Source organism: Aythya marila (genome assembly GCF_965140915.1).
Source record: "Aythya marila genome assembly, chromosome: 13".
Classification (NCBI taxonomy): Eukaryota; Metazoa; Chordata; class Aves; order Anseriformes; family Anatidae; genus Aythya; species Aythya marila.
Window position 1 is genome coordinate 406052 of NC_139054.1, and position 70281 is coordinate 476332.

The window sequence follows — 70281 nt, forward strand, 5'->3', positions numbered from 1 at the left end:
GTGACCAGTTTGTGCTGGGAACACTGGCTAACTGTAGGCAAGCAAACTGGGGGGGTGGCTCCATGTGTGAGAGAGGGTGGCTTGCAAACTCACGAATGGGTGTAAGGTCCATGCAGAAATATGGCTCTCTTGAGCTGTCCATGAAAACCTGGCTAAAAATAAAACCAGTACGCAAGCACACAGAGATGGTGAAGTCTGAATTGTGGTGACAGCGTGGACATGGTGACCAAGGAGGTGTTGGCCACTAGGAACCTGTCCTAGGTATTGGCCACAAGGAACATGTGAGTCTGAGTGCAAAATATTATAAATCTGGAAATCAAGATACTTTAATGATAGGTACAGAGCCTGTTAACGTGTAGCCTGATACTGTGTTTGCATCTAATGAGGAAACTGTGAAGCTGAGGGAGGAGTAATTGTAAGGCAAATCTTGTAAGATTTGGAAGGGGAGAGACGAGCGGTGCACCATACAAGGAGCAGAGATGACACATCACTTGGGATACTGCAAAACACACTGGCATATCCAATTCTAGTGCTTTAAGTAAATGCTTGCCTCTTGCAAATGGCAATACCTTGTAACTGTCATGTCTGTGGGAATTACTGTGCAGAAGGGTGTGCTTAGGGAAGGAAATTGAATTTAAAGAATGTCTTCAGAGAACGAGCACCCAGGACTCAGATATCTTCTCTAATTCACTCACAAGAAATGTGTTTGACAGACTTTCTCATGCAGGCGTTATCATCTGAGCGCTTATTTTACTTACATTAATAAACAAGTGTAAGTGGAGCTCTGAACGGAGCTGGCACAGTGGAGGCAGACATCTGAGTCTTTCATTTTATGTTACAACTAAGAAGCATAAACCTGATATGATGACTAAGTTCTCTGGAAAAACTGGAATTCAAACCAATGCAAATGTAATTTCTATAGAGTAACTGTCTGCAGTGTTTCTTTAAACAAAATGACTGTTGTTAAAAACAAACAAACAAAAACATAAAGCAACTGAATACAACATTGTTAAGGTAAGCAGTAAATACAGTAATTCACAGAATACGGTGACCTGGCCCTATGAAGCAGTGCACTACTCAACAGCAAAGCCAAGATGTTTTTTTCCAGTTGTTGCCGCTAGGAGGTGGTTGAGGCAGCACCAAGGCCAGTCCCTTTCTGTTCAGCCCCACTGCAAAGCCCTGTTAGGAAGGGTCGCTGCGACACAGACTACAAGCTCAACCAGGAGACAGGGGCCAGCACTGCTTGCTCCGAACCCCATCCCAAGCCATGCAGCACAAGAGGGGCTGGGCATGAACATGCTCAGGCACCTTGCCCCAGCACCTGCTCCTGTGGCCAGAGCTGGTGGGAGAGCCGGGCCCCTGCTGCATGGCCTGCCCTGTGCTGCTGCTGCACAGGAGGAGGCGAGCAGCTTCGTTTTGCAGAGAGGAGCAGCTGACAGCCAGGAGCTGTGGGCCTGGGTGGTGGCTCAGTGTTTCATAGCACCTGTCAGGATTTTAATCGCTCTTGATGGTGTGAAATACTCTGTGAAACCAGAGCAAGATCTCTATACACAGGATTCTGGGAAAATTATTTATTTTTCTCCTTGGAAATAAAAGACATGCTCTTATGAAAGCTTCATGAAGAACAATATGGCCATGTAGCACAGCAGAAATACTCATCTTTCTCAGTAACATAGGCAAAGCACGTCTGGCACTAAGCAACTTCTCTGAAGATGGAATTGTCCTTTTTGTGTGCTAATGGTCTGTGCCATACCACATTATGCTGCAGAAATTACCTTATTTCTTTTCTATGTAATACTTGAAAAAAAATCAGAGGTCTGAATTTCTTCCCATGGTTGTATTTTACTCCTTAAGCAAAAGCTAAAAGCAACAATGCTTTTCTTTTCCTTCCTACATAACCTGATTTGAAGTCCTTCAATGGAAGAGCCCTCACTAACTTCAGGCAGCTCTGCATCGAGCCCTGGGCACAAAGGACAATTCATTTCTCTGTGACTTGCCCCCAGCCGCAGAGGGAGAGACCAAAGAGGTGTCCTCACCTTCTGGTACAGGATGTGAGTAATGCCAGGGGCGAGCAGGGTTAGTCACATCCGGAGCTGTTAGACCTGGGTCCATTAATTGGGTTCACTTTACAGCACCATTACGGCACAAAGCACTGTGGTTCTCCCGTAATAAAGACCAAATGCCTTTATTTAGAGAAAGAGAGAAGTAGAAACAGAAAGCTACATGTAATCAAGGGAAATGAGGAAATACATCCATCCATAGAGGATGATTCTAACAGTGAAAGGAAGAAATGTGAAGCTTCACTTGTAAGGCTGTCAGCTTTGTCTTCTCCTGAAGGAAGAGAAAATGCTCCCAGTCACACTGCTATAAAGTTGTCTGACTGGCAACCTGAATTTAGACTCAGCTTTGGATTATTGCTATTGCTAAATATTCCAGTGCTAATTGTGCAGGATAGAAGTTCGCTAGTCAAGTAATCATTAGCTAACTGTATAACTATTAAGCTGGTAAAACTAATAGCAACTCTTTATTTCTACTGAGGACTTTGTTCATTTTTAAAATTTTTGGTCACGGACTCAGACAAGAATTGTTCCTTGTTGATTATTTTATTTTCTTTACAAGAAAGGTATAACTGTCACAAATCCATTATTTGTGCAGATGTTGTTGTCTGTGAAGATGTGAAAGAGCAAACCCAATATTTTACATGACAAAATGAGAACCCATTATTTTTTTTCTTAGAACAAATTTCTTCAGCTTTATTGAGTGGAAAATCCTCATCTGCAGTATCTGTGCTGACCCTTAAAATTTCCCTAATTCATTTTCATTTTTAATATCTTTCTGACAAGAAGTGGACAAGAGTAAATGGGTTTCCTATTGACATTCAACTTACAGAAATCTAGTGTGAAGCTATCGCATTGATTGCTTAAAATCTGACAGGCTGTTTATTGACATGATGCTGTTCTTGGGTATGTCAACACAAACAAAGATGTAAAAGCATGTCCTCAAAAATGGGCACAGAGCAAGGAGAGGCAGGATGGGGACCAGGAGGGGACTGATGTGTTGGGAACTCACAAAAGCTCTGAGGACCTGGAGGTGACACATACCACATGCTGTGGTGCATGTCACTTCTCACCCACTGCAAGTCCAAAGGCCTGCAAGACTGAAGTCTATTTTTCAGCCTGAATGTGTCACACCGAGGTCCAGACCTCACTGAAGGTTGGCACTACCAATGCTGTAACTATTTTACTTCTATAAACGCATTCTACAGTTTCAGATGATACCTCTGTCCATTTGCTAAAGTTCAGAGGTTTATTCTCTTTGTGGTTTGCTTTGTTTTATTCCAGAACATTTTGATGAGGCATAAAACAGACTTTTCAAGCGATAAAAACTGATTGCAGTGTGGGTCACTACCAATTCAAAAGTTGCTGAATGATCTGTAGCTGGAAGTAACTTTATATGTTTTGCTGATTCAAAACTCACATTGCACCTTATTTCCCAAGGAAAGCATTACGTTAAATAAGCATGAAAATAAAGCTGGTTTTATCCACATAAAAGCTTCCATAAAACCAGAGCTGAGATACTAAGAATTAGAGAGTGGTTCTGAATCAGAGCCAGAGCCAAGAAGCACAACAACCAGCAGAATGACAAGTTTCAGAATGTTCCCAGAGATACTCATGCATTTAGTGTTTGAGCCTTGGAACAATGGAAATCGCATAATATCAGATCAATATCTTTTTAAGTGTTTAAACTGGTCTGCAGCGATAGGAAAGATTTTTCTCTCCCCTTCTAAAAAAGCATTTCAAGAAGCAATTTGCTCACCCTGTCACTGAAACCAGAGCGAGATGTGGGTTTTCTCCCATTGTGCAAGGAACTGGTACTTGCTTTTCTTCTTCCCCCTCCCTCCCCCCTCCCTCCCCCCTTTTTTCAATGGTGGTTATCAGAAATAACCCACTTAGAGCTAGCCTGGAACAGGAAGGTCATGTCTTTAGTATCTCCTGGCAGAGGTTTCCAAAGAGGGATGATCTCAGCTCAGCTCTGTTGTGTAACTTGTCCTACTGACCTTTACCCCAATGTACATTGGAACTGATTCCTCCACTATTAGCTTTTAATGCAAAATCCAAAGGAAACTTCTGGTCCTGAGAATCAAAATCTAATTACAGAGTATATCGACAGTCAAAATCCTTAGTGCACCACTGTGCACAAGACCTAAATGTTGTTTCTTGTTACTGCTGGATGTTGTTAATAAAGTGCTTGCTGCCTCTCTCACAGACTAGAAACCACTTCTGCTGGTGCCTTGATGGAGAGCCTGTGACACTTCTCACAGCCTGGCAGGGATCCTGAGCAGACTGAAGTTTTCTGACAAGGCCCTGCTCAGGACTGAGCTCTTCCTTCAGTACCTCTGAAAAGGCCATTTTCTTGTATCAACATGTCAAATGTCTCTTAATAAAGCAGCTCAGAGAGCATGGCTTATGCAGGCAGCATGGCTTTGCCTCACTTTCTCGTTCAATAAATTTGAGTGGGTGGTTGCTGCCTCCTGATGGGTCCTTCCCAGCCCGTCTGCTATGGGAGGGAGCATCTCAGACTGAAGCCTCTGTCTCGGCTTACAGGTTGTCAGAAGTCTTCCCATTGATACAGGGTTTTGTGACCTGAAACTAGCGTGCCTGACAGTACGTGTAAACTATGCAGCCTGTTCCATCCTAAATCTCTAAAATAAGGTGTCTAAACTATCCTCCTGCCGTAGTCAGTGGAGACAGACACCTCCAGCAAATTGCTTGTCCTATGTGTGGAACAGAAGGAGCAGCTTCTCGGGGGCTGCTGTCACAGAGGGGGGCAGCTGTCATCTCACACAGTGCACCCAGATCCTGCATGATTAATGCCAGACACATGACTCCCACCTGGAGGAACTACAGACAAATTTAAGAAGGAAACATCCTTAAAATCTTACTGCTCAAGCTCATTCTTCTCTTCACAGACTCTGACAGTGAAAAAAAAAAAGTCTGTCTTGTTAGTTTGAAGATTAAAAGTGACTTGGACTTGGCCTTCCTAATACCTTCAGTGTTCTCAGCTCATGTCAAGTTGGGCTCAGAGCAAAGGCTGTGTGTGACTCATTTCCCGATGCGACTGGCCCGCTTTCCCCTGAACCTGCCTCGACCCCTCACAGTGAAGGGCAAAAGGCTCCTTCCCTGTTTTACTTCTCTCAGAGCCCTCGTGAGACTTTAGCACAGGTAACCAAGTTTCCCTTTGTGCTCTCCGCATGCAGTCACTCTGCAGCCCTTGTGCTTCACTCCTGCGGATAGCTCTACCCTGTCCTGTACCCCTCTCGCTCAGTGGTCCCATGCCTTACTGGTATTCAGGACACCCAGGTTTGGTTTTGGATCCATCAAGTTCTTTCTTCTTGCTCAGTCTCTCACCTACAACTTGTTATTTTAAATAAACACTTCTCAGTTCAGCTTCTCCAAGGCTAAGCTTATTTTTTTGCCCCTGCTTCTTGTATTTCCACTGCCTCTGGTTTCTCCTCTCACTCATCCTCTGTGCCAAATAGCCCCATCCTTTCCAGCTGCACCCTCTCTCTGCATTGGATTCCCACCTCTTGCTTCCCAGAATCAAAGCCTTGGTCTATAAGCTCCAGAGCTCAGCCAGCCTGTTAACACAAGAATGTTGATCTTCCCTCCCCATTTTCCTGTTTGTTTGTTTGTTTTCTTGAGACTCCTCCAGTCCTCTGCTTCCTTTGCTAGGAGTGGCCCCTCAACTTGACTTCATACTCTGTCCTTCTTGAAGAGTGGATTCTTTAAGTAGAAAGGTTGTGTACAACAAGTGGCATGTATATTCATGAGCCACCCATGCATGAGAGATGAAAAAGTCACCTTCCTCCACTAGCAATGTCCCTTGGGTCTATTAAATCATCACTTGACAGCTAGCTCTATAATGTCCTTAGGCAAAGGAGGGTATTGTGTGTAGACCAAACTGGCAGAGCTTTTCTGACAAACCATTTTCCTGACAAAATGATAATTCGTGAAAAATGAAAATTATTCAGTCAGAAATTAAATCTTCCATCTACTTCATATTCTTTAGACTCTTTGTCTTCCTGTCTGTGGAAAAGGAGTGTGTTAGAAGCTGTAAGGCAGTGGCAGCAGTATTCCAGGGATGATTTCCCAATAAAATAAAAACAGCTTTGTTCCTCCCTGCAAGGAGCCACGGTTAGCTTGGGATGAGTGCAAAGGCAGGTTTGTAACGACAGAGAACAGTTTCTCCCCAGAAGCTGGGCTCAGCCCAGAGCTCCCTGCTATGACGAGAGCTCTCCGGTCATACCAGGGAGCTCTGGGCTGATGACTTCAGCTCTCAGCACCTGCTTGCCCAGCTGTGAAGTGTCACCTTATCTACCTTGCTGGTGTGGTCTGCTGAAGTACTCCCACCAAAGGACCATGGAAATAAAGAGACATTGTTTTTCTCACAGCTTGTTGTGAGAGGAAGCTTCTTTCTTTTTGTGTTTTCCCTAGTTCTACTGCAGACTAATGACCATGTTACATTTTAACTTTTCAACTTGTTCCAAATTCTTTATTTGTTTTCAGGGTGGTGAAGAATCACTTGCACCTCCTGCAATAGTGAATGACTCAACAAGGGAGAGCGCAGAGCTCTCTTGCAGTGCCTGGCTCCGCACACAGGACCCACGCAATGCTCCGGTGTTGAGTGTTAGAGCAGAGTGGAAATGAGAAAAACCAAGAATGTTGTAAACAGTGTCAGAGGCAAAGATGTAATAAAAATGTTGTTTCATGAAATCATACTTGTGTTTACTGTACCTGGAATCCAAATGGGAGGAAAAACACTAGGAGGTTCAGATGAAGGTGGCTTTGACAACTCACTGCTTATGTTAAAGGACCAGAAATTTTCATTATTCCTGTAGTTTCCTGATCAGGTTCAAGCCTTCTGTAGTAAATGCCAGTTGCTTTTCCAGAGGCAATGACAATTGGTGTTTGGCATTGGAAGTCTTCACAGTGTGAGTCTGTGTTGGCTGCCTGCAGGACAGGCCATTTCAGTCCCCACCTGCTCTCTCCACATCACTGAGGTTTTGGCCACTCTCCTCCTGGCTATGGTGGGGATTTCACAATGTGTACCTCGCCCATCTTACAGCATTCACAGACCATGATCCATGGCTATGGCTTAGGGTGAAAGAAGCATTTCAGACAGAAGAGCAAAGCCTGGAGCCTGGAATAACATTTATACCTCAAGCTTTGTTGCAGCCTCTGAAAGTGCTGTGATAGACAGGGAAATAGGGGGCCCCACCATCAGCACTTGCCTTCTTCTGCTCTTGTTTGACAGACAGGGAAAGGAAGAACTGCCAGCTGCAGCATTGCACTAGACCTGGAGGTGTCTGCCAATGCATGTGTTGCAAGCACTGCAACAACACGAGGGCTCTGACCCCTGCCTTGCCGGCTGCCTGGCACCAGCAGGGAGAACTTCTGAGTCCCGCAGGTGCAGTGCATGCCACCAGTGCCAGGTCAGCTCCCTGTGGCACTGGGATGGCTGTCAAGAAGGAACGAGGAGGTCAGAATAGTTTCATCAGATAAAGAATTAACACATCAGGGGAATATAGTCTGCATGGATTCCTACAGTATGTGAGGCAGCTTAGAATTAGCTCTGAACCTACCAGAGGATAAAATTAAACTTGTGTCTGCCTGGTCAATTCCAGCGCGCTGTTTTGAAAGCTATGCTGTTGCAAGAGCTGCACTTAAAATATTTTCTTTCATGAGCACATACCATTGGTTGTCAATCCTCTTGTTTTTCAAGAGAGGAAAGAGCAATAGGAAAGAAAATACACACACACAAAACAAAAACAAAAAAAAAAACCGGAGATGAATAACCTCATCCGGAGTTAGTCACCGATTGCCAGAAATGTCATTGCTTTTCCCCACACTCTTCTTGTATTTCCATTTGACTGGGCGGCTCCCACCCCTCTTCTGCTTGCCCAGTGTCCAACCTGTCCGACACCGGCGCCGCTCCCGGAGCAGGGGCCGGGGGGAGCGGCGGGACCCCCCCGCCTTGCCGCCAGGGGGCGCCGCGACACCGCGCTGCGGCCGGGGGCCGGGGGAGCCCGGGGGTGTCCGCGGGGTGCCCGCGGGTCCGGCCCCGCCGTGCCTCCGCTGCTCGGAACGGCAGCTCCAGCGGGTCCCAGGAGAAGTGCCAGCTTGCTGGACAAAGCAGAGGCACCGAAAGCTGCTTACTTGTTCTGAAGGCCACGCAGAGGCAGCACGCTGTAGAATAATCTCTCGTTACAGCGCTTCCTTGTGTGACTCATCAAGCGGGGCTCAAAGTATTAGCTGGAGTCTGGCTGAAATGGCATTTGATGAAGCATTGCTGGCTGAGGTTAGACACGGGTAAAACTGAAACATGGCAAGGTCAGGAAAAATCAAAATAAATGTCAAGCATTTGACGGGCATCTTCCACGTGGCAGCAGACTGCAGGACCAATAAGTTGTTCAAGTAGTTGACCTGGTGCTACCCTCATCTAGGAGAAGTGGTTCTGTCGCTGCGTCCGCTGAGGTGTCTGGTGCAAGTGCAGAAACAGACAGCAAGGGGTGTCCTACTCTGGAGACAAGTCTGTCCTCCAAGTCCTGACCTGAGAACGGTAACTTTATTACTTTTCAGTCTGCTTTGGGAATGAAAAGTAGAATAAAGGTTATCATACACACAGATATCTTATTAAAGTGCTGTTTTTTTTTTCAGTAGTTCTCCACTCGGAATTTTTAAAATAATATCAAATGGTATTAGATTTAAGAAATACCATACGAGTGTGAGCACCTACTTTGAGCATTTCAGTCATCTACAACATGAACAATTGAAACAAATTCCATAGAGAGGTTATTTGTGGTTGCACATGCATGTCCCTGGAAGTTCACTCTCAATTCAAGAAACCTGAAGTCTTGATTTACTAAACAACCATCCTTTTTTGATGGTGTGCCTCTGTTTAAATCACTTGTTGCTAATGCTAGTGCTGTAATTCTGGAGCTTTGCCTACTGCCTTGGCACAGGTCTCTGGGGCCTCAGACATAACATATATCTGAGGAGTTCTGTATCTAAGTTAAAAGAACACATTAAAATAAATAAGATAAGGTAACCTGGCCTCGAGTTCCTAATGCAGCCCAGCTGGATAACTACAATGAGTCCTGAGTTCTCAGAAGTGATAGTGCAGATAGCAAAGGAAGTGAAGCAATTATGTTCAAAACACACTTCACCGATGGCTCTTAACAAGCCAGGCTGGCAGAGGAGACTTTGGCAGAGTCTTTTGTACTCACAACCATAGAAAACAATCAATAGAAAAGCTTAACTTCCTGGACCTACACTGAATACTAAGTTAGCAAAAGAGTACCTCATTATTATACTACTTTTTACAAGGAAACAGTGGGCAGAGGAAATGTGACTCACTGCAAACACTGGGATAAAAAAGGTACTGTGCAAATGGACAAATAAGCCACTTGCAAGTAAGCTCCACTGAGTGCCACTATCGCATTCTGGTTGAGTCTCAGGACATTTCAGGATCCACTCCAAAAGGATTCTTCGTTATTCATATAGCTAAAAATAGGCCCTGACGGCTAAACTGCAGTGGTCAGCCAATGCACAGAGCAGCCAAATACCACTGACACATTGAATGTAAAACTTTGGACCCCTCCAAAAAAAGACAAGGTAGGTGACAAATTTGCAGTGAAGTTGAACCAAATGTTGACAGCGTTGGGTTTTGTCCTCTGACATAAAAATATATCTCCTTTCCAGCTTCTGACTGTTTACTAATAATACTATTGCACCTAAACATACACAAAAGCTCATGATTGGAAAACAATTGCCCCAGGGAAGTTAAAACAGAGAAATCCCACAGATTTTCCCCCCTTTCATTAATGTCTTCTAGAGTCTGATTGCTGCTCTGAAGGCTGTTTTGAACAACATGCATTTTTTTCTCCATTTTTTCTTATGAGTGGACGTGCTGTCTTTTGTCCACTCTTCTCCCAAGTCCTCTTGGGAGAAGACATTAAGTCTTATAGAAGACATTAGTCTTAAAATCACAAGACTCCATCCATATTTTTATATGGAAAGCACAATGCATGCAAGGTTTGTTTCTGTCAATCACCTGACAGAAAAAAGGATGCTAAGAACATAACGTTATGCAGAAAGTATCAGAAAGGAGGTATTGCCTTAGTCTTGCGAGAACAATTTTAAAAAGTTATAACTAAAAAAAAAATCTGTGGATGAATAATAACATAAAGTGATGTTCCTCCTCATCACAGGTGTGAATAAGTGATTTGGACTAACTCAGGAAGAGCAGAATGAAGAGAAATGGCCAGCCTGTGGCTGGATGGGACCACAGGAGAAAAAGGCTCGTGTGCCTTGCTCCAGCTTTTCTCCTAGCACTCTGGTCACTAAGACGTGCTGTGAAGGGATGGATGAATTAAAGCTCATGCACTGCAGCACACGGCAGCCTGCAGTAAGACCAGACCAGCACCCAATGGGCTGGTTGCCTTCAGCAGCTTTCTGAACAAGCCAGGAAGGGTTCCCATGTGTGTGCCACCAGCCTGAAAGGAAAACAAGAAGTGCTTTGCACTGCTCTGCACATTTCTGAAAACCTGTTCCACCCCAGGACAAGCAGCAAGGTGCGACTAGCACAGACTACAGGGGAAAGATTTGAAGCAAGATCTGCCACCTGTTTGTCCCCGCACATCACGGTGCCGTTACTCCCTCTGGTAGAGGGGCAGACCGAGGTGCTGGGCAGGACAGATCCAGCCAGGCTGGGGAGCCAGGCTCAGCTCCGCACAGAAGCTGCCCACCTCCCTTACAACATCCATCAAAATCCCATTCCCCCACCCAGTTTCAGCATGTGAAAGCTGAAAACATAAACTTCAGTCAAATCTTTTAAATTAATGCCTTGGTAAAGCTTTTCTGAAGGAGTACAGCAGAGATCAAACCCATACCTTACTAACACCTACTCATCCTCAATATTGTAAGCAATTTCTTAGTATTTGCAAAGGTTCTGCAAATGTTTGAAGTACTGAATACTGCTATTATTTGACATTAGCTCTTCTTTCTCTTCTTTTGCCAACCTGGAGATCCTGCTGTCTCTAGCAACAAGAGTCGGACTCTCCCACATTTACTGACAGGCAGTAAGGAGCATCTCAACACAAACCAGCCCTGGATGGAGAATAAGGCACGGCTCAGTGTGTGTGGAAGGGTGGCAGAAGCAGACCATACATAAATTACTATGAACCATGAATTGTTTCCACAGCTTTTGGGAAAGGACTAAAAAACATTTCTTTGCCATGTAGCTGAATTTAGAGACTTTACTATAGGTTGTTGTACAATAGCTAAATGTGGTCAAAGCAAGGTTTTCTGAAGATACACCTGGGCCTAATGTGCAGCAGGTCCATCTGATGGGAATAGGCAGCCACGTGCTCAGCCAGCCTGCGTTTCAGGTGCTGCTGTAACCTGTCGTTCACAGCATATCACCTCTGCCTCTCTGCTACCTGAGAATGAGAGACTGCAGGGGATGATCTTTTAACCAGGTGTGGCCTAGCAGAACATAATGTGTTGCATAGCAATGGTCACAAACTTAATGGCTACATTAATGCCTCCACCATAATACCCTGCTTTATATGCCCCCGGGCTATTTTTTGACTTTCCAGCTGTGGGGTTGGGTCTTTCCACTAATCTTCTGGGGCAGTGCTCCCTTCTTGTTACATCAACACAAGCAACAATGTTTGATCATTTCATATAATACAAAAAAGTCCAAGCCTTCAACTAAAGCATTTTGTAAAAGCAAAATTACACATTTCTCATTACATATCTCTTCCTTTTTTTTTCTCCATTGTTATTTCTATATAAAAGGAAAAAGAAAAAAAAAAAAAAAAAAAGCACTCAGGAGCATTATTAAGAATACTGAGAGGTTGTCATCATCTCGAGTTGAAATGACACTCCTGACAGTTGCTTTAACACACACTGCCAGCTCCTGCTTTCAAGAGTCATATAATTTACAATGTTTGTACTTACTCAGGAATAGGGGGAGGAAGGAAGGTCATCAAAAAGTTAAAAGTTGATAAATTCAGAAAAACACCAGCCAAACAAGATTACTCACAGTCACTTACCCAGGCTGCAATCCTTGTTCAGAGAGATGCTTCAGGGCTCAGAGGTTAAAGCCAGAGCTTTACAGGAAGGTACAACTTTGCCCAAGTCCCAGAATTGTTCCTCTTCTCTCACCTCTAATGCACGTCAGAGCTAAAGTGGACTTCTAGTGAGGGGCCTTGTAAATTTAGGTCACAAAATGCTGGCAGAAGACTGAAGTTACAGATGCTGTGAAATAACATGAGAAAAGGACTCAAACCTTATTGACGATCTTATGGGCCTTTTCCTACCTACCTGATCCTATGATGACAGCTGTCAGCTGTGGCAGCCCTCCTCAGGTGGGCCTTTGTGTTTCCCCCAAACAAGCTGCACCTTCCTGCCCAATCAGCCAGGCCTCATCTCCCTGATCCCACAGCTCCTTTAGCTCCTGTTCCTCAGTGTGCTGCCCTGCTGCTGCTGCTCCTAGCAGGCAGTGAAGCCCAGTCTGCCCAGCTCTGCTAGAGAAGGGTGAGTTTGTAACCACAGTATGGTTCATTCTCTTTTGTTTGTGCCTTTTCTCTGGTTTCTTGAGTTGGTCTCCTACCCTGCAGGAGAACAGACAGTGATGAGTTTGCCTTAGAAAACTGAAAAGAGCAGATGTTAAACCAAATTCCTCTGGGTACTGTTGTGAAAGGTACCAAAAGGAATTCTGGGGAAGCATAGATTTATAGAAAGCTAGGCACTGTCAATTGCCACCCTGGGCACATCTGGGTAGCAGAAATTCAAGGACTGTTTGCTTTGCCTTGAGCTTCCAAGAGCAGGTTTTAGATGTGTTCTGAGAAACCTCTTCTTGTAACTAGAAATGAGTTTTTGTTTCTTGCTTGATCTCTAAAAAAGAGCTGGCTTCCACCCCTCAGGCTCACAGTCAGGACTAAAAGTTGATGTGATAATTTTGCTTCAGTTGTTCCTCTTTTAACAGGAAAAAAAATCTCAGCTCTTGCCCACCAGATGTCTGTTTCTTCCTAGAAGGCTTTTTAACTCTATATTTTAGCCTTTGCAGTTCTGGAGCCTGACTGTGAACATGGTCACTACTGTGATTAAATATGGTTTTGCCTTTTTAAAATTTGCTGGAGCTGGCTGGGCTTTCAAACAGCAGTTCCTGAAGCAAGGTACCTAGCAACATGAATTTTGTTACATTCTCACTCTAGGAAATTCACATTGTGATGTACTGATGTCTCTGATAATTAGCATGTGTGTATAAATATCAGTTCAATTTTCTTTGTTATCCAAGATTTTCAAATGAAATGTATCATCTTGTCCTTCCCTATGATAGTAGGAAAAGACAAAAATAAAAATAAAAAGTTTTTTAAAAAAGACTTGTCTATTAAAACACTTCCCCTGACCCACCACCCTCCCCAACTCCATTATCATTGTGGTACCTTTGTGGCTACCTGAAGAGGCAAGTAACCCCAGTATCACTCTAGCCTGTTTGCTAAGGCAATGCATAGTGAGGCATTCATGTTTCCTGTAAAGCCCTTTGTTTTTATACTAGGCTGTTCACACCTGCTGCTTGCCATAATATCTTAAGCCATATTATTTAGTAATGTCCACACAGAGGTATCTGTACAGAACTTTTCCCTGCCTAGGGCTCCCAGCGGGTCTGGGGCAGGAATGGCCTTGAGCACCTTTAGCAAGTGGTAACTGGATCTGTTTGTGCTGCTGGTGGACCTGGTGATTTTGGTTTTGGCATCACTTGCTAGAGATGAAGTGATCTATAACCAATGTATGAGGCAAAAGTAGGGATCCCAGGGGGTTCTGCTATTCCTTGGCAGCCTCTTCTGTTGCAAGTTTCTCAAAAATGCCTGGGATAACTTGTCACAGGGAGTTAAGGCAGGAAATGGAAGTATTAAGAGCACATGAAGCCGGTATGCCAATGGTCTGTCACAGAAGACTTGAAAAATGTTTTATGAAAATACTTGTTTCACTAGAGATCTAGCCAGAAAAAGGAATCATCAACTGCCATGTAAGAATCATTTTTTTTATATATAATGGTTGTTTATATTTTAAGCTATTTTTAACTGAATAAACCTCAGGGGAAAATTTTCTATAAGAAACTTAAAATCATATTTTATAATTTTCTTTTGTGGACACCCTATTTTCTGCTTGGTTTTTCTTTCTTTTTTTTTTTTTATTTTTGTATAGGAATCTCTTGCTGTTCTAAGCAAAGAGCTTGTGTTTCTTTCATCAGGACAGACATGGAAAAGCCATATTTTTTTCTCCCTGTCAGTCCTCCGGCTGCCTGAGTTAAGGCTTCCTATCAGGTTGCTGTAGCCTGAACCCACCTGTGGGTTCATGTCACCAACTTCATCACTCCCAGTTAAAAGATTTTTTTTTTTTTTTTTTTTTTTTTTTTTTTACTGAGTTAGCATGCCTACAAAGAAATAAATTAATCCCTGCTGTAGATGCACCTTGTTCCTCCTCTGCCTTTCTTGTCCCTTGGAAAATTGCTTCTTCTGGTGCAGTCTGTGCAACCAGGCACTTGCCCCAGTTTCCTCCCATGGATAGACAATTCTAAAGACTTGAGAGACACAGCAGTTTGGCTATATTGATTCTGAAACGTTCAAACTTGCTTTTAATGTCTTTGCTAATGAGCCTGCTGGCCTAGTATGATCTCCTATAAACTGCTTCTTTAACCTCTTCAGGGAGCACTTTATAAAATAATGCAGACCCCAGAAAAAGGTTTTGAAATGTAAAATACTGAAACAATGTGAAGAAAGGATTGCAAAACTACTGGTGCTTTGCTAGGCCCAATGAATCATAGAATTATTTGGTTCGGAATGGACCTTAAAGAACATCTAATTCCAACCCCCCCCCCCCCCCCCCCCCGTGCCATGGGCAGGGACACTTCCCACTAGATCAGGTTGCTCAAAGCCCCATCCAGTCTGGCCCTGATTGTTCACGGGAAGATTGTCAGATTTGCTATTACTTGATTTAAAGCCTATTGAAACAAATATCAATGAGTTCTAAACAGGGATTTAAAAATCCTTATAAAATTTTTCTGGGATTATAGCATTGGAGAAAAGGAATCACCTTGCCATGAGTGTCAGCAGGCATCAGATACTACTTTTTAACCAACACATGCTATAGTAATTCCCTTGGTTAACGTGTCTTGAGGCCTCCTGGAGGAGAGGATGCTGCAGCAATATCCCATCATCATTTGAAGTTTAAAACTGAAATCCTATCCCTGCTGATAGTGGTGAAACAAGCAGTATGAAGATTTACTTTCCCTTTTTAATGTATCTTACTGATTTGCCAATCATTAAATTTTAGTAAGAAGAAAGCAGTGGTTTAAAGTAATAATAAGCAGTTCTAGAAACAGTGTTGTTGGTAGAGTCTTCAACCCTATTGAATAAATGGGGAAGTCTAAAAGATTAGCACTGACTGTAAATCTTAAAACCTTGCCTAGCATCTTAAATGATCAATTGACAAATGAAAGTCCAGTTTAGAAAGGGATCTCAGTATAGAAGAATGGGTTCAAGAAATTTGGAGACAGTATGAGAAGGCAGAAAAAAGTCTTTCCAGAAAGATGAATGTCACCTGGAAGAATTAAGAGGTGTTTTTTTTTTTAAGTTCCAAATAAGCATGTGTTTGTTAGTGCAAGCTGCGACAACATTAAGGTGGCAAGAAGCCCATGAGGAATAAATAGAAATGATGTTGTGAGCACGCAATCAGCTATGAGTCACCAGCATTCCTTTGCTACTCACATCATAATGGGAGCAGAACATCTGGGCAGTGTAGTTCTTAAAAGGGCTGAGCATCTGCCAGATCAGGCAAGGGAAAAAAAGGCATTTTCACGAGTCCTTCTAAACCAGACATGAATTCTTCCCCGTGCTCTGAATCAAATATGAAGCAACATCATTCTTTAGTTCCATGACATTTTAGAAAGCATGATTTCCAATTATTCCCTCTTGAAAATGTGTGTATATGCATATGGTTATATGTAAATAAGCATAAAAGCCTCATTTGAAATATGTCCTTCATAGATACTAGTAAGAGTGGTGGAACTTTTCTAAGTTTGCAGAAACTAGCAGTATTAGGTCACAATTTTGGTTCAAGATCTTATATGAGATTGGATCACATTTTGGCACTTGTTGCAGTTACCACCCTTCCATGATGCCTTGCAAGTTAGAATAAAAATATACTTAACGGACCCATCTGGGACTTTCTGCTCAAAGTCAAGCCCAGAGGCTCTTCAGTGGTATCACCAAAATCTCCCTCCCCAGACTGGATAATCAGATATTTTTTTTTTTTTTCAGTTTCTGGAGACTGAGAAATGAAATCCAAACCAGGTGCAAGGAAATTCTCTGCTCATTAGCAGCTTCACCTGCTGTCATGGTCTATTTAACTGCTATTCCCCCTCAGTAAATCACAGCTTGCTGAGAACACTACAGGTACAGATTTGTAGTGAAAATGAACTCATTTAAGTAGTGAAGGAGTTAATTACTGGTAAAATAGCCAGAGTTAATGGAAGTAAGTATGGGTCATGTGAAACTGAGAGGGTGTGCGGCAATCAATAAGCTGGTGTCAGGATGAGGCCATTAGGGCCTATTCTACTCAGATTTGGAACTGCCTGTATTTTGGCACAGGATCTTTTCTGGAGACAGGTAAAAGTTTAGCTGTTTCTGAATATTTTTAGGTCAAAGTCTTGTAAGCAGTTGTGCTATTTCCCATCCTTCCCATTACTTGAGGTGACCTTCCCATAATGATCCCCACTTCTCCATGTGACTAGTGGGACCTTGTCCTTTCTGGTCCCTTCTTCCTATTTGTTTTGTCTCCTGGTGAGGCTGAGCTAGTCATCCTAGGAACAAAGCCATGAGGGGGAGGAGGGTGCATTTTTCCTTGTCCATGATTAATGGACAGTGTGCTTGGAGCTAGTAAGTGAGATGAGTCTTTAAAACAACATTCATCAAAGGAAAGAGCTTGTTGGTTGCTAATTTATGAGGGAGAGTGATTACCCTCCCTCCGTGGGCTGCTAATCCAGAACTGACTCACTGACTAAAATTGTTTAAACCATAATATTCCTGAAGTATTACGTTTCAGATTGAGGCTTAAAGGGCCAGGAGCATAACTGGCTGACACCGTTATGCATGTGTCCTCATCTATCTTGAGGGAGTACTGCGGCAGCAGGAGCAAAGCCCAAAAGCTCTGGTGGTAGAGCATGCCTCTCTGGTTCTCCCAATAACCCCAGTGCTGTTCCCCTTCTCCCTCTTGCCACATGCTTTGCACATGAAAGCCATGTGCTTTGAAAAGAGGCAGTACACTTAGGAAGTTGGTAATTTGAATAAAGGCACAGAAAAGAGATTCTTTTCAGTGGTGTCTTCTGAGTGGCTTGGCCAGGTAAACTTTCATAAGGCACACCAGCCATCTGCAGGCAGAACTGGAGTGATTATCACAGCTACACTCATACCCAAACTGTGTAACTAAATCATTTGCCCAGCAGGGGGAAGTTGTTCTCAGTGGGAGGATCTCCTCCCAAGCCCAAGGAGACTTTGGCCTGCGAACTTTGCTTCCTTGAAGAGTTCCCTTGCCTCCAGCAAACGCCCACACAGGAAGACTGCCTGAGACAGACCCTCCTGTGGAAAGCTCTTCTACTTTATGTGGAAACTAAAAATCATCTAAAAATGAATCAGTTACTTAGCAGTCTAGTAGAGGACTAATCATCTCTCAGCACGGCCACCTAAGTAGGAAGAGATGTGCACACTCCAAGCTGGTGCAGCTGAGCCCTGTGAGCATCTCCTCTGGGGGCAGTGAATCTCCTCTGCTGCCTGAGGGGTGGGGACAACACTAAGAAATCCATGGTCTCGCACAGGAATGTGCGTGGCATATGCCTGGGATCTTGGCAGGGACTGTACAAAGACTTGCTTTTATAAACCCAGCTCCAGAGTCTCTATTCTGGTTGTCCCAGTTGAGTGTCTGGGCGCTTGTTCCAGGAGGAGAGCGCTGTCGAGCGAGCAGCAAGAAAGATCCGTGCCGGTTCGGGGAGCGCGCTCCTCAGCTCCGCCGCACAGCCGGTGCTCAGCCTTTAGCTCCCCGTGCGCGGACGGGCCGGGATGCCCGGCGGGACGCCCCCGGGACGCCCCCCGCGGGGCGCCGCCGCTCGTCCTGGAGCGCCGCGGCCGGGCCACCAGGTGTCACCGCTGCGCTGCTCCCCGGGGCCTGGCAGGAGCTCACCCGTGGGCTGCGGTGGTGGGGGAACCACCCCAAAAGTGAGCTGCACAGACCAAGCCTGTTAACTCGTTCCGTTTCTGGAGCTCTCGGGCCGAACGCATCTCCCACTGAATCTGCAGGTTCTCTGCTCCTCGCTCTCCATTTGTTGGTTTGCTGCTTCCCTGTTTCCCGGGCTCTGATCCAGGCTTCTCCAAAACTGGGTTTATTCAGGTGCTGAGATGTGTGCAATCCTGACTTCCTTCTGGAGGTTTCCATCCAGCCTCAAAGGCAGCATCCTGGATAGCATCAGGAGTTCCTGTTTGCTGCCTGGCACGTCCCGTTCAACTGAGCATAGCCTGCAGTGCAGGCACAGAGAGCTGGAGGCAAATTATAGACTTGCACTCTCTGTCATGGTTTCCCCCTGTATTTGTATAATGTTTAGCAAGCAGTTGTTAGAACTGCCTACATCCTAGTAATTCTGTCAACTTGGAGACAAGTTTGGATTGGTTATGCAGTTGCTAAAATACGAACAAATATTAAAAAGGTCAAAGAAAAATACAGGCTTTGTAGAATGATCAGAAAGATTTTTTTTTTCTTTCTTGGAGTCTTCCTCAGGTTTCTGCAAATGCTTAACAAAAGTTAAAGGTCTGAAAATGACCCCAAAACCGCCATGAGTTACATGTTTGGGTTTCTTGATAGCCTGTGAATGGAAGCCTGCTGTAACCCAGTTCTGCAATTATTAATGCGATTTTAACTTTCAATACATGTCAGGAAAGCATTTAATGTCTTAATACTTCCTCTTGATAGTGCTCCCAAATTGACCCTGTGATCTGCTTCTACCTTGTCAGAAAAGATTGGTGCAAAACCAGTGGAGGGTATTTGTTTTCTGTTTGTCTCTTTGGGCCAAAGGTGACAGCATGGGTCTTCCTTTTGCTGTGCTCCTGAGGCAGAACCACTTCTCTGCTTCCCGGATGCATGGCTTTGCAGTGAGCAACTCTGTTCTTGCTTCTCTTCCTCCAGCAGCAGCTGAAGTTGCTCAAGGCCTTTAATTAGGTACAAAATATCTGAAGTTAATCATCACATGGGTAAGTACGGACCCCAGAAAAACACACTTCAATGTTTTCTGGGTCTGACTGTTACAGACTTGGGCTGGGAACACAACCCCAGTCCAGTCTGCTCCTAGTCATTTATGAATCCTAAAGGCTGGAGAAGTCTCATTAAATCCACTGAGCCTTCTGCAATCAGTTAGTAACAGCATCTTTATGGTGATTTTTTTTACTGGTAAAGCCATACCTCAGGCTACAAGGAAACTCTTTTAATGGATGCATTTCTTAGAAAAATAAACACACCAAAAAGTGCAAAATTAATTAGAGAAATAAAATCCCCTCTGAAATAAAATGGGAGAAAGAGAAAAGAAAAACTAAGTGGCTTGATTGTACAATGTGGTAATTTTCTTAAGTCTGAATAAAAATTTGTCACTAATGACAGAAAAAAAGTGTACCCTAAACTGTTGTGTACACTCTTCTTTGCCTTTAGTTATAATTGCAGGTTGCAGCATCCTATGTGTGTGACAAAATCAATGCGTTGTACAAACAGTTTTTCAGGGTTATTGTACTTCACAGACTGAGCTTGTCCAGAGCTTCAGAAATATCTTTACTGACACCTCCTCAAGCTGAGTTCTAGATTTTGGCAATCCAGTCTCCTGTGAGCTGAGATATGAGTTTCCAGTATATGCAGCATTAAAAACGGATACACGCCGATTGCTGAGAAGCAGCACTTGTTTTGTTCCCGTGTCAAGCATTGTCGGCACGTTCTTTGCGACTCGGCTGCATGACAGCTGGGAACCAGCTAACTGCTCCTATTTGTCAAACATGTCACTCAGCAAAAATAAAAACAGCTGAGAAAGCCCTGGCTTCTGGGAAGTCGGCAGATACCATCTCTGCATGTCAGAGCCATGACTGTGTCAGGGAACAACATTATCACTGTACCTTGGCATTGTGCGTGGAGCTCTCATCAGCCTGCTCCCACTGCGCACAAAACCCTTGGTGAAGGCAGAGCCACGCAGATGCTGGGCAGCCCTGTGCTGCTCAAGTTGCTCCTGCACCCATCCCACCTCAAAGATGTCAGAGGTGGAGCCTGATCATGCATACAGAGCGTGCTCTCACCAAGAAGGGGCATGGTGTAATCTTCAGGCTGATGGAAAGGGGCACTGAATGCAGAAAGTCTCAAGACTTTGCTGCCAGTCTGCCTGATAGAAGAGTGAGAGAAGGAAGACTTCTTTTACTGTCTTAATGCCTGAAGAATCCCAGAATTTATTTTTAAAAAGGTTGTGTAGAATTAAAAAAAGAAAAGATGTGACTATAATGTGGTGTGGGACTGTTGCCTACCTGGAGAAGGACAGCTGGGGCTTGGGATACTGGCAACAGGTGGACCTTTGAGCTCATATTCCCACATTGACAGATTCTCCCTCTTTGTGTTCAGCAAATCACTTTATTTTTCCACTCTCCCCTTTCTGTAAAGTGAGGTTAACGATAGCAATTTCTGTGCTTCACAGGACTGCTGGGTAGGAATTAACATTTGCCAAATAATGAGACATAAAAGACATGATATTAATGTGGAATAAAATTGCTGCAGAGGAAATGCATTTTTTAAATTGTTGGGATCTCAGGAGTGAAATAGCTGGGCATGATGGGTCTAGACTGAGGAATAAGAATTAGATCTCAAAAACATTTGGGAGTTCATGTAATCTGGACTGGAATGCCTATGGCTAAAGCAGTAAGAGCGTGGGGTTGTCTTCAGGGTACAAAAAATGTAAATTCTTTCACTGGAAATAGAAAGGAAATCCTCACGTTAATGGGATCCTTAGGTAAAGGATCCCAGCAATGGGTGCTTTTTTTGTCTTCCTTTTTGAGTTGGCAAATTTAATATTAAAACTCATGATTTTAAGATAAAAATTCATAGCAGCAGACAGAAGTGATCTCCCTTGCTCTCTACCTCCCAGCCACAATGTGGAAAGCCTTGTCCAATGTTTATAACGATTCCAGCACTGAGGAAGATAAATGAGGAATTTGTATTGTTGGACTAGATTGTGTGTTTGTCAATAATTCCGAAGTAGTTCCTGAATTAGTCTATTATTAATAATCTATTTTCACCATAAATGGGAGGACAAGAAGTTCTAGCAGGCAATGCATGAGACATCCAGGAGAAACTGATTAAAACAAAGCCAGAAATATCATCATACTAGAGTTGTGAGTCAGATCCTGACCTTTCAAATAAGCACCACAGCGAGACAGCTCATGCGGCTGGGATGCCGGTGACCCAGGTGACACTAACTGGACAGCTCAGCACGGCAAGCTTTTAACAGAGGGGGGAACTGGGAAGGTCACACAGTGACTCTGGTGTGGAGGAGGCACGAGGGGCTTTGGGCTCTCCTGGCCCAGGGCCTGCCTCCTGCCAGGAGACTCGCTATCCAACTCCGAGCAGGTCCTCCTGTGGGGCTGGGGAGCAGTGCCCTCCCCAGCCAGTCCTGGCTTGAGACCGGTCCATGCCTCCGGAGCACTCCGCTGTGGTTCTGCGGGGGACAGCAGCCCAGGTCAAGCCAGTGTCAGGCACTGCAAGGGGCAGGATGAGTCCTGAGCCTGTCCCTGGTTCCAGCAACAAGTAGCAGAGGCATGCCATGGCAAAGTGTGCATTTGGTAGGAGCAGAATGCTGCTAATGCCCATTTGGGTTCTCCTCCTAATTTTGGCTCAGGATCCAGACTTTCACCGAAGTCAGAACTGACTAGTCTGGTGTATGACTCAGGCCATAGGCAGCACAGAACTACCAGCTCCTCAGCAAGCGAGGATGTAATGTAAGCCTAACCCTCAGCCTGTGTTTATCTCAAACTTGTGCCTCTCCTTTATCCCTCTTTGTGTTTTGTGCCAGCCGTCCCCACCAAAGTGCCCGACAGGATCCAGGGCCGCTGTGTGCCGGGGGTTTTGCTGTGCTTGCCCTGCCAGGTCCTGCAGCCCCAGAGCGATGCAGCGAGCTCTGCTCCTGGCGCTGCGGCAGACGGGAAGGAGATTCCAAGCATGTTAATCAGCTGAGCTGCTGACCTTATCCATTCTGCTGCAGGAAAACATTTTCTATTGCTCCCTCTTAACAACGACACACTGCCTCCCTTGTTCAGTCACCAAGGATCTCCACAAAGGCAGAGAAGAAAGCCCCATCTTCTCCATGAGCAGAGATCCACGGGGTCCTGCATACTCTGTGCCGAGGCCTCCTTTGGGGAAACTTTGTGGTGCCTGAGTCCCAGCTGCCGCTGCGGGACGCTGTGGGTGCTGGAGAGCTGCCAGCTCCAGCAGCCCTGGCTCTGGCCCCGCGGCCCTGGGCGCTGCCCCGGCGTGACGCCCAGGCAGTGGAGGGGATGCTCCAGCACTGCCGACCCAGCCTCCCGGGGAGTCGCTCGCCTGCCTGCCCACCCGCAGCCCTGGCATGCAAAGAGGGCGAGAGCTTCTACGCCTTGGACCCAGGGCCCGAAGCTCTGTTATCCGTCGCCTTGCCTTCCTGTTCCCCAGGGAGCTGGGCAGATAGCCGCCTGGCTTACGCACACAAAGCCGTTAAAACATACAGACAGCTGCTGGCAGGAAAACAGCGTTTGTCTGTATTAATTCACTGATAAAAAGCTAAGTCTTTTTTAAGGTCATGGGCAGCGGAGTTGTTATGTCACATCCTGCTGTTTATTCCTCCACAGCAGCCCTTCACTTTCTGAACATGCAGAGCAGCAATGCCTCTTTCCAATAAATTAGCTCTGCTCACCAGCATTGCTTGGTAGCAGCAACAACCAGCAGGCCACGCTCCAGCAGCAGGAGCACGAAGAGCAGCAGCACATGATCAAATGGTGAGGTGATACCCGGGCAGCCTGTGGTGCTTTGCTCTCACTGAACTGTGGGAGTTGCTGCCTGTGCAGCTCAGCAGTCAGCAAAGCCTAATCAAAAGCTAGGAGGTGGAATGAATAATTAGAAAATTGTCTTCATATTTAGTTTCCAAGCCCAGAGTTACTCGCCTTGCCTGGGGGCTGTGGATGTTTGACAGGGATCTTGGTTGTTTCCTGGGGTCATGGACACAATTTTCTTCCTCCAAGGCAGAAAATAGCCAGATAAAAACAAACAAAAGATGCTGCTTGTGTTGATTCATGAGGAAACAATTTCCCTTCTACTTTAGCACCATACCAGCAGGAAACTGGAGGGCAATATGCCACAGGGACATAGAAAATGACACTACGTACAGATTTCCTGGGTGTTAGATAATTCCTTGATGGCCCTAAAATCTGTAAGTAGGTTTACAGTGAACAATATGATGTAGATTAAAGATATTTGTCTCAGTCTCTAGTAAGCTTCAACACAAGAAGGAGCTTAAATCATAGAATCATTAAGGTTGGAGTAGACATCCAAGATCATCTGATCCAACCACCCCCTCTACCACCAATGTCACCCACTAATCCATGTCCCTCAGCACCTCGTCCAACCTCTCCTTGAACACCCCCAGGGACGGTGACTCCACCACCTCCCTGGGAAACCCGTCCCAATGCCTGACTGCTCTTTCTGAGAAGAAATGTCTCTTGATTTCCAATCTAAACCTTCCCTGGCACAACTTGAGGCAATTCCCTCTAGTTCTATCACTAGGTAGTTGTGAGAAGAGGCTGCTCCCCAGCTCCCCACACCTTCCTTTCAGGCAGTTGCAGAGGGCAATGAGGTCTGCCCCGAGCCTCCTCTTCTCCAGACTAAACAACCCCAGTGCCCTCAGCTGCTCCTCACAGGACTTGTGTCCCAGACCCTTCACCAGCCTTGTAGCCCTTCTCTGGACATGCTCCAGGGCCTTGATGTCCTTCTCCTAGCGAGGAGCCCAAAGCTGAACACAGCACTTGAAGTGCAGCCACACCAGAGTAGAGCACAGGGTGACAATCAGCTCCCTGGTCCTGCTGGCCGCACTATTCCTGACACAAGCCAGGATGCCGTTGGCCTTCTTGGCCACCTGGGCACACTGCTGGCTCATGTTCATGTGAGTATCAATCAGCACCCCCAGACCCTTTTCCTCTGCACAGCTTTTGAGCCATTCTCAGTGGAGTGTTATCTACACCACTGGAAAACGGGATGGGAAGGATAGGGAACAGGAAGGGAAGTGAATCTCCTTGGTGCTCCCTGCTGTCAGCTGTGCTGGGACTTGTGCATGAGATTTCTCCAGGTTTGTATCCACACCTTGCAAGTGGCTCTGCTTTTGAGCCACTCAATTCAAGTTTCAGTCCCCACATCTTGAAGCACTTAAGAGTTTTAATAGCTTAGATTTCACTTTGCAACTAAAAGCCTTATTTGCTACCCGTATAATTGCCTATTATTATCTGCTTTTCAAGTCACGAAGTGGTTTCTTCCTCCTGTGAATCTTTCCGTAATACCTCACTCCTCTGTCAGTGACAAGGCAGTTTCACAACTCTGACTTCTCTGAGCATAGCTGCTGTAGTCTGAGAATTCAGTGGCATTTGGTTATGTTGTGGCAGCTGAAGCAACCCTTTTTGCCACTGCTGGCCTCAGTAATTACTCCAATAAATGACCTGAAATGCTCAGAAAGGTGCTATGTAGTGATTCTTGAACGTGCTGGTTCTGAACTCATGAAAATTCAGCCCTTTGGGTTGAAGGCTCCCATCAGCTCCCATTCATGGAGACAAAGCCTTGTGTTTTCTGGGTCTCCTGGTTGACTCTGGAGTCTGTGGCTCTGGCTTTTAACAGCAGCTGCTCAAATAATCCCGTTCTGTGTTTTGTAAATATTCAGGAGAAGAAGACAAAAGATTGTCTAAACGAAGTGAGCGATTTTGCTTTCTCTGAGAATTGAGTAGCTGCTAAACTGCTTCTCCAACAATTCTCCAACAGCTCCAAAATATTTTTCTCCCCTAGTGATCTGTCTTATTATTTCTGAGCTGCCTTGTGGCCACGAACATGATGATACAGTGAGTTAGACCATCCATTTCCTGTTTTCTCCAGGATTGGGGACATACTATCTTGAGTAGAGTGTAGCAGAATGTGTTGGTTTGGTCGTAAGAGTGGAGATAGCACAGGGAAAGATAGCAGAGAACTACTCAAACTAATCCAACATTAAAGATGTTGATTTGCATTAAAATATATATATATATATAATTGTAGGTCTGTATTTGTTTCCTTGTTTCTGCTATGATCTTTCTTCAGTAGTGAAATAGCTTGCAAACAGAGGTGCAAATTTAACAATTTGTTACACTCCATTGCCCGCCGCCCTAAAAGACAGTAAAAATTGCTGAAAACATCCTGTTTCTAGAAGCCCTCAAAGGAAATCATATATGGTCTGCAATCTTGAAGGGCATTCTGATGAATACACAGATTAGCTCTCCTGCAGTTACCCTCAGTTTGGAATTTTGAAGTCATGGTCATCAATCTCTGTGAGCAGTAACTAAGAGAGCAGTAAAAGCAAAATGTGCTCAGATATAGAAAAATCAAAAAAATAATGAGAAAGTTAGGTTAGAAGGCAAGAAGCATTCATGGCTAATCTTGAAGGGAACTACCAAAGGATCTGCACTCCCCATCACCAGTACAGTTTCCTCCTCCCTTTCTGCACCCTGTCCAGGATGTTCATGCCACTAACAATGCCCACTTGGCCATCCTTGCGAGCTTCTTATATATTTTTATAGATTTTTCAAGAAACTTTTTTCTGTCTCCTAGGTTGTGAAGAAATGGATAGTCCTTTAGTACAGTTCATGGATGAAGCATGTAGGAACTGGGATAGGTTTTTTTTTGGCATTTTAGTGACATGAATATTCAGGCTGTCCTGGGACATTCACTGGAAATCTCTTTTCTACCAAAGTTCTGAGCTTCCTAAGAACCCAGAAAGAGTTTACAAGCAGCAATTCAAAAAATGTTTTCATAGCCTTTGAAGAGCCACCCTGTATCTTCTGGTCCCCTTTTATGTTCGATACTTGTCAGAGCATTAAGATGAGTATTAATTGCTGAGCCCTGTAGGAAATGGGAGTGTTATGATGTGGTCTATAAAGGAAGATCTCACATATTTCAAAGCACTCGAGAAACAGACAAACCCAGATAACAACATCAAAGCTGACATTATGTTCTTCTTATAAAATACACAGCATTTGGTAGAGGAAGAAGATTTCATAATATAGTTGTGTTTCTGGAAGAGAATAAAATACCACTTTGTGAATGTTTCAGAGCTGCAAGAGCTGCACTGTTCACAGCTCCTAAGCTCAGTCATCAATCAAAACTCTCTGGGAGACCAGTTCCAGTAGTCTGATGGGCAAGTGCAGAGAGCAGTGAGGAATTACACCTGGGCCAGGGAGGGTAAACTGGTTCAGCCGGGCATTTGCCAGGTGTGTGGGAGGGGAGGAATTTGCAAATGCTTGCCAGGGACTGGAGTTGACATTATCTTGAAATGATTTTAAAGTTCTTTGAAGTACAATTACACTTAACAGCTTTTCATTTTAATGCATTGATTTCTCAAAAGTAGGTATGAGATAACCTGGAGAAAAACTAGTGTTTAATCTAGATTTGAAATTTTGAATTTTTATTGTCTGTCTCCAGACCAGACCAGGGTCTCCATGATAACATCCAGTAGTGAGATCTACGTACAGATTGAGCCCCAGGTTTTATTTAAAAACTAGATACTTTGGGAAAAATAATAATAATAATAATAATAATAATAAAGACTAACAAGTTTGAAGAGCAACCAGTAGAAATTCCATCATGACCTGGTAGCTCATCTCCAGAAAGCAACTGTGTATTGATAAAGTGTTCATTAAATAAAGCTTATTTCCATTATTATCCAGCTCTGGTGGAGAAGCAGCAGAAGTCCCAGTGGAGAGATAGTACTGGATTACATAGATGAAGATTATCATAAAACAGACACATAAACAGCATGGATTCATAATGCACAAGAAGTCTACCTGATTGCTGAGTCTTTGGCTGTGCAGTCCTAGCAAGCACTCCACCAAGGCAGTTTTCCTGTGGGTGTAATTGCAGATGAGTCTGGAATAGCTTGGAGCCTGGGGTGAATGTAGTGCTCAGAAGCTGTGATATTTCTCAGCTTTGCTGCAGGAAGCTAAGGACTGCTGGTAAGCCACTACTGACCAATAGTCACTCCTGGAGCACAGTGGGATCTCTGTGGAGCAGATCAGCTGCCAGAAGGTCTGTGGCATCTGGTCTTTCAGAAGAAAAGATAAACTAATATTTTTAAACTGTAGAATGGTATTTATTTTGCTCTTTCTATTGCCCACACATTCATACATCACTTTCTTTCTTTTCGAAGTCTTCTTTTCAAGCTCTTTTTCAGTGTGTAGGATCCCAACCATATACTAAACAGAAAAGAAAGGAAATCACTTGCTGAGCAGCCTTGCAGAAGAATCTCATGATCTAAGGTGCTCACCCTGCTTGCTGTGGTAAGGAAGGTATCCAGGTGCCTATGTGGGCCACTTCCATCACTTTATTGCAGTCCTGATGATTGGCTGGAGCAGAAAACTCTGGCTGGCATGAGTAGGAGAGGTGAAGAGCTGCAGCTGCCTTGAAAGCTACCTGCAGCTTTAGCATATCTTTTCTGACAATGAGCTTCTCACACATGGAGAGGTTGTCAATTCACAATCACTTCAAATGCAGGCAAAGCAGAATATTGGCCTATCTTTGTTCACAGCCCCATGCAACTGTAACAGCCTTTTCTGCACCTTTTCTTTTTTGAGATAAACAAATACGAGTTCCTGAATCAGAATTGGAGAGCTTAGACTGTAAAAATAAGCAGATGGCAATAGCACAGAGATTTATCTGTGCTCTTGTATGAGGTCTCCAATGTTGACAAGAGATGACTACTTTCATAACAGAAGGATTTTAGGGTTCAATTCCATAACTCAGTTTAGGCTGGTCTGAGTCAGGCTTTCCTCCGTCTCAGCAAGCCACATCAGTGACCAGAGTAACTTTTTTTTTTTTTTTTTTCTTCATTTAGATTATACCCTGTTCATTAGCACAAATGAACTGAATGGAAAGAGGAAAATTGCTCCCCAGGCCCTGCATTTGGCAGTGAATTTTCTGTATAAAAAGGAAATGCCTGTCTCTTCAGCTTTAATTGTTCATATTCTTAAGCAAACAAAGAGAACATAGTAAAGAGAGGTTCACGGTATTCTTCCTCTGAAGCCATTCATGTGCCTCTGGGAAAGATTTGGCTTCTGTGCTTGCCAAGCTAATCAGTGAAACAGAAAACACAGAACATTAATGCGCATTTTAATCCCAGGCACTGCATAGTCACAAAAAAAAAAAAAAAAAAAAAAAAAAAAAAAAAAAAAAAGAGAGAGAGAGAGAGAGAGAGAAAAAGTTTGAAAGATAAATCCACCTGATACCCATGACTACTTGACACTAAACACCTTGGACTAGAGAGAGAAAAGCAGAAGGGACTTTTCCCATTTTAGTACCAGCAAGGACAGGAATAACAACTGGAAGAAGAATGGATAGGACCCAAGTTCCAGGTTGGACAAACCCCAAATACACAAATTAATCCATCATCCAGTGTAATTAAGCATCACTGACATGAGCAGTGGGTTGCCAGAGCGGCCAGATGAACAGACGATGTGGCAGGCTTTCCACAGGTCTCAGTGTTAGCCTTGGCTCTGCTTGTACTGTGGATAGCATAAAGCCGACCAAAGGCTTTGAAATCCTGCTCCACGTTTCCTCTTGGGAAAGGCCTTCACTTAGCATCTGTATCTGAATCCTGACATGGCGTGGCTCTCCCTCACTTTGACAAAATATTTTGTAGCTGTGGGTTAGGTGTTTGGAGGCATGCACCGTGCGATGCAGCACACAGCGGAGAAGGTCAGGCTGGAGTGTGGGGCAGCCTCCCCTCTCCTTCCCTCTCCTCCCCTTCCCAGCCCCTGCTTGCTTCAGCTGTGTCCCAGGCAGCTTCCCTGAAAAGACGGGATGTGCCATGAGCAGCAGCAGAGGTGACTTGTCTCTTCTTGTGAGCAGCTTGCAAAATGTTGGAAAAGCAAGAAAGAGTTTCCTAAGTTTTGTTCTCACATCTAGAAAAGGAGGAACCCTATAGGACTGTGATTTAGATCAGCCCCTCAAGTGAAAGAGATGGAAGCAGGACGCAGGAAATCAGCATTCCTGTGACATCTTCTTGTATCGAGGCTACGGCCTCAGACAGGACTAGCAGCCTCTTATTTGCCAAGCACAACATCCAGCAGCTGAGCAAAGCCGCCCCAAAATCCAGAGGAAGATCAGAGAGTTTCAAGAACATTTTGAAGCTTCATTTGACATTTCCCTGGAGATAACAAATCTGCAGGTGCTGCGTGCAGGGTCATGCCCAGAGCACCCATCCGGGCTGCAGTGGCCAGGGGCTGGGGTTTGCTCCCCAGGAGACTCAGGTGTCACTGCTGGCACCCGTGGAGCCGCACGGCCACAGATCACGTCAACAGCCATGGGCAAACTGAAACTGTGTTGGGAACTGGAGATCAGCAGCTGCTTGATCCACGAAAGGTGTGGAAGCCTCGGCAATTCTTCCGAGAAGAAAGCACTGCAAAGAGGTAACAGGCAGTAAACCTTCATGTATTTTCATTCTGCTTTGCATTTGTTCCACAGTCCTGGTTCCGGAAGATTTAAGATTAACTCCACAGAAGCAGTATTTGAGTTTCCATTTGAGTAAGTTGTAGAAACTATTGCAGATAAAGGAGCCTAAATTTACACATGTAAACATATTTTGCCCAGTAATTGGAACTTGGAACAGTCTTCACAGAGTATGCTGGCTGGCTACTCCGTATAGCCACATGCTAGTTGGGTGGTTTGCCTATTTATTTGTTCCCTGGATTGTTTAGAACACTGGATGATTCTGCATCAGGAAGGAAAAAATGGAAAATTACTACCTTGACCACAAAGTATTACAGAAATCCGTCCCCAAATAGCTGTGGAAATCTTTCTGTATTGCTTGGTCCCAGGTCCAGAGGTCATTTTCCAGTGCTTTCATTTAGCTCCTTAGACCTGAGATTTTGAGGCTGCAATTTTCCCAAGCACTGCATTTTGCAAACACACTCAAGCTCCGGAATTCTTTGCCTGCTTAAAGCTGTAGAGATGTGAGTGTGGTGCGGCATAGCTGTATGTCTGAAATAGCAGTATTTTTCAGCAGCTAAATGCCAGCCCCTCAAGTAAGTTCCAGCACTGCTCAGCAAACCTGAGGCTTTCCCTGACATTGAAAAATGCCCCTCTTTGCTTCTCATCAGTTAAGCCAGTCCTCCTTTGCTGCAGTATTTTCCTGGACTGCTGTGGAGAACATCACAGCCTGCAGCCCTGCTGCCTGCCAGTGTCCTGCACAGGCTCTCCTGCTTGTTGCCCTGGGGCAGGTAAAGCCACCTGAATTCCTTGCTGCCAGGTTTTTGTGCCCCTGGGCTGTCCGGGCTGTCCTGGGCGCGCCATCACATAATGGCTTCATTTCTTCAAGAGCCTTTGGTGAGAAATCCAGCACTTACCTTTCTGGGGACCCAAACTGGCTGTACATAGTGGGTCCTCCTTGTCCACACTGCCTTCTTTAAGCAAGAATGTTTCTCTAAAACCAAGGCATCCAAACATTTCCTCTAGTCAATCACCTTTCTCCACATGTGTGTTGATTTTGTTTTTCAGGCTGCCTGGAAGGGAAGCTGGACGTGCTGATTTGAAGTGACCGGGATTGCCCCTGGCTCTTGTTTTAGAAAGGATGCCACATTTGCCATTTTGTGTTCCCTTGGTGGTAAGACAGGTTTAATTTATAAATTAAAAAGCACAGTAATTAGTGTTTTTGTATTTGAGCACTTCAGACCTTCTGGGGAAGTACTGTTTGGAGTATGCTCTTCAGATTTCATTATTGTAACTTCATAACCTCTTTTGCCTGAATTAACTGAAAACTAAAAAATAAATGCGTCAGAGTGAGTGACTGACAAAAACAAATGTCCCTTTCTGATTGTTTTTGCTTCTGCTGCCACATGTTTGCAGGCACAGAGAGCTGTACTACTCATCCCACCCCTGCTGAATTTCTAACCTGCAGAGGCTTTCAGCTGCCCGTTCTCCCCACGAGGTTGTGGCTGCTTCAGGCATCACCTGCTGCCCAAAGCCCTCCTGAGCCACAGCTCCTTGCACAGCTGCCCACAGGAACACTTGTCACCATATTCAGGTACCCATATCAGGGGCCTGAGGGGTGCTTTTGCCCAAGCAGAGCTTGGAAGGACACTAATTGCTGCCAGCTTCTCTGTGGGACCATCCTTTGTAAGCTAATACATTTTTTTTTTTCTTTTCACTTCTCTTCCTTTTCTCAGAGCTGCACAAAGAGACAGACTTGAAATGAATGCACACTACAGCTTGAGCCTCATCTTTCTTCATTCCTCGCTTCCTCAGTACGTGAGTTATCCCAGCAAACCTATCACAACTTCAAATCAATCCAGGAGCAGAAATAATGGGCAAATGCAGGATGCCCTTGTTTAAAGGCAGGAAAATGCACAGCAAATGCTGAGGTACTACTGAAATTTTTCTCACCTTGTCAGATGCTTCCAAATCCCAGTTAATCAATTTGACTTCCTAGATGATGAGTGGAGAGGTGTAAATGAGAGGTCTCCGCTGTGTCTTCTGGTCTCTAATGCTTTGCCAATGGCTCAATGTGGCAGGATTCCCGTTACAGACTCTTGCCGGCAGAGTTGGAGCTCTCTGCCCTCAGATCCACAAGGCACTTGTAGATAGGCTTGTTTTTAAGACTGAAAAGTGAACAAGTTTTGAACTTCTCATCAAAGGCAACACAACTCCATGTGAATGCAGAGAGAAGTGTGCATCTAAATGCAGTTTCTGGATGGCCTCAGCTGAAGTTTAGGGTCTCCTGCTTACGGTGTCTGTATTTTCACAGACAGACTAAAAGCAATACGCAGAGGTTGGTGCACCGAAGAGCAGACTGCTTTCAGAGGTGAAGAAGTGTACAGTATCAGTATATGTACATGACACAGTAAAAATCGCCTACTTTCTCCATTCATTGTCAAGTCATTTTTGTTAGCAGTGAGTTTTCAGTTAAGGAAAAGATGGTTTGGGTTTCTTTTTTCTGTCCTATATTCCAACAGAGATTATGAAGAATGACCAGATTTAGCACCTACCTAAGAAGAAAACTTACCCTAAGGCGCGTTAAAGGCTTGGAGACTTCTGGAGCCAAAAGTCTACCACAGCAAAGGATACTGCATTCTTCTGAAATGTTAGGGTGGCTGCTCTTCCCAGAAATGGGGGCTGTCCCTGTGGACTGCAGAGTGCCTACCAGTGCAGTGAGCTGCGCTGGCGTACCCAGAGACTCCAACAGGACTTTGCTGTCTGTCAGTGTTATCTGCTGGTTTCATACCACCCACAATGGATATCATGTGGCCAGATGTCAGATGGGAACCGAACACACTGTCAATGGCAGTCTGTGTGATTTTAAGGAGATAAAAAGGAAAAAAGAAAAAAATAAAGAAAAAAATAAAGGCTCAAGATGCAGACCCAAGAGGACTAGCTAGACAATACCCATCAGCTCAGGCAGAGGGAAGATTTACAATGTCATATTGGTTTTCTTTGTTCTGTCACCCAAATCTTTCAGCTGAAAATTCAAGGACTATCAAATCCATTTTAAAGCCTTTCTTTTCCAGCCACTCTGAAGTTCCATTATTAGTAGCTATTACGTACTTGCCATTTGTGTTTTGAATAATAAAGTCTAAATTGTAACAGTCCACAGAAAATCAAATGCAATTGCTATTGCATTGTTGGTCTTTTCTTGTTTTCTTTCTTTTTTTAAAAATTTTTTTTCTTTTTTTTTCTTTTTTTTTTTTTTCTTTCTATTGAAGCTCTTTTTATAAGACTTTTCCCTCCACCCACTTGCTTATGATGAATGTAAGTGCTCTTTAAAATATATGCTAATGGAAGATTTTAATCTGAAATAATGTGTCTGAAAGCACTGTTCCCATTTATATGGACAGCTAATGCTGGATCATACTCTGACCCTGGGGAAACTGTGCCTGAATATCACTGGAAGTTTAACTTACAGTTCCTGCCACCTGAATTTTAATTTGACTTAAGACAGCAAATGAATTTAAAATTTCATTATAGTTTCTGTTTTGAATTTGAAATATCAGATGTTTAGATATCTGACATTTTTATCCTAGGTAGGCAAAGCTTCCACACAGCTCTGTCTGGAGGGAGGCTTGAAGTCCCTGCTTTGTGAGCTGAGCTCAAATGGAATAGTAATTTGAAGGGAAGTGGTCTGGTGCAGAAGATCTTGCCCTGCAGTTCAGAATTTGTTAATTCAATCCCTGGCTATGCTGCCATCACCTTATGTAAACCTGAACTGGCTTTTTAAATGCAAGTCTCATGAGGGAGAAGGGGTGAGTAACCTACATGTTGCCCATCTGTATACATTAAAAGGTGAATGCAGGTATCATGCATGGTGATAAATATTTCAGAGAATTGGCTGTGCCTTTTGTGCCTCAAAATACGACGATGATAACAGAGCAGACATCAATATTTGAGAGCATAAGGAGTTTTCCTGAAGCTGGTAAGTTACAATGCCTCTGTACCTGTGTATCATTAATTCATCAGTCTAGAGGGCATTTAGCCCTCCAGGAGACAAAATGACCTTCTGACATTTAAAAGTAAGACACCAGAAGGAAAAATATTGAATGCCTTTAACATCTTCAGTCTGCAAAGTCTCCACAGAGACAGGCAGGTAACTTGAATTTTGCCCAAGGAAAAAATGCAGAACACTCGAAGCAAATTTATTCCACAGCACAGCCACTCCTGCTCCTAAAATATTTTCTGGTAGGCAAAGAAGCAGACTGGTGTCAGAATGACATGGAAGCAAACGCTGGCTGCTCCATAGGGTGCCTGAGGGGCAGTGGGGCCAGCAGCTGGTGCAGGGGCTGGGAGAGAGCTTGCTGTGAGGAAAAAAAAAAACACAGGAACCTTAAAGCCAGAGCATGACAAGTTTCATTAATATGAATTATTTCAAAATAACTTGATTTAAATGAAATGTTTTAAACAGTGCCTTTGGAAACATGGCTGACTTGTTTTAGTCTCCACTTGGGTTTCAGGTTGCAGTCTGAGACCTTCAGTTCATCCAGAAGTTCAGGCACATGCGTGAACGTCAGGTGCAGCAGAGCACCACAACCTGTGCTAGCTCTGAAAGCCACAGACAAGTGCTGTACTGAGTCAGCTTACCAAACGAGTCTGGACGGGGACATGCTGTGGGTTGTGTGCTGGCTGGCTGAGGTAGATGTGTCAATGTTAGCTATCAGGGAAGTGCACAGAGTGAGTGGGGTGGAGAAGGTGGACTGCTCCTGGCCAAACCTCTTCTTCTTCCCCCTTCACTAAACAGAGGGCAGTCGTCCTGGGCAGGAGTGAAGGCCAGGGAAAGCAGCAAGCATCACCCAGCTTCTGGCCCATCCTCAGTGCAGAAATGAAGCAAGCAGTAAGGCATAAGCAGAAAATAGCAGGACCAGCTGCAAAGGGGAAAGTCACTGTCCCCAGTCAGGAGGGCTAATAAGGATTATTGTTGTAATAAGAATACTGGAGACAGTGACTGCTGTGCTTCAGGTTTTCATTCTTCAGCAAATGAGTGCTGGACTGTTTCAAGAGGTTCTAGCACATACATGTAATTAAATAATTTGTACCTGAAGAAAGCTAATATGCCTGGGATTCTGCTGTGAATTTGATTGAATTCATAGCTTTCATCTTGGAACACGCTTGCAGTTAGAAAGCAAGTAATAATGTGTGTCAGGTAAGACAAGCATGAGAAGATAATGAAATGGCTCTTGAGATGCAAGGGAATGGCCAGCTTCCATTGCATGGTAACACAGAGAAAGCCTGACTTTAGGAAAGAGAAAAGGACTGCACTTGGTGCTGTCAGCCTGAGGAGAGGAAGGTCCCTGGGCGGCGGGGGAGGCAGCAGCCCCGTGGCCAGGGCACCGAGGTGCCATCACCAGTGAAGGACCACGGCTTCGCTAACAGCCACGTAATTCAGACCCCGAAGGGCTTGTCAGGCCTGGACGATGTTTGCTGTGTGTGGAGATTACTTCAGCTTCCTTCAGCTGAGATCGCAAAGTTCACCTACAGTTAGGTGGCTAACATCTAACTTAATTTTAGTTTTTATGTATCTTTATACAACTGAATGCTTTTTTTTTTTTTTTTAAACTAAACCCATTGCACCGTGTATGATAAAAGTCTAGTGCAATCAAGGAGTTGTGTCATAATTAAACTTCTGGACCAGAAAGAAAGATGTGTTAACAACAAAATGGTCAGTGATGGCACCAAGGAGACCAAGATAAAAGGGAGGTGGACTATGGAAAGGAAAAAAACACTGGTAAGAGGCAAAAATTGTGCAGAGGGAAAGGAGGGAAAACAGCCATGGACAGAATCAGATCATAGGGGAGACTGGAAGTGGACAGAAAGCCAAACCTTTTTTTTTTTTTTTTTTTTTTTTAATAAGGTGTGAGCTACACACACATACACAGGGTGGAAAATGAGAAAGACAGTAATCTCCACTTCAGAGATATGTCTTCTAAAATCTTTAACTGAAAACTAAGCTGCCTTTATGTTTTTGCAAATCTGTGTCAAAATCCATCAAGAGGGATCCAGGCATGGGAAAAAGCACTTACCTAAGAAGAATGCATCAGTGCTGCAAATCCACTAAGAGCCCCACTTCAAGAATTCGGACTTGGAGATTTTTGTGATTTTTTTTTCCTTTCCCATTAATTACTTTACCAGCATCTCTGCGCAGCCAGATGCTCCATACCGAAAGGTCAGTGGAGGACCCTGTCTGTGTTCGACGCCCACCCTGTGCCCGCTGCCCCAGCCCCCTGCCAGCAGCCTGGCCGCAGGCTGTGCTGCAGCACCTGCCGTGTGCTCGCTGGGACCGCAGGCAGCCTGGCTCCGCGCTTCCCAGCCTGGGGACTTGACCCAGAGCCCAGTGAAGACAATGCAAAGATCTTCATTGAGTTCACTGGTCTTCCAGTCAAGCTTCTTGGCAACTGCCTTTCAGAAAGGTGCCATAGGCACTGAGTTTCTGTGCCAGCTGGTCTGGGAATTAACGTGTGGAGGAGACCAAGCTTTATCCTTGGCATCCGGGGCTGTGTGTTCTGGCAGCCCACACAGAGGAAGGCACCATTCTAGCTCCTGTAAATGACTTTTGAGACTGACCAAATCTCTTGGAGTAAGAAGAAAAGAATCTCATTCTTTTTTCACAAGTACTGATGAACAGCTTCTGTTCAAAAGGAAGTGACAATTTTACTACACGCATCAAGCATCCTATCTGCTTTTTCTTACACAGTGAAAGAATAGCATGATCCTTGTAAAGGTAATACAACAGCATGAACCTCTTCACTCTTCTAAATGTCATAGAGGAAAACGTGAGTTATGATTCCCATACAGCTCTCTCTATAGGAAACTTCTATCTTTGGACCTCTCCTTTATGTTCCTGCAAAGCATACGCGAACCCACGGCACAGAATAAACCAAAGACTCGCTAATCGCCGGCGTTGCTCGCTACCTCCACTCGTCCATGCCGGGAGATGAATCGTGTGCCTCGGCGCTCGGGTCCACCTGGCATCCAGCTCTGCAGAGCCGCGGGCTGCCGTCAGAGCAAAAAATCGGTAAACGCTGAGGGAGCCGGCGGCGGGGAGCCCCCCAGCTCGCGCCCGCTCAGGGAATGGCCGTGGCCGAGGGATCTGCCCTCGGGCCGCTCCGGGGGGGCAGCTCCGAGCCCGATCCAGCCCGGGCACCCCCCGGCTGCCCCCTGCGCCCCTGGGCTGCGGCCCGGAGGGGTCGGGGAGGGGCCGGGCCGTGGCGGCGGCTGCCCGCGGTGGGGGAGCGCCGCCCCCCGCCTGCTGCCGGGGCGGGGGCTCGGGGCTTCGGCAGCGCCCCCCGCATCAGCGCCGCAGCTCGCAGCCGGCCCCGCTTCACCTCCGGCCCTCCGCGGCTGCTCGGGGGTGGAGCGCAGCCCCCGGGCCGGCCCGCCCCGCGCCCAGCCCGGCAGCAGGACCCCGGGGGGCGCCTGCCGAGCCCCGGGGGCTTCCCGAGGAAAGGATGCGAGCGGGAGGATGGCACGAGGGGACGTAAGTGGCGGCGGGTATTAGCTTTTTTTTTTTCCTCCTGTTGTTTGGGTTTTGTTGGGGAACTGTGAATAACTTGTGCTTGCAACGCGCGTGCTCTTCTTTAAAGATTTATCCGGTGCAGAAAGTGAAGCGTTGATTTATGTTGAGAATGCAAGTAATTTGTCAGACTGTGTTTGGAAAGATGTACTTAAATTCTTTGGAATGAAAGCATCAGGAAGAAATTACTGTTAAAGCAGGGAGGTGTATTCAGCCAGCCTCTTGCAACCAGATCGTAGAAGAGCCGGGAAAAGTTGAACCAAGGTGTGATCTTCCTCTCTGGTCCTTCAGACTATATTAAATTATATAATTGTATAATTTTTCAGTTGAAAGCTGAACTCTTGTATTGCATGCAGCCATAGTGTTCCAGCTCATCAGGGTAATCTGCATTTAAACACTGTCTCAAGAAGACAGGATGGCCATCTCTGCTGCACCTGTGGTCTAAAGCAACAGCCAGTGCTGACAGCTTCAACAAGCACCTCACATAACGTTTTAGTGGGTACAGAAAGATCTGAAGAGAAATTCCATGTCAGAAAATCAAGTTGTAGCTCCGTCATCTTTCTAAGCTCTTCCATTCCCCTTGTCCATTTGTTCCTAGAGCCTTCCTTGGAAGAAATAAGGTTCAGCCATGGAGTGGGCCAGGTCAGAAGGCTGATCCAGCTGGAAAAGCTGATTATTTAATTTTCAGCTGGAACAGCTTCTTGATTTGATTGTACAGGTACCTAGACATAGGCACAAAAGAAAAGTAGTAACCAAGTCCCCCTTCATTACCCACATTTAAGGCTGTGGCACCCTGATCACTGTGAACTATCTAGAGTGCAGGTCCTGCAGGTAGTCCATGAGAAACAGGCTTCTCAGTCACATGGGCACTTCAGAAAACCTGTCTGCACATTTTTTAAATTAAATAATCAGTCCTGAGATGTTTCTTGATCTGTTTTGACCCATGCATTGTAGTAGTTTCTTGAAACTCAGATTCCATTACAAGCCACTCTCTCAGGGTAGCAAAGACAATTGTACACATGAGATGCAGGGAAGGCAGTAGGTGTTTTCATCTGTCATACCACAGCGTCATCTCTCAGGCTCAGTGATGGCATTTCAGTGCAGCATGAATATCCCAGATGTGCTTGTTCAAAGATGAAAGTGGTTCTGCTAGAGCTGACTAAAATTGTCTGTCTTTGTTACACGTACACTGCGCTACCTTTACAGATCACTGTGGCTTCCTTTCATTGAAGAGTGAAGAATGATTGCCTTGGTGTATACCACAGCAGACATTAAAGAGGCATGGAGAACCACATGCGCCTTTCCCAGACATGATAAACCTCACAGGTCTTTTAACACCCCAAGTGGAGCGGAGAGACTGTCTGCTCTCCCCTTGCAGAAGTCCAGGTGAATGTAGTTCTGGACGCTCTCATTTCTGGTGTGAGCATCAAGTCTTTTCTGGGTTGTGCCAAGCTCCTAGTCTCGGAGATGTGTCGCTGCAATGAGTCCCCTGTGCCAGCCGTCTTCTTCAAACAGGATGAACGATCCCTTTCCTCACTTGCAGCTCTCATTTCAGTTTCATAGCAGCACCCCAGCACCATGTCTTGTGAGAAAGTCAGATTAGGACCTGCTCTAGGGCTGGACAGATACTGAAACAGGGAATAAAGAGGTCAGATATAGAGACCGGGATTTTCTGCCTGTTGCACTAGAGCTGCTTTGCTCTAGCAGAGTCCATGAGCATTTGTCATGCTTCCTGTCCTTTCAGGGTTATTTCATGCATAAATTTGCCCAGGAAACTGCCACTGCCTGTACTCAAAATTTCTTCTTCTCTTTGTCTCCTGCATAATTGCACCTTCCTCCCACCCCAAGTTGTTTCACATCCACTGCTTTTGAGGGCCATCCTCTTGTAGGTCCTCTGTATTCCCTACACTCACCAACGTAAGCAGACAAGCAAAGGAGATGTTATTATGGGAATGTATGGGTATGAACACACATATGCTGCTTACTTCTGTAAGAAATCTGTTGATCCCTGATTCTTGCTCAGTGATATTTGCAGCTGAGGTCCAGAGGCAGGAGCAAGCGGTGTGTTAGAGCTTGGGATCTGCTGAAAGCCTGCTTCAGGCCCACCACCTGCTATGCAGTGAGTTCACTGCCCTCAGCAGCCTGACAGTTTGCTGTGTGGGGAGGTATTTCAGGGAGCTTTTAGCGATCTGAAAGCACTGATTATTAATCCTGCACTCCATATGAAGTCCATTGATTTGTGCACACAGTCATGGAGCTTGACAGGAATTGCATGTACAAAACAAACCGTCTCTCCTCTCTGAGAACCCGGAAGAGTTTCTAAACAACTTTCTCCTCCTGTATGCAGCATATCCAGAAATACTGGTGTGCGTGGTTCATAAGTTCCACCCAACACCAACAGATCAATGCAATATAAAATAATCAGAAATGTGTAAAAACAATAAAAGGAGGCCTAAAGGTGAGTAAGCAGAGATTTTTTTGTCTAGTGAATTGTTCTGGTGCATGTAGCATTATGTACTGGTTTGTATATGGTATAAGTGTGTAGTCTGGAACTTGCATGCCACTTTTATTGCTAAGTCTCACCTTTTGCAGGAGAGACTATTTTCTCACTGAAAATGAAATGCTGTAAGCTGAATTCAGCTGTTGTTTAGAAGAGAAAATATGAAATAGATCAAAGTTGACTTCTGATGTGATTTCCACATTCTGAACCACTTTGGGATAATTGTTGGGGTTAGATGCAGACAAAAGCTTCTTGTGCTTTTAAAGGTGGTATCCCAAATGGCTCTGTCTTTATGTTTCAACAGGGAAGAACCAGGTGTTTTGAAGTAGAGGATGAAAGCACCAACTGAGCAGCCTTCTCTGAAAGCTGGAGGAAAAGTGGGCTCAGCTGAGAACAAATTAGAACAAGCTGACATGGAATTAAAGCAACTTCAAGCTCCATCTGAGGTTTTCCTACATTTACTTCATGTAATAACTAATTATTCTTTCCAGCCAACCTGTGGAGCTATTACTGTTCTTGATATATGAAGGGGTTGAGGGTGTGCAGTGCCAAACCAGCCCCTTTCCAGTGTGCCTGTTGAAAATGCTCCCCAGTGCTGCCTCTGCCCCTGAGGAACCCATCACACCTTAGAGGCTCCCTTTGGCTTTGCACTTAAAGATATTGTTCATAATGCCAACTGCATCTTCATCAGCTTCCTAGAGAACCGAGCAGTTGAAGCTGACAGATCACTTGCTATGCCAGCTAGAGCTGTGGTCCCAGCTGCCCTGAGTGATCAGAGTCTGGCTAACCCGCCATGCCTTACTCCCTGCTTCAGTCGTACAGGCCACAGATGAGAGGTTTTCTTGAGGAGTTTGACCATTACTCTTCCTTGGTCAAACTCATGTCAGTATACCAAGCAACTAACAGGACCACCTTCAATTGGACAGACAGCCGCATTGTGGAGTGGGAGAAATTTGCTGAGCTGGCTAAATATGAGCCAGAGTCCCAGAAGCCAACAGTGAAGGCTCTCCTCATTGTGGCGTACTCGGTGATTATCATCATGTCGCTCTTTGGGAACATGCTGGTGTGCCATGTGGTGCTGAAGAACAAGAGGATGCACTCAGCCACCAGCCTTTTCATTGTCAACCTCGCGGTCTCTGACATTATGATCACGCTGCTCAACACACCTTTTACCTTGGTAAGTGGCATGCTGTGCTGTCCTTTCAGCCAGGAGGGACATCTTGTGGAAAGGCTCTGCCTGGTGGTCGCAGGCTCTCTGCGCATGCTGTTCTAGGACTGAGGCATGAACCCAACAGAAATAAGTCTGATAGACAACTCTGCCAGGCAAGTAAAACTCTGGTCAGGAAACTGTGTGCTTCCCTTGCTCTTCTAGACTCTATTTCCTAAAAGACTCCGAAGTCTCTCCAGGTATGCTGCTGAATGGGGAATGGAGAATAGGTGTCTGGATATGTACGTGATGTTAACATACATGCTGGGGGATTGCAAGGTCAAACTTAAGACTTAGTGGGTCAAAACAACTTGAATGCTGGTTGTACTTAGATAACTGGAAGAAAGAAGGCAAGTTCTTCAGATCTACCAGATGGATTAAGTCTTCAGTGAAAGTTCTCCAGACCTGCAGGGGGTGGTTGTGTGAGCAAACTATGGTCCGCTTTTTCCAAATAAAATTGTCAGTATAATCAAAAAGTTATTACCATTGCTCACGAATGATGTTTATGTGATTAAGCCAGGAGGGCTGCAACAGGACCATTCATTTCAACTATGTTTTTTAACCTTATAAACTCTTCTGTAAAGTGTTTTGAAATCCAGCATAGCTAGTTGGGTTTCAGGTGAGGCTGCCCAGACAGCCAACCAAAAAGCATGAGCTGGCTCGGGTGCTGTCCAGGGGCTTTCCCTGTGGATTTCCTTACTGATGGCTTGTTTTCCCCTCAGGTTCGGTTCGTGAACAGCACGTGGATCTTTGGGAAGGCCATGTGCCACATCAGCCGCTTCGTGCAGTACTGCTCGCTCCACGTTTCCACGCTGACTCTAACAGCCATCGCCCTGGACAGGCACCAGGTGAGGCACTGCTTGTCTGCGCTTCCCTTGCAAGGCTCCCCCCAATCCCCTGCCAGTCTTGGCTGAGCCGGCGGTTCAGGCTTTATTTTAAATGGGGGCCTTGAAAGACAGCAGAGCCGCTGCTGAATGAAACACGTTTGTTCAGCTATACAGGGAATTTTTTCAAATATTTTCAGCTTTCTATCCCTAAAGCCATAAAACACTGGTCTGTATCATTCTGAGCTTAAATTCTGACCTCGTCACCTGTTTGTTCTTTTGTTCTTCTTTTCCCACTGGGCATTTGCTGCATCATCCAGATGCAGGGCAGATTGAGTTGGTAGCAATTCTTGTCTCACTGCAGCAGTGAGTAAAAAGCAATCCTGATGTTAAAGTTCTAAAGTAGAGGATTAAAGTGTAACTGTGGGACTGATGCTGGACCGTAAAGGGGAGTGGCAGAGTGAGAAACTTCTGTTGGCAACACTGGGAGGACACGTTGGAGCTGTGAGAAGACTACCTGCCATCTGCCTACAGCCAAGCTGCATCAGTTGCTTACTTACTGTAATAAATACTCGAGGTACTGCAAGTAGACAAAGGAGGAGGTAGACCAGGGCAGTGCTTATTTCTAGCAGTCACTCTCCTTTCCTGTATTATATATACACCTATCAGCCAAAATGATGTTCTTCAGACTTTGAGCTTTTATAAGCTTGTTATCTTTTAATCTAACTCAGGAAATTTCATAAAAGGTGAGTAAATCCCTCAAAACATGGGAGAAGGGCTCAGCTTGATAGGTTTAGCTAGTACAGAAGACATTTTGTTATGTAATTTATACAGAATAAATGAATGTATTCATTATTGAAGAGACTTGTGTAGATTTTCTTTAAGTAACCTACAATTTAAAGAAAATTAGTCTCACAGAAGAAAATAGAGAAAAAGTTTATTTGAAAGCACTTCTGAAAAGTTGAAGGGTTGACATTTTCTAGGTCACTCTAATAAGCAGGACATTTTCCTAATCATGGATGTTATTTTCTTAATAGCATTAGATCATGTGAAAAATACCTCTGCTGTGTGTACTGGTGGAGGCTTTGCTTTCTCATGAGATAAGAGTCACTGTGAAGTCTTTATTACAGGTCATTCTGAACCCACTAAAGCAAAGGATGTCACTAACAAAAGGAGCGCTGAGCATTTCTGTTATCTGGCTGATGGCAACCTGTTTCTCCCTGCCACATGCCATCTATCAAAAGCTTTTCCAGTATAACTACAGGTGAGTTCCTCCCTGGCACATCTGACCCCTTCTAAGCAAGAAGTCTTGCAGCCTTCAGCTGCAGTGGTGGTGGCTTTTAGCAGGCAGAGCTCCTGGAGGGGCTCCCAGGTTCGGGGGGGGCAGGCAAGAAGTTGGTGGAATCAGTGGGAATTTGTGTCTGAATAAAATCTAATTTCCTACGGCAGAGGTGGCTGCTGTGAAGAGCCTTGTGGCTCACTTCAGTGCACATATGCGCTCAGGACGTCAGTTTGTTTTCATCTCCCCAAAATCAGGACGAGTGGGTCAGTCTCACCTGTGCAGCCTCGTTCTGGTGGTAGGCTGTAAGGCACAGGTGGGCAGGTGGTGCAGCTCCACTGGGGCACGGCAGCTCAGGGCCTTCTTGAGTTTCATTGCACCTTCAGGGTGGGCTCTGTCCCCAGTTTCTCCCAAGGGCCTTTCCTCTTCCCTCCTCACACTCACTCAGCTATTTAGTCCCAAGAAGACCATGTCTATCCAGCTTGCCCAGTACCCAGACAAGGAGGAAGTGGAGAGCAGGTGCAGCAGTTTGAAAAAGAAAGAAAATAAAACTTACCATGTAAACATCTGGTACTTGCTTTAGCAAGACTACAGAAAACCACCTGAAAAACTGTTTCTAGTATGCTTCTTTGTCTTCCCTAGCAATGAAGAGGGCTCTTTGCTTGGCAGAACACAACAAAAACTATTAAAAGAAGGTAAAGTGGAATTTCACACCCACGTGAAGACTTCTGAAGCATCAGAAGAAAGTGAAGGTTCTGCTCTGGAGAAAAAAAAATAAAAATAAAAAATATGCTTATCTTCTCATCTACCTGTTAGTCTAGTGAGGGCTTTCATTGTTAGGAAGTCACCCTTTCTACTAGGGAGAAATAAAGAATCAGAAGTCTTGTTTGTGTTTGCCCTTGCCATCTGTTTTTCCTCCACATTATCCGATCTACTGCGGTCCTCTTGTCCTCATGAGCCTCAAGAGTGGCATGTGGCAGGAATGCCGACAGACCCATGCGAAGCTTTTCCCTGGGTGCACAACATAGGTCAGGAGAACCCACAACCCACAACACGCCTGTGGTGTCACTGCAACCTCCTGGCCACAAAGTAGGCCATAATGCTACATGGTGTGTGGTTTTTGTGGTGCTGCTTCATATTGCTACTGCCTGCGTTTTGCAGGAATGCCGGGCTCGAGGCCAAGGGACTGGAATTTTCAGCCTGAGAGCTGAGTACCAGGGAGCAGAGTAAGAAGACAGCAAGAGAAAGATTTTTGTTGTAGGTATTGAGCTTCTGTATAAAGGACAAATGTCTTTCTTCCTACGGTATGGCCACTTCTCTCCTATCAGTGTGACAGGGAGAGCATTCAACTATTCACACAGGCTTTTTATAGCTGTTTGCGTACAGGAGGATACACAAAATAGGAGAGTGATCAGGGCTTTCACAGCTCTTCCTTGCTTGTGCTTGTAATTTATTTGCTGAGAGATGCCTTATGGGGGATATAAGATCTTCAACCGCTTAGACTTTGTAAACAAAGTGCTGGGTTACTCCAGTGCTTGCATTGCTTCGCAGCTGCGCTCAGGCTATTACTGAACGAATTGCTTATGAATGAACAAATGCCGCTATCTCTTTCACTGCACCTGTCTCTGCTCATCCTTTAGTGTGCCCAGAGGAAACCTAGCCTCGAGCTGGCATGAGGCAGCTCGGCGATATAAGGACTTCCAGGACACGTTATTCTCATCGCTGTTTTCCATTGAATAAAAATCCCGGTTGTAATATCGCCCATAATAGGTCCTGTGGGGCAGGAGCCCCTGAGACATCCGAGCGGGGAGCTGTTCCTCCCATGGGAACAGGGATGGGCTCCAGCAGTGCCGGATCCCGCTGGCTGTGGTGTGCGGTGGCGCAGCCAAATCCGTGGTGACCCCGGGCTCCACCAGCACCCAGCGGCCTCTCCGGCCTCGCTCTCTGCCAGCCGCTGTCCCTGAGCAGGCAGGAGCTGCTTCTCACGCCTGCACCATCCGCAGGCCAGCTGGCAGCCCCAGGGCACGGCCTGGCCTCCCCGTGCCCCCCAGGAGGAAGCGCGGCTGCTCTCCTCTCCCACGAGCATCCTCGGAGCCCGCTGTGGCTCCACTCAGAGCTCTGCTCCCTGCCCTTTGTACTACCTCTTCACAGGCGCAGCTCCACTCACTGAAGTCCTTTTCCAAGCAATCTTCTATTTGTGGCACAAAAGCCAACTCCGAGGGTTGAAAACAGGATATTAAAGATATTAATCAATACTGCAGCAAATAATGTGGCTTGATGGAGGCTAACAAGTGAACAGAGGACAAGGTTTGAAGAGAAAAGGGCAAAATGGAGTAAAAGAAAAAAAGCAGGGGAAAAAAAAAGAAAGAAAAGGAGAGAACATCCACAGGAAATAAATTTCTGAGAGCCCCTTCCTCTTAAGGTGTTATTGTTTCCAGGCATCTGCTGTGCCATGTGGAGGAACACTTGGTTCTCTGCAGGGGCTGTTGAGGTACGTGTGCTGAGAGCAGCAAAGCAGCGAGGGAAATGCTAACAGAGCACGTGTCTGTTGTGCTGAATTTGGCAGGTTAGTTAATTTCTGTTGAATTAAGCTATCAGATATAGTTAAACTATTTTTTTTTTAATTTATTTATTTTTCAACTATTGTTTTTTATTTATTTATTTATTTATTTTTGTTAGTTAGCCACCAGAAGTTAAACTGGTGTTCAAGTTAAACCAGCGTTAAGCAATCCATTTTTCCAATAGCTGTGCCTGTTTTAGGAGGCAGCAGTAAGGTCCCTGGAGGAAACATGACGGGCAGGACACAAAGCCGTGCTGTCAGGGGTGCAGGTGGCTCTGCAGGGGGCACCCGAGCGCTCCCTGGTGCAGCTCTCGGCCTCCAGCCCCGGCTGCCTGCAGTGGAGCCCCGGACAGGAGGGTGGCTCAGTGGCATAGTGGGGCCCTCAGGGTGCCCTGGGCAGGGGGGAGGCTGCAGCAGTGTGGGCAGGTCCAGCGTGGCAAAGACAAGTGAGAGCTAGGGCAAGCAGGCTGCAGCGATGACCCAAGCGTGTTCTGAAACTCTGCTGCGTCCCGGCTGTATCGGGTCAGTTGTGCGTGGACAGACAACTGCTTGAACAGGCCATCCACAATAGGAGTAATGCATCCTGGGCTGGATTTCTGGGTGGACACATTTAGGGAGACCTGGGCATCATGTGTGCTTTACCTGGGTATGTAGGAATCATGTACAAGCTGGGAGAACAGCAGGGAGTTCAGTGGTGCTCACCCTTTATCCCCTCTCCTCCTGCATTGGGATTTTCAGGAAGAGAAAGGTGACACTGCTGTGTCTGTGCCCAGGCACACGCAGGGAAGGGGCAGATCTGATCAGTTCAGTGCTTCTTCCACAGGAGCCCATTTGGTAAAAAGGGGCCTTCAGGAGCAGCTTCTTGCCATGTTAAGGGGACTCATCCAATTAAAATCCACTGCAGCTTCAAAGAAGAAACTCCACATTGTCATTCTAAGACTTTCTTGTATCAGACAACACAACAATTTAGGAAGAAAGGTGATACAAATACACAGTAGCCAGTCAGCATCAGTGAGAAAGACGTGGAGAACATCATGAGAGAAGGCTTTCTGGGAAACTGAAAATAAGCAATTTTGAATTAGCTTTGTTTGGTTGAGATTAGCAAAACCTGGCCCTCCTCTGTCAGCATTACAAGCCAGAGGAAGTGGTTGTGGGTGGTGTGAAAGCCCCTCTATGGTTTGCCAAATTAGCAGCATCCATTTACAAAGCAATGTCCACATACTATATACGTATTTCTTTGTTTTCAAGGGAAGCCACTGTCCGGAGCTTGTGCGTCCCTGATTTTCCTGAGCCTGCAGAACTGGTCTGGAAGTATCTGGACCTGTCTACCTTTCTCCTCCTCTACCTCCTGCCCCTGCTCATCATCACCGTCACCTACACACGCCTGGCTAAGAAGCTGTGGCTCCGCAATGCCATCGGAGACATCACCACGCAGCAGTATATCACCCACCACAAGAACAAGAAGAAGAGCATCAAGATGCTGATGCTGGTGGTGGTGGTCTTTGCCGTCTGCTGGTTCCCTCTCAACTGCTACGTGGTGCTCATCTCCAGCCTAGGCATCAAGACGAAGAACTCCCTCTATTTTGCTCTGCACTGGTTTGCCATGAGCAGCACCTGCTACAATCCTTTCATCTACTGCTGGCTGAACGAGAGCTTCCGCTCGGAGCTCAAGTCCCTGCTCTGCATGTGCCAGAAGGTGCCCCAGCCTCGGGACAACGTGCTGCCGCCTGTTATCACGTCCTGCCGAGAGGCATGGATGGAGCAGGCCAGGTGCAGGAAGGGACCTTCCTCCCAGACCATTTGCTCCACTGTCAATGTCCAGACAGCCAACACCGATCTGTGAGCCAAAGGGCAGAGGTGAGTTGGTTGGTGGACATCAAAGGGCATCTCCATGTTTCTTCTCAGGAATCCGTGTTGCTGTTCTGGTTGATTATTACTGCTTTTCACATATTATTTACTGGTATCACAGTAGTACCCACTTTACTCAGTGCTGTGGAAACACAGACTTTCAAACACCCTCTCTCCAAGCCCCCAGTTGAAACTGGCCCAAGGAGCAGGCAAGCATGCAGAGAACATGGGAGAACATGGATGGGGTAGTTGCTTTGCAGGGGGCTCCCATCACTGTAACAGCACAGGCTGTGGGACCCCTAGATTTACAGAGGAACAAGTGGATGGAGTGACGTGCTGTGCCCAGCACACAGAGCTCCGCGCAACCAAACCTCCACCCTCAGCGGCACCTGGGGAGCAGAGACAGTAAACAGGAAGGGATCGTCCCCACACTGCAGCTTAGACTGGAGCTGTGCTTCATAACCAGACACAATTTCATATAGTCCAGTGAGAATTCCTTCTAATTTCTATTATAAACTCATTAATTCATCAAATAAACCTACACAGGAACTAAAGGCCACAAAATATTGCATCAGGGCTGTAGCATTCACTAACTGAAGAATTAAATTATTCTACATAATTGCTATTTGTAAGAGAAATTCATTTAGACAGCTGAATTGACTCAGAGTAAGAGGGAAAGTTTTGTTTACAATCCTGGGAAAAATACAGTTTAATTTAGATGTGCTTGGGAGGTAGATGAAGAAAAGAAGATGGAACAAAGGAAAGAGAGAGAGAGGAAGAAAAAAAAAAAGAAAAAGAAAAAGACAAGGACAAGAGACAAAGAGGCGGGCAGAAACCAGATTTGCTATGTGATTTGCAAGCAATGTTGGGCATTGGGAACAGGATCTGCTTCAGACCTAGCCAGAGCTATCCCCTCCCCATCATGTCACCCCTGTAATAAATTGCACCAAGACTGGAGATCAAGAGAGGCTGAAATAGTCCCACAAAATGCACTGCTCTAAAGTTGAGAACCCTTAAAGCAAGCCTCAAAATGTGTTCATTGTGCTCTCCGCAAGTTGTGCTCAGTATGTCTTTTCATAGTCCCCTTTATGTGTGCACACAAAACACATGGTTTCGAAGAGATCCATCTTTCTACAATTTCAATTGTACACTTTACTTACAGGCTTCTATGAAATAACCATAGCAACAATATTAACATGATATATTCCATGAGAAACATGGCTCTCACTGTAATTCTGTATTTTCTTGTGGTATTTGTCCAAGAGTGCTTGTACAGACTGGCTGCCTATTTCCCTAGAAAGAGCCACACTTCTGGGGAGCAGCGAGCCAGCCCTGGGGTCATACCTCCTGGCATCCTCTTGGTACAAGAAATGGTCTGGGAGCACCTGTCACGTCTGTTGGCTATGGGAGTATTGGAAGTCTCTCAGAAATCTCTTAAGCTTGTCTCAAGTCCATCTTTAAGATTTATTAGTGTTTTTTCTTTTTTTTTTTTTCCACTTTTTTTTTTTTTTCTTTCTGTCTTTAAATGGCTTCATGATCTTCTTCTGGAGGAATCAAAGACCTCAGTCCAAAGCAGGTCTCAGTTCATGCCTTGGTTTACTGCCAGTCCCCTGCCATGCATTTAGCTGTCTCTTGCTATGAAAAGTAACTCAGCTTTTTTCCTTAGATCTGTAAACTGTAGCATGTCTTTATTGCTGAGATTTTTCTCCCCTAAATGGGCATGATGTAAGAGCTGTCTGTATTGCATCTTTGTAATGACTTTGCTATCTGGACTGACAATTATCAATGCCTGAATGAGATTCAAAACCTCACACGTTTTACTCATTACCTAGGGGCTCTTATATCACTTGAGGATGGATGCACTGGCTAATCAGCTTGCAAGGAAAGGTTAGGATGCATGACTTGGAAAAAAAAAAAAAAAAAAAAAAAAAGGAGGAAAGCTGAGCTATGTTGTTTGATGTGGGAAGGTACAGTGACTGAGGGGCAAGAGGGTGCACCTCTGCTGATATGCAGGGACAAGGTTTGCTCCTACCATTAGAAGGCTTACCTGGCCAATGTCTGGAAGAAAATACTTAAGAAATCTGCTTTTGCTAAAATGTGTCAGGGTCAAGCCTACTCAGCAGGTAAATAGATGCTGAAGTGCTCAACACTTTGTCTTCAGACACACGCTCACCCATGGGAATGGCTTCCTGAACGGTGCCCAGGCAGCTGCATGTCCTGCACCATGGCTGTGGCCAGCCCTTCGCGCTGGGTGCTCCTGTGCCCCCGCTGCCCCAGCAGGCTGCCGGGGGCTGGCTGTGGCTGGGTGGGCAAGGCAGGTGTGCCTTGTGCCATCAGTTCTCCATGGCCCTTCTGGCCCTGGACACCCTCAATGCTGGGGTGGTGGGGTGGGCAGAGCAGTCCCAGGCAGCCTGACTGCCACGCAAGCCCTTGTCCTGTCCCTGGCCAGGCTGAACCGGCCTCTGCCGCCCTGGCTGTGGCCCTTGGCAGCTCGCAGGTGACTCAGATTTATCACTGCGGGAGGCAAGATCCCGAGGGTGAGTCTGGAGGACACAGTCCCAAGACGGCGACTTACAGGAGCCTGCTCTGCAGGAACTACCCGAGCACACGCAAATCAGTATGCAAAGATTCAACAGGGAAATGTCTGAGTGATTAACAACCCAGATTTACTCATGTTAGCTCATGCCAGATGTATCCAACTGCCTTCAGCAGAGTTGCTGATGAAGGCGATAACAGAGAGCACAGTGCAGAACATACCTGAATTCCAGAGACAAATCCCCTTATATAGCCCCACCACATAATGAACAAAGAAACCACAAAATGCCAACTAGATGAGGAAAAGCAAAGCAGAAGAAAATGCACAATGAGTCAGAAAATTAGCTCAGGAAGGAGAAGCAGAATAGAATTATTAGCAGTTAGCTCTTCAAGCTGAAAACAGTACAGAAAGTCTGTTCAAAGGAATAAATGGAAATGTTCTGTCCGATCCAGATCAAGCCCTGAGAGGTGGGAATGCAGCTGGGCCAGCACCAGAGACCATCCTCTTGCACTGCTATAAAAATTAGCAGATTTGTTCATGCTGATACCCAGAGGGAGAAGAGGGTGAAAAACCCCCAAACCTCACACAGGAAGTTTGGATGCAAAGTGCACACCTAGAATTAGCAGCTGGAAATTAACAAACAGACAGCCCCTGCCATGGCCAGCAGAGAAGAGTCTCTCCCGCAAGTCAGGGAAGATTGCTCTACCCTCTCACCAACTGAAAAGCAAACGCCCATTTCCCTCAAGCTATCACCTCCTACATTGTGGTGGGGAGAAAAATTTGTCTGATCTCTCCAGATTTTGGATGAAGCCCAAGCAAGAATACTGAAGGGATAAGGACAGGGTTCTAATGCCCAGCTTAGAGCTGCAGTTAGCTCTCATCTTAAAGATTCAAGGCTTTTCACAAAGCTGTCCTGTCCCACCGCTGCTCAGCAGTAGTCCCTACCCAAATTCTGTGGATGTTCCTACATCCTGAGTTTGATCTCCAAGCACTCCCAAGGGCACATGCCTTTCCAATAACAGCCGCTCCATGTAGCTTGTCCTGAGCAGCTTCTGCAGGTACGCCAGCAGCAATTTTGATGTTGGCCATACCATATTTTGGGTGTCTGCGCAGGAACAGAACTGCAGTCCCTGGCAGAGCTGTCAGGACAAGCAGCCGTGCAGGAGCAGATCCCTGGATGCTGCCGAAGCCCCGGTGCGGGTCTGCCTGAAGCACCGAGCTGCATGAGGAGGGGGGTGGCACGGGGTCAGCATACCCAGAAGAAGGCATGCAGGAGGCTGTGCCTGATGTGCTGCACTGTAACAAGCCCTTCCTAAGGGGCTGCTGGATATCTCCCTCCAGATCAAAGCCAAAGCATTTCTTGCTTCACGTCCTGTTTCCCCTCACTGTATTTACTCCTCTGCCCCCAGTAATAGGGGTTAAAGTAACACCTTTGGTCTATACAAAAAAGATTTTTTCTCCTGTGAGTCAAGAGTGGCTAATAATGCCTTGTTTGGCAATGCTAAACTGTGTGATGATCTCTGCAATGAGCAGCCAGTGAAGAGCAGCTGTCACTTATCGGAGGTGACAGGGAAAAATATAATAATAATAATAATCACCAGGCTGAATCCCACAGAACCCAAGTGCTTGGTTTTATAACACAATAGTCTGTCACTTCGAGAGGCTTTTTTTTTTTTTTTCCTATGACAGCCCTCATAAAAATCTCCTTGGCAGATAAGAACAGACAAATTGCTTTATAAAATTGGACTGATGGACCATCTAATTTGTCTGCTGGAGACAAAAACAATTGCTTTATGGAGTACCATAAGAGACAATCATAGGGAGTGTCCCGTTTAATGGAATTCTTGCTTATTGACTTGAAATTAATGCTGCTTTAGTGTATATAAGTTTATATCCTCACCAAGTGTCTTGTCTGTCCGACCTACCTGCATGCTTTCCTGGTGCACATAAGTAGCTAATCCATATCATGTCCTGGCAGGCTGTCGAACCTCGGCAATCTCTTGCAGAAAGGATTTCCACTCTGGCAAGGAGCTCTGCTGGGTACGTGTAGCTGAAAGCTACAGTGATTTTCAAGACATTATGGTTGACAGCTTCATGCCATTCTAGCAGAACTGCACCAGATGCTTCTGCCAGATCCGCAAAGTCTTGTGGCTTCTTCTTCTTTTTTTAATTGGTTGGAAACAGGAGTGCTGAGAGACTAACAGGCTGACTCCCGTCCTTACCCCTGCCCTCAGAGTGGTTCCAAAGAATGTTTTTCAATGTGGTGATAGGTGCTTTATGTACATAAATATATATAAAGACTTTGTTCAAATCCTCACTTGTAGCCAGCTCTAGTATGGTAATCAGTGTAATTCCAAGGTTGCCAGACTTTGGATGTTGTTAAGGGGATAATTTATGATACATTGCAAAAATGATGGTGGGCAAGTATTTGAGCAGCAGATCTTGTTCCTCTTCTCAAGACAGAAATGATTGCTGGCTGCCACATCTTGTCTTGGGCAATTTCAAACAGGAGTTAAGTGACCAATGACCTAAACCTAGACTCTTTCTCCCTTCATTGCTCTCAAATCCTGTTTGCCTTGGCTCTGAAGGGGAACAGGGGGGAGTGTGTTGGAGAGGCTTGTCCCCTGCCGTCATGGCTTTCCTTCGTGCTTTTGCAGGCACAGCGACACGGAGCTCTGGCAGAGCAGCAGTGCGGCCGGCAGCAGCTTGTGCTTCTTTCCCTCTTCCAGTCACTGAGGAAGACAAAGAAGACGGAACAAAATAAAATATACTGCAGATGGAAGAAATGTACAAAGCAAGCAAGCAAGAAGTTTGGTAAAGTTTTTTCTCCTTATGAAACAGTTTATTTTCTTATTTTCTTCCCCAAATCTCCAGATAACCATCTAGAATGCAGCTGAAGCCTCCCACGGAAGCAGCTCGAGAAAGGATGCTCACAGCTCCTGGGGGTCTCCTGAAAAGAGATTTTCTTCCTTCTCCTGCTGCTGTGACTATGCGTGGTGTTTTCAGGTTACCTGCTAACTCGAGGCACGTGGCAGGGTGGAGCTGCTGGCACAGCAAACATCCACTGCTCCTCAGCCTGCCTGAAATACATATTCGTTGTTAGTTCAGGACATGTGTTTGATTAACCAGCTCTGGTCGCTGCCCATTGCAGTGAATGTGTAGTAAAAAGGGAGCGAGGCAGCACTGCACCCCAGCCTGCTTGCTGGCCTCTGCCACCAAACCCTCTCATGAGCAGAGCAGCTCCACTGGGATGGGCATGTTCCCCACCTGATATTCCCCAGTTTTGCTTTTGGGAATGGGGGTGGAGAGGGATTTTGAAATAAACGAGTGCTTGTAACTCCTCGTGGCACAGCTCAGTACATGTTTTGGGGGCAGCCCCTGACAAACCCCACAGAGAGCAAACACCCCCTGCCATGCGAAGGGCAGCCTGAACCAAGGCAGCATTTCCCTCCCCATGATAACAGCTGCAAGATAAATGAATTGCTGGGCTGTAACTCTCCTTTATGCATTGGTTCATCTGGATAACACATCTTTAAGTTCAGAGAAATGGCTGATTTTCAGCTGCACAAGCTGCCCATGGCAAAGCACCTGCTGAAGTGGCAGCAAAGGGAAGAGCTGCTGGCTGCTGCCCGGCTGCTGCTCAGGCAGCCTGGACTTGGGAACCCCCTGCCATCAAGTACCCCCCCAGCACATCCAGAGCACCTTTAGGGAGAAGGTGAGATTTTTAATGGGGCTGAGACAAAGCAGCCATAGGCACTGCAGAGCAGGCAAGCTGCCACTGGGTGCCAGGGGACAAAGGTACCCTCTGAAATTTGGCTTATTTGCAGCACCCCTACTCTGCCTGAGCTGCTTGAGCAAAGCAAACAAACCTGAAGTCTATTACATCTGCATTAGTGGGATTTAAAACTACCTGCACCAACACAGTAGAGTTAGCTGCACTGATAGCTTAAGATTCGTTTTCTGTAGCCTTAGTCCATCACTCCAAGTAATTTGCCTGCAACAGACACTCTTCAGGCTTGACTCAGTCAAGCATCACTCAGCACGGTTTGTCCTCCCACAGCAAGTACAGGGCCATTTCCTTTTCCCTTGCAGCTGAAATCACTGTTGAAATCATTCTACAACTGCTGCCAACACTTTTCCCATTGCAAGAAAAATAAGGAAGATAACCCCACACCTCCTGAACCTGCTTGGTGAGGTTGCTTCTGATTGCTTAGCACATTTTATTCCAGCACTTCCCATTTGTTATTTGATTCCAAACTTAAAAACTAGAGCAGGACAGCAATTTCAAAAACAGCAAAATAATAATGGCACCAAGCTAAGGCCTGGTATCATGTGCTTTACCAAGCTGTTGTTAGAAAAGCTCATTTCCCCACTGGGTACCAGTCTCCCCACCTTCAATATGTTTACCAGGGGCCAGCATCAGCCTTTGCTGCTCCACCAAGCTGCCACCCTCAGCCCCTGCAGCCCAGCAGCAGCTCGTGCTCAGACGAACAGAGCAGGTGCTCAAGCAGCAGCGGTGGTGGTGTTGGACTAGCCAGGTGTAGGCAATTCCTTTAACAGTGATAAACTGTCAGAAGCCTGGAAAAGAGAGAACAACCCTATTACTCCAGCATGGGAGAAAACATGGGTCTTGTGAATGTCCATGCAGGCTCCTAGAGGAGGACCCTGCCCAGTGGGAACCTCGGGGAGCACTGGTGCCTTCCTTTCCCTCCACCCCTGCCTGCCTGCCTCACCCTCTGCCTCGAGCTCTCTGCCTGGCAGTTGTTGCTGTCCTCCCGGGCTACTCTTTGCCTGTGCAAAATGAGTGACAGCTGCCGGGGGCAGGCAGGAGGTGAATTACCTATTTTTCCTGAAGCTAAGTTGTCAGTGATTTTCTTTCACCGTTGCGTTTCCTCTGCCATTGTGAAGGAAGGAGAGGTTGAGGGTGAAGGTAGGAGGACCTCCAGTGTTTTCCTAATTTTTGCTTTAAGCATTGGTTCTTCACAGAGAGGGTGGTTGCACACTGAAACAGGCTCCCCAGGGAAGTGGTCACTGCACCGAGCCTGTCTGAATTTAAGAAGAGATTGGACTGTGCACTTAGGCACATGGTCTGAACTTTTGGGTAGACCTGTGCGGTGTCAAGAGTTGGACTTGATGATCCTTAAGGGTCCCTTCCAACTCAGGATATTCTATGATTCTATGATTCTCTGCCCCCTCTCCTGCTATGAATTGGAGGATACGAGCCATTCCTCCACTATGTTTTATATAACTTTGTTTACATTTCTGAATATACACATACACTGCTGATGCTGGGCTGACCTCCTCCTTCCCAAACCCACTCCCCGGTGCGTGTGCTAGGACTGGGCTCTGTCCGGGCAGCCCCTGGGCAGGGCTGGGGTGGGGGGCTGGCAGCAGGGCCCCGGCGGTGCTCACAGCAGCCCTGCTGGGAAGCCCCCTCCTGCTCCCTACTGGAGTCGCTTTTGCCATGGGTATCCTCTGGAAGTGGCCTCTGGGCTCTCAGATGCGGTATGTGCTCGCTGCTTCTGCTTGCTTCAAATTAACCGTAGGAGGTAAGAAATTGTGAAAGCTGGGCCTATTGTTATTGTGTTTGATTGGGGTATTTATTTGTAATCCTGTAATTTCTTAAAAGCAGCTCAGGGGATGAGGTGAGGGGGAGTTTGAAGAGGTACTGAATGGGTTGCAAAAGCACATTATTTATTTTCTAAAACTGTGCTCCCCAATGCAGCTGCGTTCAGATCCAAAATCAGCCCATTATCCCGTCTACTGGCTCCCGTTAAGGTAATAACTCTTGCACAGAAATAGGCTGGCCAGTCTCAAAAAGACTCATTTACCACCAAGACTCGGAGAAGGAATACAGGAATTTCACTGGGATAATAGTGTATTTTTTATGAAGAGTAATAATTACTGGCTTCGGGCTGTCCCTGAAGAAAAACAGTGTTTATTTTTAATGAGCAGGGCTTTCTGATTGGAGCAGCGATGCTTTCCACTAAAAATGAGCTTCTGCTGCCAAGAGAAGGCAGCGTGCCCTCGTTTTTAATCTGTTGCTCCCAGCTTGGTTCCAGTGGGGAGGCTTTGCTCTCATGGCTGTCCCCCAGTGCTCTGAGCAGTGAGCACACTCCTCAGCCCTGGCTGTGCAGCCAGGGGACATGGGCTGGGGGGGTTCAGGCCAGGGGGGCTCCCCTTCAGACCAGGTTCAGCCCCAGGCCTGCCCGGAGCTTCCCGTGCCCCATGAGGCGCCAGCACTGGGGCTGTGCTCCTGGCTCGGGCAGCACAAAACATTTGGAGAAGCTGCACCCCAAACACGTGACTCATGAAGCCTTTTGGCTGCCTTTGGAAAGCTGCGTCTGGAGAGTCCCTGTGAGCCAGCCCAGGGGGTTGCAAGGTGAGTTTACCTGAGGCAGAGGAAAAATGATTTTCTATCTCCTGGCAAGCACAGTCAATAGTCCAATAATATGCTATAAAATGTGTGTTTTCATTCACATATAATTGCCCTAATGTCCTGCGGAGAAGTAATGAGAACCACACACACAGGGGGAAAACTGTGGAAAATATAAAATGGAAAAATCAGAGAATGAGCAATAAAAAAATCATCTGTCGGGAAGGAGAGAAAGGAAAGAAACATGGCCCTGGAAATTCAGTTCTCTCTAATGGATTTAAGTCTTCATTTTTAGCAACCAAAATTTAACTAACTGTTCTCTAACCTTCCCTGTAGAGGAGACAGGAACGCAGAGAAAATGGTGCAGGGCGCATTTGAGAGGTTCAGTGCCACAATTACTCTGTGAAGGAGAGCACGGACATGCACAGCTGTGAAAGATGAGCCCAGCAGGAGAAGTGGTTTATTACTGTGCTAAGTGAGACCAATTCCTACCAGGATGAGTAATTCACATGCAAGGAGTATCGGCAGACAAGAAGAGATGACGAACATCGCCAAGGCCCTGTCCTTCCTGAAATTTAAAAGCACAAGCTGAAATTTAATTACTGGCTTTCTGCTTGACTTTTTCCTGTGTGAATGCACTCCCCCCTCACCATCACACCCTCACGGGTGGGGAATGCACAAGCAGCAGGGCCGGCTGCTGCCTCCCACCTGTGCCCCCCTGTGCCAAGCAGCGGCTCACTGCTACTGCAGCGATGGCTCATGGGGACACGGGGCTGCCACAGGGACTGGTGGCAGTGCTGGCACAGAGGCAGCTGGCAGCGTGTGCCCACCTTCAGGGCTACAGCCAGCCTGGTGCAGATGTCTGAAGGAAACGTCTGCTGGAAGGTGAGCATCTGAGCTCAGGTGTGGTTGGCTGCCCAGCTGCCACGCTTAATTCTGCCAAATTATCCATGCTGCCTAGGTTGATGCTAAGGACTTGGCTGAAGGTGCCTTCAATAGGCATAAAAATCAGATGGACCACCTTTCACTGCCTGAATGTCGGCCGAGCAGGATGGTGCTGCTGAGGTTAGAGCCTAGAACCGGCACCCAGGTGGTGACGGAGGGCACTGGACAAGGAGGAACCAGAGATGCTAATAGCCAAGACTTGAGGGTCTTGAGAAATATGCTCTGATCATTTATGAAAGATGCTAGTGACTGTCACATAATTGCATGTAATCAGGCATCATTGTGTGCTAATGAACAGCTGTGCCATGTTAAACCCCTGTGGAGCCTCTGTTCTGCTTACCAGGGGTGGTTTTGCTGCTTCTCATTTGTGCGTGCTCAAACAGCTTTGGGAGGCCCCAGGTTGCTCCTTGTCCACTTCTACTACATTTTATAAGCTCTAGCAAGCTAACTGCACATTGCTCTTCTGCCTGTTATTACTCTTCTGCCTGGTCCTATGGTCCCTTTTCCTGCCCTCTCCTCCATTTGAGCACGGGTTTTTCGTCTGTATTTTCATGTAATGTTTTTAATCTGGATCCTCTCAGACCAAAAGTGGACAAGCAAGCACAGGGTTTGAGGGGCAAACTTTTATAATAAAAGTACTCACTGGGTGCATCCAGACTCTGTGCACAAGAGAAAACCTTAGAAAGCTCACCTGCCATTACCATTCACAGGTTGGGCAGTCATTGTTCACACAGTAACAGCCAGGCTCACTGCTGGTTGTGGCTGTAGGCTGCCAAGCAGGATCCCAGCACAAGCATTCTGCTGATGGTAACAGCTCCTTCAGCCTGACCTGACCTCTCCCATCAGCTCTCCTGTGCCGCTCAGCACTCGCCGGGCAGAACGATGTGCCCTCAGATGCGAGCTCCCTGTGAGAGAGATGCAAAGACACACTTGACTGGCAGGGCCACCTCAGTAGTTCCTAGGTAAAGCACGTTCAGGGTTCCCAGGCCTACACAAGGACATTGAGAGCCTCTGATCTCCATGTCTGCAGTTACTTCACACACGTGATGCGTTTCAACATCCCGTGTCTTTCAGCCAGGCTCTTTAAAGCAAACCCCCTTGGTAAGGAATATTCAGCCTGGCAGGATCACTAGCTGTGCACCGGGGCTGCTGTCAAACACAGGATGCACTTTTGCATTCCTGCTTGAGACCAGCTCAGGAGACCGCCCAGTGCACGTGCCTTGCGTGGGCCAAAGGGCATTCACTGGCATCCTCCTCTGGAACTGGAGGCTCGTCAAGCAGTTGGCCCATGTGCTTTGAATGCCTTCACAGCAGCTTTGTGTCCCAGCTGGAGATGCTCCTCCCAGAGGCAGCTGAGGTGAGGACCCCGTGTACCCCAGCATCTTGATATGCTGCCAGACTCTGCAAGTCATGTCTGATGGGGCACCAGACTCTGTCTTATTCTGAACACCTCGGGGCTGGCTTTCAACCCCACACTTCTTACATGGAATATTTTCCTCCTGCCTGCTCTCATCCTCAGATGTAGACTATTATCACAGTGCTGAGACCAAGAATGCCAAGTACTTAGAGGGGAATGTGGCTTCGCATCACTCCTTAAACATTGGCCAAACATGAGAGAGCAGACAGTGCAAATGCCCCAAGGCAAGCACAGTGGGGTGTAAAGCTCTTGTTCAGAGGGGACTCCTGGTCTGGGTGTATGCCTCTCCTCTGCATGGGAGTGGTCACCCCAGGTTGTTCTCCAGAAGAGCAGAGAAAAAGGCCCAAACCACTCCCACCTGACCTACTGCTGCATGGTGCCCACAGCCCCCCAAACCCAACAGTCACTGGAAGATTAGGCAAGGTGTATTCTGATTTCCCATCCCATCACACAAGCGTGTAAACCCAAAGTCTTGCTCTCCCACTGAGTTGGCCCCAGGCCTCTCCTCCAGACCAGCCTTCCTGCTTCAAGCTGCAGAGGTGTTGGGATCACTGCACGCCTTCAGGAAAGCTGATTGCAGTCAGTACGGCCACTAATGCACTTCACTGTGTACTTGGAGAATATTTCAAGCATGTGTGATAACAGGCAGCATATACCCAAGATGCTCTAAGCAAAAGGCTTCTTCAGAAGCCACGCATTGCTGAATACCTTTACTCATTCTGTACTTTTGCATCCAGTGAAGAGTGAGTGCTTTCCCATGCCTTGATTTCAGAGGCTCCTTTACTGACACCTATTGTATTGCTTCAGTGGTACAGGCTCACTGGACTGCACATGGCTACAACGCACGTGGGTGTTCCTTACAACTCAAACAAGCTACACTAGTACAAGAACCTGCAAAGCATGAGAGGGTTTGAGCAAGTATAATAGCCTTAATTGGAACAAAAAATGATATCCTACACTCTAATACGAATACTAAGAGCAGACTGAGTTCAAGGGCATGAACAGACTTAATAAGGACTCTAATTACAAGCTGAAAGAACAACTGCTTCTCATTGAAGCTGCAGAAACAGAGGGCTCCTTGGGTAGCATGTATAGGGTCTCCATAGCGTCTCTGCCTCTTCCCCCTCCCTGGGAGCTGGGCCCACAGACAAACCCCACCCAGGATTTGGCACTTCTGAGAGAAACCAGGCCTGCAGAACAAGTAGCAGCTGCTGTGTGCCACCGATCATGAAAAGGATATCAGCACACAACTCTGCTTCTGCCCCCAGCCTGTGTTTCAGCAGTGTGGGCACTGGGTCAGGCTCCTCCACACCCAACAGACTGGGACCCCTGCGCAGGAAGGACAGAATTAAAACTCACAGCGCATCATCACCTCCAACTCTGGAATTTATTTAACTACAAGCACACAGCATTCAACAGCACTATGTCTGGGTGGAATGTGGGGAACTCAGACACCCCTTGTTTAACAAAACTTAGGAGTTTCAGACACTTTTTTTTGAATACAAACTTCACCCCAAAAAAACAATGGAAACAAATAAAACTTCAGAATTACAATGCTAATGACACAGGATTTACAAAAATATAAATAACCTATTCATAACCTTAAAGAAAACAGAACATCCACCATAAAAATTATGTATTCCCAGCAGTAAACTATGACTACAAAAAATTATTTATTTAGTTTTAGAAAAGCACCAGAATTTGCATTGTTAATTAATCCAAAACACATAGGGCACCTCCCCATAGGGCATCTCCACTTGCAGATTTTTCAGAGCGTGCCCATATTGTAAAAAATTTTCTTCAGTATTGTCCACTAATGTAAGAGTGTAGTGAATTCTTATAAGCACCCTGTTTGAGAATAGCATCCAAGGATGTACAAATTACTTCTTTATTTTAATAAGATTTAAATATATGCCTATTTTTAAGTGTATGCTTAGAAGCTTTCAGAACAGGGCTGGACTGAAACCCATCACAAATTCTTCTGTAAATCAGACTTCCAGACAGGACTAGTGTCAAAACAATTGCTTGTAAAAAAATTAAAAAAATCTCACCACCCAAGAGTATTTCCATTGTTCAATCACAGCTAAAGTTTGCATAGATACTGGATTAATTTATTTCTTTCAACTCTTTTTGAACCATGCCAGCTTGGCTTTGGTAGCTTCCTGAAGCTGAAATGTGAGATCCAGCGCTATGAGAATTTCCTTCCCTTACATTCCATCTATTGTGCTGAAAATACCATTAAGAAAAAGCAGAAAAGTCAAGTACCAAGTCTATTGGTTCCCAGCTAAAGAAACTGAAGCTCGCCCACCTGCCCAGTGATGGCCACCGTTTGCCAGTGTCCAAAGTGCAGCGCCAGAGCCTGTCTTTCAGACTCTTGTGGTCCCCCTTCTTCTGAGGACTTCAGCTAGACTTGTGAAAAATCAGCCCAAAGGGCCTTGAGCTGGCTAAATTAAAGGCCATGTAAACACAGCTGATTCTGAGACTGCTGACAGCACAGCTGGATGGCAGCTGCTGGCCATGGACATCAGCACAGGTGGGAGCAGCCCTGGGACAGGAGCCCATTGCCATTAAAAAGCCCACTCCAGAATAGTACAGTGTGGGACTGAGCACCCATGAAGCACCATCCACAGAAGCTCACACTGCGACTGTGTAAAAGGCTCTGAGCAGGCTCGAGTCTTCTCAAGAACAGTTAAAATAGTTAAAACACAGCTACCCACAGACCTGCTGTGGAGGTGGCTGCCCCGGCGCTCCCAGTGTGCCAGGCAGGGCTGGCAGAGCAGCCCCACGTGCCGCCTCCTCAGCACCACGGCGAGGTAGGTTTTGGATGTGAACAATGTTGCTCAGATACCAAACAGCTAAAATATAAGTTTACCTTAAAAATTGTTAGGGGAATGGGGTTGATTCCTTAATAGAACAGCAACAACAAAAAAGAAAAACAACAAATGCAGACCCCACCTACATCAACAGGAACACCCAGCAAGCACAGGAGGGACAGAGACCACTGGCTCCCAGTGAGGCTCTGCAGCACACAAGTGATGACAACCCTTTTATTCACTCCATTTCTCGTTTACCAGGCTGTTGCTAGCCATTGTTTGCTCCCAATCCCACAGCATTGTGCTGGGAAGGAGCCTGCTTCGCCATCCTGCACCCCACTGGATGGGCAGGGACATGCAGGACAATCCACACCTACACCTGCTTCAAGTTCAAAGCCATGCCTGATTAGTTAAGCTGCATGGATGTTTTTAATTCACCTACAGATGTGTAAGTAATCTTCATTCCCGTTGTGTGTCCATAAAGAGATTAAATATTTGATTTTGTTACATGATTAATGCAAACACACTCTCTCCCTGCCACAGATAAGCCTCCAATGGAAAAACCTTATCCCCAGGCTGCATTTACACTAGAAATACTTTTTCTGACTGCTTTGTAACAGACCAAGTACATCACCCCAGCCAAAAACAGGTACAAGCTCTAACGCTTCTGGTTCTCACAAAGCAAAGAGCAATAAAATGACCATGGCTCTGAAAGAAATAAACAGTGGAGGAGATAAAGTGTCACATCCAGTTGAAGCTGCCCATGCCTCCTGTTATCTGACCACATCCTGAGTGTGTTCAAGTCTTAACAGCATTTAACAAGAGAAAAGGGGGAGGGGGGAAACAGAGCAGCTATTAATACTGCTGTTTGGGCAGATCTGAGCAAAGGGCTATGTTCCCAGAAGGTCGCTTGCTTTTTCCAAGTACTGTGGTCAGATAAAAGGCAAAGCCTGGGGATGCCCTGGTGGCGGCGGGCAGGGTAACAGTGCCGCTTGCTGGCGGCCACCATGCCGCCAGGGGCAAGGACAGCGCAGGAAGCAGCGCTCAGAGCCAGCCGTGAGCTGCAGCCTTCAGTAGGGACACACACACAGCGAGCACCGTGGCTCAAACCCCCTGCAGGTCCTGGGGCACTCGGGGCCCACAGCCACCCAGGGCACTGAGCCCTGCAGGAGCCGCACCACGTATGGGAGCTGGGAGTGGAGGCTGCGAGGGGACAGCAGCACCAGGGAAGGGTGGAAATGGCATGAGATGTCCAACAGACCCCAAGGACAGGGCGGAAAAAGTTGGGCAGTGAAACTAAGCAGTCACAAAACGGCATAGAAAGAGGGGGAGAAACAAGACAGGCTTGTTCTCCCTGGCACATGGCAGCAGAGGCAAAAACCTGCTCCCGCTGACCTAAAGGCATTTTTCACTCTGATCTTCAGTGGGATCAGGCACTGTCCTGGTTGAGTAAGCACAGTGGGTCCATTTCACTGCTCCAGAGGAGGGTGTAAAAGGCTTTAGTAGTCCTGGTGCAAGTGGCAGGGACAAAGCTGGGGGCTGACACCTCCTGCCTTCCTCGGCAAGCAACCAGCTCGCAGCAGGCTTCCTGCCCCGGCCACAGAGAGGCTGGAGCCAGGCACAGGGCGAAGACCGCTCAGCTGCTCCGCGCCATGACCTCAGTGGGACAGGCATCCCCGTCCCGGGAGGTGGCGGCACAGCGGGGCCAGGCGCGTGCCGGGCGGCCGGGGCCGCTTCCCCAGCTGACGGCAGCCCCGCATTCCCGTCCGCCCCCACAGGGCCGCTCCCTGCGCCTCGCCTGCTGCGCAAGGATTCGCCCCCGACAAAAATCCTGGAGCGGGAGGCTTGCACAGACATTGCTGCCGGCAGGCAGGGCACGGCTTCCCACTGCAGGTCTTCTCTAGCCTCATGAGCCACTCCACCATGGACCCCCAAGTCCCACTTGTCAGACCGCCTGGCCAAACCCCGTGTGACACTGCAAGACCCTGAAGCTGGTGGCAGACAGAGGAGAACAACAGCACAGCAGCCACCAGCCCTGCAAGCTGCCCTGCAGCTCCACAACCAAAACTGAGGGGAGCCTCATGCAGGCAAAAGTGCTGCAAGCTCTGACAAATCCTCCAGGAACAAATTAAATGCAGAAGGGTGTTCCCTCCATAAGACCTACTCCCAAAAATGAGAAAATTAGCTTGTTTTTAGGCAGGAAAAGAAAAAAAAAAAAAAAAAAAAAAAAGAATATTCTAAAGCAAACCTGCTCTGCCACAGGGACTTCAACACTCACTGCAGCACAGTTGCAGTCTTCAGTCTCCAGCTGACCCCTACATGCCTGGCACTGGCAGGGCACCAGCTGTTCCCTGCAGAAGGCAGAGGAGGGTCCCTGCCTCTGGCACCCCGTGCTGCACCCCGCATCAGCCTGCAATGCCTGATGCACACCGGGGAGGCTGCCAGCACAGCTGAGTAGAGGCAGTCACCAGCAGACCGGGGAGCAAAAACTGCCCTGGGCAAGGAGCAGCACAGCACTGCACCTAACACAACTGTACATCAAAGTACCCTGGTGATCAGCTTGGAACTTCCTTAAGAAAACTATACCAGTTCAAGTAAAGGAAATTAATTTACACATGCCACGTGCTGCACTGGCACAGAGACTGACTGCTCAGCTCTCCCTGCCACAGCAGCAATGGTCACACAGGGAGGAGCAAACAAAATTTCAACTCAAAGTGGCAACAGGAACCCAGAAAAAAATAACACAGTATTGGCCAAAGGAAAATGTTCTGAAAAGCTGGAATGGGAGAGAAGTGATTGTTGGCCCTGTAAGAGAGTGGCACACAACCAAGCCCAAGCCCCTGCACAGCATGTGGCCAGGGACCTCACAGAATTCATCCCAACACCAGCAACTCGCAAAGGACAGGGCTTATTACAGACAGGCAGCACAGTGATTGTGACACCACTCTGCTGCTGGACATGGGTTAAGTACAGATGAAGAAAAATGAACTCGGAGGTGCTGAGCACAACCTGCCCAGAAGGGGCAGGAGTGACAGCTGTGAGGATACACAGTACTGTCACCTCCCCAGCTCCTCCACTCTTCTCCAAGGAGGGAGACTCCTCCTCACGTGCTTCTATTCCACAATGCAAAGACTCTCTCCACATACTCCCCACATGCATGTTAGAGAGATTGTGTGACCACAGGGCTACCAGATCCTCTCCCGTACCAGTACACACAATGCTTGAAGTTTCCTCCATCCCTTCCATCTTATCCTAGCACTGGTGGCCCTGAATCTGGCTGAGAGCAAAGTGGTCACACAGCAGGAGCAAGGCGTCAAACCGCTGCAGTCGCTGCAGAGCCTGGGCCAGATGAGGGATTGTGACCGAGTCTCCTGAGTAGGTGAGGTGAGTGATGAGCTGCTCAAATCCAGATATCCGTCCCAGAAACTGGGGTGCAACCCCCAGCTCCAGTGCCACATGGCTGAAGTTCTTCACACCATTCAAGGATGGGTCTAACAAGAAGGCAAGCGACTGCACCAAGGAATGGGGCAGCTCTGCAACAGGGAGACCTGGGGGCAGCAATACATAAAAGTGGGGTTAGAAACCACGTCCAGGTTTGGTGAGAATAAACACTAACTAGATTCAAACCCCCGTCCCTGCCAAGCTGGTGAAACATCTACTTGTCACGGCAGGGATCTCCTCCAATATTGCCTTCAGAGCTCAGCAACACAAAACCGGATCAGTCCTGGGGAGACTGCCAACAGGCAATAACTGGGTGTCCATTCACCACCCACCCTCAAGCCACTTTGAGCAGTACTGCAGGATATCTAACCTGGAAACTAGCACCAAAGGCAGTGAAAGTCACCACATCCCTGTAATGAGTGTCACCTCCACACAGCCAAGGTAGGCTTTTGGAGGAGCTCCTTATCAAAATCTGCATCTCTGCTACGCCAATGCATGGTGAACAAAAATGAGGCTGGGAAGACACTTACCCTTCATTGTGTTACTGATCTGAGTCACAAGGCTCTGGGCATCATTCACCTGGAAAGAGAAAGACACCAAGGTTGGGGACAGTCTGACAGCAACAATGATGCCTGTCAGTCCTCCCAGGGCCACCACAAAGGTTCAAAGCAATGGCACTTGTCATGCCAGCATTACTATCCCAGGAGCTAACAACCTCCGAGGGCCTCCCAGCAAACTGCTTCCATAAACAGTGACCTGGAGCTAAGTTATATATATATATATATATATATATAATGCCTGGTAAAAATATATATATATATATATATATATATATATATATATATATTTTTTTACCAGGCATTTTCATTTTCTGAACCTCAATTATGTTAATGACTAGGCTCATTATAAGCTAACCTGGGCGGGAGTAGGAATCACTGCCTCCTGGTGCCAGGTCAGCTTTCTAGATGAGCAAGAGTCTAAGAAACACCCGCAAAGTACATCAGTTAACACATAGCTAAAGGTGGGTTTATACACTGAATAAATGGACTCCGGTCTTTTTATTATTTGAAACCATCCCAACAGGTCCTGTCTGTGGCTGATGGCCCTCTGAGGGCTGGTGACCTTATGCCACCTGCAGCGATGGCCAATCCACTTAGAATGCTAATCCTTTCCTCTGGGAGATACACTGGACTTGTGCTGGCTCACCAGCTGCTCCACAGCTCTGACATGACCTATGGAAAACGATCCTCATCTACTCCCAAACATGCCATGAAACATCTGGCAAATCATTTTTGGTAGTTACCCGGTCACCCTAGACATTAATGACCCTAAATCTTAGGAACCCACGTCCCTAACCCACTAGCCTTCTGTGCCCAAGGGCCAGGACATGTGATGGTGTGTCAGAGAGGTGATGAGGAAGAACTTACCGGCTGCTCCCCGCTCTCAGCAGTGGGGTTTTGGACGGTGGGGGACAGGCCCCTCACCGGGTCCACCACGAGGCTGCTCCCAGCCTCCAGCGCTGCACTGCCCCCCGCCCTGGGGACTCCTCGTGTTGCCTGGCTCCCCACCTCCTCCGACCTCTCGCTGCCCACAAACTCCACCTGGGAGGAGAACTTCTGCAGGTCGAGCTCGGTGCACTCCACCGGGGCATGGGGCCACTTGTGCTGCATCTCGGAGGCGCAGGAGGAGAGGGGGGCCAGTGCCTCCGCCACTCCCCGCTGGCCTGGCCTGAGGTCGGAGGGGGCCAGGGCGGTGGCCAGGCGGTCGCTGCAGCCCGAGCTCCTGACCAGGGGCTGGCTCTCCAGGACGCTCCTCACCAGCTGGCCTTTGGAGGCAGGGCTGACCGCCACAGCCGACGGCAGCTCCAGCTCTGGCTGCGTGGGCGGCAGCTGGAGGCTGATGGCTTCTCCCTCTGAAATGAACTGAACTGCTTCCACCGGGCCTGGAATAGTAAAGGGCCACAGCTCAGTGAGGTGTGGACCTTGCCCCGTCCCACCTCCCACAGCCTTCTGCCCTTGGCCCAACACCACGACTCCACAACCCCTCTGCAAAGCTTTGAGTCCCATCTGTGCCACCCCCACCACAGCGACAGCTAGGACACGGCTGGATGGAGGCTTGAGAGCCACCAGAGCTGAGTGCAAGTGTTTCTGGTACAAAATCTGCGAGCAGTTGCTAACAGAAGACCCCAAATTTAATTTTGGTGGAACCTGGACACTCTCCGTCTTCCCTCCTCAGAAAGTCTCAGATTATCTTCAGACTGTGTGAACTGGAGCCCAGCATTGTCCTCCCTTCCCCCCCAAGAGGAAAGCGAGAGGAACAGGTACCTTCCGCCTGCCTGTAGCAGGGGCTCAGGTTCTTCACGCCCAGGCAGCAGGGGCCAGACATCTGCTCTTCACACAGAAACCTGCCAGGTGCAGCCGACGTGGGGAACATCGCTCGCTGGCCTGAGAAATTCTGAGTCCTCAGGAAGACTTGGAGGATAGAGAAGAACCAGTCTGAGCAAAGGCTTGGCTTGTGTCCCTAGCATGGCCTCAGCTGCATGGTATGTCTGCTGGCGAGGAGCTGGGAGACAGCAGCTCCCTGGCTCACCATCTGGTGAATGCCAACATGAATGCACCCCAGCCCAGGCCATCAAACATACTCCTTCCTACCTCTGTACTTCCAGCCCCACTGGTCCTGCACTGCAAAAAGCCACTTAACATCTACCTGCCCTTGAGAAGCCCCAGCAAGAGAGAATGCCAGCTGACAGCAAAACGACATTTTCCTCCCACTAATTATGGTACTAAGGAGGAGGGAGGCTCCTCTGTGTCTTCGTGCAGGTACAAAAAAGCAAGAGAAGTCCTGCAGATGTGAAAAGCAGGATGAGCCATCTATTCTCTATGAATAGAGGAATGTTTGACTTCCAGTGCTCAGGACAGTGCTCTACCCAGCAACAAAGGGGCCAGAAACATGTATAAACAGCAAAGGGAGAACAGAGAGAAATGCTGCATGCACTGACTCACCTCGCTGGCACTGGCTCTTCCAGAACCGCTTGCAGTAGATGATGGAGAGGGCCAGAAGCACCAGCACAATGATGACTAGGGCACTGCTGGTCAGTGCGAGAAGGGCTGTGTCCTGGGGAGGTACCGTGGGGACTGCTACTTTCACCAGGTTTGTTCTGGATCGACCTGCACACACACCAGACACAGTGTTGGAACCCGACCCAAAGGCTTTGGGCCACCCCTTCCCTGCCCCTTCACATATAACAAACAAGCTTCTTCCATCGGGCCCACACAGGACAGGGGTTCAGTGTTGTGGAGAGAACAAGCAGCAATAGCTCAAGGATGGTGCAAATGTACATCCGAACACACGCCTTTGGCATGGTCACGACGGCTTCCCACAGACACCACAAAGCTGCCCAGCCCCGTCCCCCTGCTCCCTGCACCCAAGGGCCAGGCCACCCACAGGAGGTGGGCTGTGGGGCACCTACACTGGGGCTCAGAGGAAGGCGTCTGCTTGGTGCACGGGATACACTCCCAGCCCAGCTGCCCGCTGATCCGTGCCTTGCGGTAAAACCTATAAGAGAGCAGAGAGGGTTCTCAGCAGCGTGGGGCCAGGAGCCAGCCCGTGCCCCCCCCACCACGAGAAGACGCGCCCGCCTTCCTCAGCCGGCGGCAGCCGAGCCTCCTTCATGCCACAGCACGCCGAGAAGGCACGAGGCACCATGTCTCTCCCAGATGCCGGCTCACGCAGTGCTCAGAGCTACTTTTTCACTTCGGTAGCTGCTTTTGCCAAGGAGTGACATCACCCAGAAGCAGCCTCCCGCCTCCCTCCTCCCCCTTCCCTGGGTCTTGCTAAAGGAGGGCGATGGTGATTAATAGCTCCACAAAACCACAGAAAAACTCCAGCTAGCAACTTGGTCTGGGAAGGGATTCAAAAACCAGAGCTCTGACATTCCTCTGTCACAAACCACATTGCTTGCTAAGAAATGGTCTGCAGCTCTCAGGCATTTCATAGGCTGTATGTAGCAGTCTTCACTTTGGGAACTCCTTAAAAAATTTGCTAAAAATCAACAGTTAAAGAAACCACAGCTTCCTCCACATGACTGTGCTTGGAAAGAGGCACCCATCACTCGAGGTATGGTCTCTACCCTCCTCTTCAGGGACTGCTAATTGCAGTGGTCAACAGACACTCCTCCTCCAGGGCTTGGCCACCCGGGTGTCCACAGGAAGAGCTCAGGCCTGGAAGTCTTCCACTGCTCATTCGTGGGAGCTTTCAGGTTCCCTTCGGATGGCTCTGATTTGTGGTTCCTTAGAGAGGCAGCTCTGGGCCACCAGGGCTCATCCTAAGCACCGTGTGAGAAGCGGCCTCAGGGGAAGCTCCCTGTAGCCAACCCCTCCCCGCACGCTCCCAGAGGTAACCACCACTGCGGGCCTGGGGCAGGGATCCGGCCCTACTCACCCCGGCAGGCACTCCCCACAGACCGCGTTGGTCGTTGCTGTGCAGTTGGACTTCTGGATGCGGTTGATGAGAGCGCAAGACAGGCAGGGCTTGCAGCTGTGATGGCCCCAGCTATCCTTAAACTTCCTGGGTGGGCAGGGAACGCACTGCGCATCCCCCCCTGTACCATCACCACATTCCTGCAAGACACGAGGTTGGGCTGCGGTGAGAAGCCACTTCAGAACCCCAGGTTATATTGAAAGAAACGGCATCTCTTATTTGGAGGCATGTGGTGTAAAGGTCCTCCAAACACAGCTGAAAGCAGAGAGCCTTAGACCTGTCCTCATGAGGAAGCCGTGTTTTGCCCAGCAGCAGCCCACAGGCTGCCCCAGCTGCTGGAGCATGTTTTAGAGAGGAGACCCCTGCAGGGCTGTATTCCAGGAGGGAATGCTGAAGATGGGGGCCGACCATGACTGCCATGGTCAAGGCTGGGCCAGACCCAGGTGTTGCAGGAGTGTCCTGCTCATGCTCACCCAGCCTGCAGCCTGGCCTGCATGGAGAGCTCAGGAAGGAAAAAAGCTTCCTCAGAAGGGCTACACTGCTGCAGCTTTACCCAGGGTACTGACTGGGAGAAAATTCAGATTTCCTTTGGCAAAAAGAGAACCACCTGAGCAGAAAC

General features: G+C 47.0%; 2 protein-coding genes and 1 long non-coding RNA gene across 6 annotated transcripts in view; 1 reads left to right on the plus strand and 2 right to left on the minus strand.

The window, feature by feature from the left end:
• Window positions 1-8591: 8591 nt before the first annotated feature.
• Window positions 8592-36882, minus strand: LOC309883226. Its single transcript, XR_014318416.1, has 3 exons — window positions 36837-36882; window positions 12119-12323; window positions 8592-8610 (listed from the first exon to the last, which is right to left on the minus strand). It is a non-coding gene; the product is annotated as an uncharacterized lncRNA (long non-coding RNA).
• Window positions 36883-37214: 332 nt separating this feature from the next.
• Window positions 37215-53817, plus strand: LOC309882979 (G-protein coupled receptor 83-like). 3 transcript variants are annotated; one of them, XM_082770572.1, is made up of 6 exons: window positions 37215-37401; window positions 40242-41114; window positions 41867-41992; window positions 43099-43232; window positions 47056-47664; window positions 52849-53817. In XM_082770572.1, the coding sequence occupies exons 2-5, from the start codon at window positions 40731-40733 to the stop codon at window positions 47648-47650; spliced, it is 1239 nt and encodes a 412-aa protein (XP_082626698.1). In that variant the 5' UTR covers window positions 37215-37401; window positions 40242-40730; the 3' UTR covers window positions 47651-47664; window positions 52849-53817. The 3 variants fall into 3 exon arrangements, with proteins under 3 accessions (XP_082626698.1, XP_082626699.1, XP_082626697.1); XM_082770573.1 differs by lacking the exon at window positions 52849-53817 and having other exon boundaries at window positions 40242-40383; window positions 40864-41114; window positions 47056-50329; XM_082770571.1 differs by lacking the exon at window positions 52849-53817 and having other exon boundaries at window positions 47056-50329.
• A 6480-nt stretch (window positions 53818-60297) lies between these two features.
• Window positions 60298-70281, minus strand: part of EDA2R (ectodysplasin A2 receptor) — a 15535-nt gene continuing 5551 nt past the window's right edge. For both annotated transcript variants that reach the window (XM_082770783.1, XM_082770784.1), the window contains exons 3-9: window positions 69624-69802; window positions 68653-68738; window positions 68186-68350; window positions 67508-67654; window positions 66611-67125; window positions 65714-65762; window positions 60298-65290 (exon numbers count right to left, since the gene is read on the minus strand). In XM_082770783.1, the coding sequence (XP_082626909.1) occupies window positions 64995-65290; window positions 65714-65762; window positions 66611-67125; window positions 67508-67654; window positions 68186-68350; window positions 68653-68738; window positions 69624-69802 (1437 nt within the window). In that variant the 3' untranslated portion in view covers window positions 60298-64994. The remainder of the gene's footprint in view (window positions 65291-65713; window positions 65763-66610; window positions 67126-67507; window positions 67655-68185; window positions 68351-68652; window positions 68739-69623; window positions 69803-70281) is intronic.

Bases quoted from the DNA above. Each gene is read 5' to 3' on its own strand.
- LOC309882979 (XM_082770572.1), top strand. From the start codon at position 40,731: ATGCCTTACTCCCTGCTTCAGTCGTACAGGCCACAGATGAGAGGTTTT. The intron at 41,115-41,866 runs GTAAGTGGCATG...TTTTCCCCTCAG, and splicing joins TCAACACACCTTTTACCTTG to GTTCGGTTCGTGAACAGCAC. The intron at 41,993-43,098 runs GTGAGGCACTGC...TCTTTATTACAG, and splicing joins TCGCCCTGGACAGGCACCAG to GTCATTCTGAACCCACTAAA.